The sequence below is a fragment of the Thunnus thynnus genome, chromosome 6 (genome assembly GCF_963924715.1).
Source record: "Thunnus thynnus chromosome 6, fThuThy2.1, whole genome shotgun sequence".
In the NCBI taxonomy this organism is placed as follows: Eukaryota; Metazoa; Chordata; class Actinopteri; order Scombriformes; family Scombridae; genus Thunnus; species Thunnus thynnus.
The window spans coordinates 29,180,057-29,241,004 of record NC_089522.1 but is presented as its reverse complement, the minus strand read 5'-3'; the positions used below and the strand labels follow the sequence as shown (position 1 = coordinate 29,241,004).

Here is a 60,948-nt window from a genome sequence, read left to right as displayed (position 1 = left end):
CTCCCCATAAAAGCTCCAACTTAGATCAATATCTTTCTTGAGTTTCTGCAAATAATGATTAGTTGGATAAAAATATTAAAGGATACCTCTTTGACTCTTTTAGTCCAATAACTTATGCGGTGGAGGTTGAGAACTGATAATTCCGAGCATTAAACGCACCACGTCTGAGCGATGTACCCGCCCACCCCGAGAGTCACGTGACGCATTAGTATCGTTTTATTTGGTTCCTGCTACCTGTCAATCATAACCTCACCACGTGGTGTATAATAACAGGGGGTGGGCTCGAGGGGGCGGTGATGTGCTGTCAGCGATCATTTTGGAAATACGAAGTCATGCATGGTTGAAGTTAGCTAATGGTTCATCCAGTTCGCTCGTGTCGCGCTTTAGAAAAAACAGCGTCAGTGAAACACCTGCGGAGCTCGGCAGGTGACCTTTGATTTGTCGTCGCCGTGTCGGTGTGTGAGAGAACCGGGGAGGAGCGGAGAGGAGGGACGGTAAGGCTAGTTTTAGCTCAGTAACTAACGGCGGCCATCAGGAGGAGGAGGAGGAAGAAGAAGAAGTGTCACCGCTCACACCAGCTCTCTGTACGGGGACGAGGAGAGCCTGTCTACGGTCATGGCTGCCCTCAGTAACTCGGCGGCCACCTCCAGTCCCATGGTGATCCTGGCGCCCAAGACTAAAACGAAAAAGAAACATTTCGTCCAGCAGAAGGTGAAAGTGTTTCGAGCCAGCGACCCCGTCCTCAGCGTCTTTATGTGGGGCGTCAATCACTCGGTGAGTCACAGCAAGCTAACGCTGCAGTGAATGCTAATGTGAACCACAGTGTACTGTATATGTGTGCCGTGGGAATGTAGCATAACCAGTTAGCGTTAGCAGGTGAGAGACAGTGCCTGCTGTCAGGTAGGTAACATCTCCAGAGAGGTGAGGGCGTTACAGGGTGTTACAGCCAAATATGTAACCTGTCAGGTGCTGTGACAACGCTTTGACGCTACTGTATCTGTACTGTGTAAATGTAGCATACCCGGTTAGCGTTAGCAGATGAGAGACAGTGCCTGTTGCCAGGTAGGTAACATCTCCAGAGAGGTTAGGGTATTACAGGGCGTTACAGGGTGTTACAGCCAAATATGTGACCTGTCAGATTCTATGACAACGCTTTGACGCTACTGTATCTGTGCTGTGGAAATGTAGCATAACGTTACCTAGTTAGCAACAGCGTTAGCAGGTGAGACACAGTGCCTGCTGGCAGGTGGGTAACATCTCCAGAGAGTTGAGGGTGTCACAGGGTATTATAGGGTGTTTCTAGGGTGTTATATGGTGTTACAGGGTGTTATAGGGCGTTAAAAGGGGTTTGTAGGGTGTTATATGGCGTTAAAGGGGGTTTGTAGGGTGTTATAGGGCGTTACAGGGTGTTACAGCCAAATCAGTGACCTGTCAGATTCTGTGACAACACTTTGACCCAACATCGACAGGGTTGATGGTTTGGAAGCTGCAGACCAGTGGTGGAAGAAGTACTCTGATTCTTTACTGAAGTAAAAGTACCAGTACAGCAATGTAAAAACACTCCATTTACAATTAAAGTCCTGCATGAAAAATCCTACTAGACCCTCCAGACATGTTTTACGATGTACATAAATAATGTGTCTCATATGTTTTTTCCACTAAAATAGTTCACTTATCTTGTTAAAATCCTTAGAATTCCATCTCCTCCTTCTCCCTTATTAAAAACTCCAGAATCTATAAATATGCAAATATATTTCATTTCAGAAGTTTAACTTTTGGACACAAGAAGTCTCCTACTTCACTGTAAAGTTAATTCTCAGTGTTTGTGCACTGGAGGCTTCAAGTCTCCACATCACACTTGTCTAAGTTGAATATTGGACCAGAATTGACTTCCAAACTAGTTGTGATGTCACGAATGATACAGCCACAAGATTCTGCACAATGAAGCTCAAACATCCAACTGTAGGAACAAGATGAAAACCCAGTTTTGAGAGGAGGGACACTTAAAGTGAAAGTACATAAGTATTATGAGTATTGCAGTTATATATGACGTCATTAGATTATTAATACTGAATCATCAGTGTTAGAGCAGCATGTTACTGTTGTAGCTGCTGGAGGTGGAGCTAGTTTACACTACTTTATATACAGTTAGCTAGTTTAGTCCAGTGGTTCCCAATCTAGGGGTCGGGCCCCTCCAAATGGTCAGCAGATAAATCTGAGGGGTCGTGAGATGATTAATGGGAGAGGAAAGAAGAAAAAACAAAGTTCTGATACACAAATCTGTTTTCAGTTTTTGGACTTTTTCTCAAATCTTTGATTTTTGCTGAAATATTGGATCATTTGAACATTTATTGAAATGAAAGCATGTGAGAAGTTTAGAGGGAAAAATCACTATTTGGTGGAGCTGTTAACAACTCATAGACATCTGAAATGTAACAATGTGCTGTATTTTAAAAGCTTGTTATATTATCCATTGTGTCAAATCTTCATCTGACAAGTAACTAAAGCTGTTAAATAAATGTAGTGGATTGGAAGTATAAAGTAGCATCAGATGCATCTAGTTACTTTCCACCACTGCTGCCAGTTTCTGTAACACAGTTTTTAAAATTAGTGACCAGACATGAGCATTAAAGGCTCAAAATTCTTGTTAACAGCTATTAAAATGCTTTTTAAAATACTACGGACTCCACCTTTTTACCAAATATGGTAACAGGTATCAAAACACAAGCGTGACCATGTAACAAATCCTTTTCAAGGTTAAAGCTGCTGAAACTTCTTATCTTGTCATTGAATGTGATGGGTGAAAGAATGCAGCATGACAAGTGTAACATAATCTGCGCTCTCAAGTGTTTGAGAGACGTTTGTTTCGACCGACAGTAGTTTCAGTCAGAGTGTCGGCGGTGAAGCTCATTCAAATTCTGTTGCTTCTAAAAATGTTTCAGACTGGAGCTGCAACGATCAGCTGATGAAAGATTCAGTTGATTGACAGAAAATTAAATGGCGATCAATTTTGTAATTGTTTGATGTAATTTTTGAATGTGGATTTGCTGCCTGTCCCCTTCTTACATTAAAGTCAACTAAATGTCTTTATGTTTTGTACTGTCGGTTGGACTAAACAGGACTTTTTCGATCAATCGTTGGTGTTTATAAAACATAAAACCAGTGAAAAACGTCCATCACAGTTTCCTAGACATCTAGAATGGCGTCATCAAATGTCATATTTTGTCCAAACAACAGTCCTAAACCCAGTTTTCTGTAAAATATGACACAGAAAAGCTGCAAATTCTCAAATTTGAGAACCTGAAACCATCATTTTCTTTGCTTAAAAAGGGATCAAAATGATTAAGATGATCAAAATAGTCCCTGATTAATATCTTGTCGATCGACTAATCTATTAATCGTTGCAGTTCTATGTTTGATGACCTCACTTTTGGTTTAGGAAATCGTGAACACTGATGCACATGTCTTCTAATCCACCAAATAATCAATCATGAAAGTAACCAGTACATGAATCCTTCTGTGTGCAGATCAACGATCTCAACCAGGTGCCTGTTCCCGTCATGTTGCTGCCTGACGACTTCAAAGCAAACACTAAGATCAAAGTGAACAACCACCTCTTCAACAAGTAAGAAACCCGGTAGAGAAGTCCGAACCGAGAAACTGAAACTGAGATGAATCTGAGATCTGGAACAAACGCCGTCTTGTCGGAAGCTTTGGAGAAACTTGTTCCTGATTGATAAAATCAGCAGGAGTTATCTGTTGTTATGATAAACTTACAGAAGAGATAGATGACAAATTCCTGAAGTCTGTCAGACTGAAGAGCCTGATGGATTTTATGTTTTTCTTATTGTCAACAAATCCCATCTAACACCGAAACCAACAATTAATCATATTTAGTGTTGTGTTAGTGTCCAAAGCCTGATTATATCTTCCTCCTCTGTGTCTTAAAGCTCCGTAGTTGTATCAATGAGCACATCTTTAAGCATCCGCAGCTGAAAATAGTCCCCAAAAAATGTCCTCTACCCTCCTGTTTGTGTAACGTGGGCTTGTTTTTAGAGCCCAGACAGGCTGAGGAAGCCGGAAAGTATTGAGATACGGACTAACACAATGTTGGTTTTGTTTTTTTTTCATGAGATTTTTAAACAGGAATGAAAATGATAAATAAATGTGCTTTCAGTCGGCTTCCTCTCAGTCTCCTCCCTCCTCCTCCTCGTCTCTTTGCAGAGAAAATCTCCCAGGACATTTCAAGTTTAAAGAATACTGTCCTCAGGTCTTCCGAAATCTAAGGGAACGCTTCGGTATCGAGGATCTGGACTATCAGGTATGTGATGAGAGGTTATTTTCAGGTGTCAGGTGCATCTTAAGAAGGTCAAAATCATTTCAGGGTGTGTCATTCCTAATTAAATGTAGTAGATAATCATGTGTTAAACCCTATTCAGACTAAGATTAATATTACAGGGAGAGATGGGTAATAAATGATAATAAATCCCCTCCTCCTTCATAATAATAAGTTATCGTTCTGAACAGCATTTAAAGACACTGATATTCTGCAGGAAAGCCATGTGACCTTCACCACCTGAGTATAGCTTAGTATTAAATATAAGAATTATTTATCTGTAATTTAATTATTAACTCCAACAGTTTGCAAACTAATTGAAATGTCTCACCCTGAATGTATATGAGGTTGTTTGTTACAGTATGACAGCGGCCGGTATGTTCAGTGATGTTAAATACTCGTCACTCGCTGCACATAAAATCAGTTCGGCTTTACAAACGTGTAGACCAGCAAAGACAGAATCAACTGTAACGTGAGACTGACGAGCCGGCAGGATCTTGGTCTCGTAAAAGTTTATTTTTGACTTTTTTTCCTTTTGTTGTGAGAGTTGACAGTTAATGAGTCAACTGGTGAAACTCAGTAACAGGAAACAGCTGCATGTGTCTCTCTGAACTAGACTTCAATTTGAGTGGAGGACAGAAGGTGATTGCGGCTGTAGTTGCTACTGGTGTAGCACCCTACCCACCCTACAGAGATAATCCAGTCCAGTTTGAGAAAATGTTGTAAAATGTATTAAATGCAGTAGATTAAGTCAGACGGTCTCAACGCTGACCCGTGCGCTCTCCGTCTTAAACCTCCCAGGTGTCGTTGACCCGTAGCCCCCCGATGAGGAGCGTAGAAGACCAGGGAGAGGGTCTGCTCCTCAACTCCTACGACCGTACGCTGGTCGTCAAGCAAATCTCCAGCGAGGACGTCGCAGACATGCACAGCATCCTGTCTGAGTATCATCAGGTAAGATCTGGATATACTCGAGATATGTTCTGGCAAAACTCCAACGAAACACTGAAATCAGCATCGTGTCAGTCCGTCTCTTTAGTTTCCATCTTCTTCCTGCCTGTCTGTGCACTCAGGCCCGAGGCCATTGTTCCTACTGAAGATATGCATCTTTATAAATGAGTTGTGGAATAATACATATTTGATGCTTCAGTGAGTGTTTGTTGTATGTGGGATTGACTAGTCGGGGTAATAAACTACAGCGACCGTGTTCATGTCCCTCAGTGCAACAGTAGCTACGTTTCCATCCAAATGTAACGCAAATTTGAACCGAACTTTCAGAATATTAACAAAAGAAAATTCCATCCACTGCCTTTTTTTTGTAATATTTGGAGACGGTTCATCTAGTTTTCCAGTCGAGGACATTAAATCATTTCAGAAGAAGAAGTGGGCGCCTGACGTCTGTTTGTGTCATGAGGACAACGGGAAGAGGACGCTGTAGTTACGAGCTTCATGTACATCATGATTTAATCTGTTACCAGTGCACTTTGTTGCATTTTGCTTTTCTCAATACAACCTCAGCCAAATGAAAAAACATTTCTGCAAGATTATTTTTTGAATTTTCGGCTTTTTCCACTCAGGTTTTTTTTTTATTATGAGCAAATTAAAACTATGAATAAAAACAGGTGCAGCTAATGTGGCACATTGATGTGTTTATAATGATTCTTGAACGAGACATATATGACTTGTTAGGATCAATTACTTGTTGTATTTTATCTTTTCATACGATTGTTTACAATAAGAATAATATTTTCATAGTTTCCAGCTTGTTGATGTGAGAAAAGGAACAGTGTTAATAAATAGGTGACATGAATTTTGGAGTAAGTCCCGGTTATTTCTGTTTGATCCTGCAGTGAAACTCAGGCTATAAATAAAACTTCCCATCAGCATCTCGATCTGCCTTCCTCTCATTCAGTCATTCATAGGAAGCTCGTCGCCCGTCGGGTCTCCAGACGCAGTAACGTCTACACACACAGAACCAGGATCAGTCACCTCCCGACCGCTGTACTGAACTGTGTATGAAGCTTCACATCTGTGCTGCTGTGTGTCCCACTTATATTCTCTCTGTAACCTTTCTTTGGACCTTTTAGTGGCTGGAAAAAAAAAACAACAACCCCGGAGAGGTTTTTGTCATAGAGTTCCTAAATGAGAACTTCCTGGGGGAAATTTTTTTTTTTTTTTTTTTCTGCCGTAAGTGAGGGAAGTTGACCTAAATATGATTATATTACTTCTGGCCGCCGGCAGCAGAACGGTGTCGTGAGTAAGAGGACGGACTCGTATTCAACCCCAGGATGGAAAACATCTGTCTGCCCTGCTGAAGTGTCCTTGAGCAAGACACTAAACTTAGTTTTGTTAATTATCTGTAACTGTCAGACGAATACAACGTATACAACAAAAGACATTACAGTAACGCTTTACTGAAAGTCCCACTATTTAGAATTTATGTATATACTGTAAACATTTAATAAAAGATTTATTTATTTATCGCCAACTACTTCAGTTGCTACTAATATATATATAGTCAATTACTTATCTTGATTAATTTTTTAATTAACTGGCTCCAACTTCTCAAATGTGACAATTTTCTGTTTTATTTAGACTGAATATTTTTTGGTTTTGGACTTTTGATTGAGACAATTGACGATGCGAAGACAGATTAATCAATAATAATAATAATATTTAGTTGCATCCCTAGTTTTTAAACACTATAATGAAGTTTTAAGCAGATATAAAGACATTTGAAAGTCTTAATTTATGTACAGTATTTGTCTACAGTTCATTACAAGACATAACTCACATTATTATAACTGTGTTTTACTTTATTATATTGTCATTCATTATGGATTTATACACCAGCATCTACCTCATGGTGCCCACCGGAGGATTGACAATACATTAATAAACATATATCTGCTTATAACTACAGTCTAGTGAGTTATAAAACATTTATTAACTGTTTATATACTGTTAATAACTGCTAAATAAGGCAGACTATAAGTAAAATGTTGTCAACATTACAATGGAGGACGGCATCGTGCTCCACAACATCAACAAGGGTACAAAAACCAACACAATCAAAATAATATATCAGTATCAATAGTCAGTATGATTCAAAAGCAAGTAACACAACTATCATATAACATTTGTTTGCTTTAACTGAAGGTATAAAGTATCTCTAAGTCCTTCATCACCACTCAGGACTCACTAAGAAGTGTCATACTGTGTTTATTTGACATATTAACTTTCTGTCTCTGCTCTTGTTCACTGAAGACAGTGGAAAAATACCAAGTGATGAAACAGAAAGTCTCCTAAATGCTTACTCATAAAGTAAAATCACTGTAATTCCCCTCCTGTAAATGAAACCTGCGTTTGAGTCCCTTTTTATTATTTTTTTACATCAGTTACTTAGTTAGTTTTGGTATTTAGCTGAAGAAAACCGACCCAACACCAATCAACAAAGTCACTCAGACGTCCACCACATTCAAACAAACAATCATCAGCAACTTTAACATTAAAAAACATCAGATGAGTCACGTCTACACCCAACAAACCCTCTCTCTCTCTCTCTCTGACACACCAACCCTGACCTCACACCTTCCTGTAGCTTAAAAACTGCTTGTCATCATCATCATCAAGGTTAGCCGAGGTTGTTCGACTCTCTTTCCGTGGTTACAGTCGCGGAGCCGCAGAGCGCAGAACAAACACTCTCTCATATCGTTGTTAGCTTTGTTGACGATATTCAAATGTTCCTATCAGCTCATCTGTGTTCATGTAAATAGTGGAGTACGTTTGTAGGATGAGATAAGAAGGAGGTCACACTTTCACCTGATTTAGTTTCTATCAGGTTTTTATTTCATCATGGCGGAGTTTGACAGTTTGAATTATTATTATTTGAGTTATTTTTATACAGTCTATGGTGGACACTCTGAAAAAACTGGGTCTCACTTCAGGCAAACATGCCAGTGAGTAAACTTTTGGCTGCTTTGAGCTCTTATTGGAATGTGTAGCCTGTGGTTTCGCAGCCTACATAAAACGGGGAGGGAGACGAGGAAAATGGCAGCTCTGTTTTTCAGAGGGGTTTTTTAACTCACTTGGCGCTGAATGAACTCATTGTTTTCCTTCGTAGATCGTGACATGAGTTTGCAGGTCGCAGTTTTCTTGTCGACATTTAGTTTCAAAATGTCTGTAGAAGGCTTTGTTGTTGTTGTTGTACTTGTTGCAGCTTTTTGGCTTTATTGGATACTTTATGGATGAATTCTCAGACTGTTTTGGGGGTTAAGGTCTATTTTTTTGGCAGGTGTAAAGCTTCTCTATCAGAGGGTGTACGCGTAGGCTCTGTGCGGACATCCGCGTACCTCCGATTTGCTGTGACATCACAACGCCGTCTTCCTGTAGACACCGATCTACTGAGCATGTGTGGAACGCGTCCTCCAAGCGGACTCCAGAAAGCTGTTTAAACAGAGCTACTACGTGTCCACTCAGGAGTATATCTGTGGCTTAAGGACGTCTTTAGAGCAACTTTTCAAACTTTTGATCCAAATATGACATTTTGTGTTTTGTTTTTCTACGTCATAATTGTCCAACAGCTTCTAAAGGCAACGCATGAATCAGTAACACTCACATACATGAAGTATAAATGGAAAATTGGCATCTTAAGTCTTTTTCAGCTACTCATTATGAATGATAAAGGGATGAGTCAGAATGAGTGGCAATTGTATAATGACAGTATGTATGAATATAATGATTTGTATAATGACAGAGTGCGTTCTTTAGGAAGTCAATCAGCAAATCATTCATAGATATAATAAACAGGTTGAAATCCAATAAATCAGATACCTCACATATCATGTCACTTCATCACATTCCTGTACATATAATATGACCATTAAGTTGTCTCTTATTATACTGTAACATGGGCTGTTGCAGGAGGTCTGAAAGGGACCTTTTACCTTTAAACAAATATCAGTATTTTGTGGTATCGCCTCGCGCAGGCTACAGTGTTTACATTTGATTACAGATTGTGCACCATTTATAATGTTGGTGTATGCTGCTGCCATTCAGTTTAGTTTAGTGCTGCAAGGGTTAGTCGATTAATGGATTTGTCTGATTAAAATATAATGAATATACTTGTGTTTTGGGTTGTTGGTCCAAAAACATTTTTTCAGGTATTTTTCACTACTTTTTTTACATTTCATAAACAGTTAATTGAATGATTGAAACATGAATCAGCAGATGAATCAACAATGATAATAATCATGACTCACAGCCCTAGTTTGGTGTGTGCTGAACACAGTTTAACAGTAAGAGGAAGAATTTGTTTTGCACAATTCCCCCAGTGTGCTACTGCATCGTTCACTGTTGCCTGGACAGGTTTTAAACTGCCCTGCGTCCTCTGACGTCCGTGTAGTCACCAACTACTTCTTCTCACCTGTCAGTGCTGAGATTCAGCAGAGGGATGTAACACAAACACACACACGCACAGACGCTCCGTCTGTGCATGTGGAGCACAGGAGCTGCTAAATCGATCGATATATAAAACAGCGTTCAGACATGCAGAGCGATGTCTTTTAACATCCTGCTCAGTGAGTTTCAGGGGATGGTGAATGAGGTCAGTCTGAAGTGAGCGTCTATTTTAAATGTGAGTGTTGAGCACAGCTAAAAGTCTAACCTGAATAAGCCTGTACGCCTACATCACATATTCATGTTTCATCCGTTAACATGTCTCCTCTCTCACCGCTCTGACATTTTTAACATCATGACTCCGCTTTCTGCTCCCCCGCCATGCAAATTCACTGTTTTGTGTTTCCTCCCTGCAGCACATAGTGAAATGTCACGGCAGCACCCTGCTGCCTCAGTTCCTGGGCATGTACCGGGTCAGCGTGGAGAGCGAGGAGACGTACCTGATCGTCATGAGGAACATGTTCAGCCACAGACTGGTGGTACACAGGAAGTACGACCTGAAGGTGAGGAGGAACTAACCGCATCACTGGTGAACAGAACAATGTGGAAGTCCTACAGGTGTCCGTTTTATTTCTGTTTGGTTTTTTTTCGCAGGGCTCTCTGGTGGCTCGTGAAGCAAGTGACAAAGAAAGGGTAAAAAGAACCTCTCACCTACTGTCCGTCAGCTGACTTCCTCCTCCTTTATCCCACTAAAGATGTTTTTTTTTAATTTATCTCTAAGGGGAAAGAGCTTCCCACCTTCAAAGACATGGACTTCAGGAACAACATGCAGAAGGTGTACGTGACCGAGGAGCAGAAGGAGAAGTTCATGGAGAAACTCAACAGAGACGTGGAGGTGGGTGAGAATTTCTTTTAAAATGTTGACACCCTGCTGCTGCTGCCGCCGCCGCTGTTGTTGTTGCTCACCTCGACCACACAGCGGCAGCATCAGCTCACCGGGGGAGGAAACAATCCTGTGTTGCCATTTTGGCAGCGAGAGGAAGGATGTAAAATCCATTTGTGTATTAAAACATAAACTAGAGCTGAATTAATGAAATCCATCCATAAAACATTCATCTGCAACTATTTTTTAAGAGCCATTTAGACACATAATGATATTTGGTTAATTGTTTTATGTTGTAATCACATGCTGTATATGTTCTAACATTATTTAGGTTCATGCAGTTTATGTTTAGTATATATTAAAGTATATTTTGAAGAGTATTACAGGTGCTAAGGTTATGTATATACTTGCTGTTATTCTGTGACAAGTGCTGGAATGCAGGAACTTATATTTTAGTTATTTGGCATAAAAATACCTTAAAAACATGGTGCTAAGATGTAGAGGAAACAACTGCAAAAAATGTATTGATTAAAACAATCTTTTGACTGTTTATAACATGAATGATGTGTATTGGGGCAACAACTAACCATTATTTTCATTACCGATGAATAATCATTTAGTCATTTGGTTTGTAAAATGGTGAAAAATGTTGATCATCATGTCTTTCTGTCCGGACCAACAGTCCACAACCCAAAGATACTGAGTTTACTGTCGTAGATGAATAAAAAGAGCAGAAAATATTCACATTTAAGAAGCTCAAACCAAAGAATTTTTGTATTTTTTTTTTTTTAAATGACTCAAAATGATTAATTATTATATACAAATTGATATAATTATTATCAAAACAGTTGCAGATAAATTTTAGCTCTGATGTGTATTCAGGTCTGTGTGAGATAGTGAGTAATGTGTGTGTTACAGTTTACAAATACAACATCAAGTCATAATGGACCAAGCTTAATGTAACTTCAAATAAATCCTCATTCAGCGTTTTCCGTGCGTCCTGTGGTGAGTTTTCACAAGAAAAATTGACAGTAACATGAGTCAGAAATAAGAGGATGTCAAAACTCTGACTGTTGTGGAAATAGACAAAAATCACAGCATGTTCCCATCGTCAAGTTAATATTAGAGCTTTACCTAATAGTCATTTTCATTATCAGTTAATCTAGTGATTATCTGCTCTTTGTTTGGTCAGAATTTCCTGTAGCACAAGTCGACATATTCAGATTGCTTTTGTTGTCTGACCAACAGCTGAAAACTGGAAGATATTCAGTTTTCTATCATAGAAAACACAAAAAAGCAGTAAATCATCACATTTGAGAAGATGGAGGAAGAAAAAACAGCTTGAATGATAATTGTTTCTGTTTATTTTTGTGTCAGTTGTTCAGCTGCATTAATTTAATAGCACTTCTTCTCACAGTTAAACATCATCTGTAAAATGTCCCATTTTTCCCTTCAGTTCCTGGTGAAGCTGAAGATCATGGACTACAGCCTGCTGCTTGGTATCCACGACGTGGGCCGAGCCGAACGGGAGGAGGAGGAGGGCGAGGAGGTTTCCAACGAGGAAGAACAGGAGGCGGAGAACGGCCTGGCAGCGGGCCCGACGGTGGGCTCTTATGGCACCTCTCCGGAGGGAATCGCCGGTTACATGTCCTGCTGCAAACCTCTGGGGCCCGGGGAGTTCGACCCCTACGTGGACGTGTACGCGGTCGGGAGCTGCCCAGGTGATTATAACTGAACTGTAGTGTCTGGAAGGAGGTCTGAGGTTTTTGTTTCATATCATAAAATTCAATGTTGCTTCTTTGGTCACGTAAGTAAACCACAGATGGCCTGGTCATAACCTCCAGTTTCACAATACACCACACTGTGTTCATTTTTATTTTGTGTGTAAACATCATTCTGGTAAGGATGGGACCACTTCTCTTACGTTATCAAAATGAATTTGATGGGAAACAGGAAGTGACAGCTGTCACCACCTGCACTTCCTGTAAAAGCAAAATAAATGAAGTTGGAGGAAGCTCAACACACATTTCAGGAAATTACACCTATTCTTCTGAATTAGTCGAGAATATCGATGATGCACACTAAAGAGATTTCCCTGAAATGTACAAACTGTTTCATTTTACATGTTTCAGTAGGTCTGCTGAAGCTTTGTACAGAGCCAGGCTAGCTGTTTCCAGTCTTTATGCTAAGCTAAGCTAACCATCTGCTGGTTGTAGCTTCATATATATAGACAGCAGAAAAAAATGAGAGTTGAATGAATCTTCTCATCTAACTTTTTCCAAAATGTTTAATGTTGTGTGAGAAGAGTGCACTGTATGTTGTAGAGCTGCAAGTAACCATTATTTTCATTATCGATTAATTGATTTTAATTGTCTCGTTTTGTCCGATCAACAGTCTACAATCCAAAGAAATTCAGTTAACTATCATGTGTGACTAAAAAAAGCTTCAATTTCTCACACTTGAGAAGCTGCAACCAGCAAATATTTGTCCTTTTTTTTCTTAACAAAATGACTAAAACGATCATTCGATTATTAAAATAATCGATTAATATCCTGACGATCGACTAATCGTTGCAGCAGAGAGAAACAGCAAATCTAGAAGCTCCATCCTACATTTATTGGGACTTTTTTGCTTGATAAATGATTTAAATGATTAATCAATTATTGTTTAAATTATTATAAACTACTATTTCATCCACATTTCATCACTAGAATATTGTCTACTGCCTCAAACTGATTGCAGAAAGACAGGATGTGTTTGTCTTGAATGTTTCTCTGCGTGTTATCATTTCAGCTCCATCATCATCATCATCAACATCATCTAGGTCATCCGGAAAAATAATAGATATTCATTTTTTAACAGGGAGCTTTCGGGTTGATGATTATTATATGAGGCCTGTCACTGCCGCCGTCAGGGAAAAAAAAAAAAAACCCCAATAAAATAACCCTGATTGTTCTCTTCCTTTGATCTCAGGAGCCCCTCAGAGGGAGGTCTACTTCATGGGCCTGATTGACGTACTTACTCAGTACGACACCAAGAAGAAAGCCGCTCACGCAGCAAAAACTGTCAAACACGGGGTGAGTAAAAACACCAGAGGAAGGAAAAGAGAGGTGGAGGGGCCTCTGTCAGTTGTTCAAAACATTCAGTCGTACCTGCGCGGAGGGTTAAAAGCGTTTGATGTCTGCTCTGATGTCATGTCATGGTAATGTACGATGCATACGGATGATGCTGATGACCTTTTTTTGCCCTCTTCTTCTCCTTCTCCTTCTTCTTCTTCTTCCCTCTCTGCTGCAGGCTGGCGCCGAAATCTCCACAGTCCACCCTGAGCAGTACGCCAAACGATTCCGCGACTTCATCTCAAACATTTTCGCATAACACTCGGCTTATGAACACTCCCACAAGTCGATCCAACTTACTGAGAGCTGAAAGCCTATTTTACCATTGACCAAAAATAGTATGCACACACAGATCATATAAAAAAAAAAATTTTTGGTGATCTGAGGCGAGACGACTGACGCTGTAGCAATATAATGTACTACTTCTGATGCATATATTTATTTTTAAGAATTAAGGTGTATTTCTTGTAGATATTAAGCACTCTTAACGGAATAACTCGGGAGCGATGGGGTACTTGGAAACAAACTGCTGTTGATCAGTGTTCAAAGTGTTAGACCAGATCAGTGCTAGATCAAATATCATTATTTTTCTTTCTTTTTTTTTTTCCTTAAATGAGGAGTTTAACATTTTGGGAAGTAGACTTTATCATGTTCTTGCTGAGAGTTAGATGAGAAGATTGATACCGCTCTCGTGTCTGTAAGTTAAATATGAAGCTACATCCAGGAGATGGTTAGCTTAGCTTAGCTTAGCTTAGCTTAGCATAAAGACTGAAAACAAGGGGACACAGCTAGCTTGGCTCTGTTGAAGATAAAGACAGAAAAATATACCTACCAGCACCTGTAAAGCTCACTTAATAACACATTATATCTCGTTTGTTTAATTCATACATGTGAAAATGACAAGTTGGGGTTTTACTGGGAGTTATGTGTTGGCGCAGGAAGTCACTGCACCCGGCTAGCACCTTTTAAACCACAACTTTTCATTTTTAATCTTCGTTTCTTGTACAGAATAAACAAAGAAGTTATATCGTCTTTATTGGTGAACTTTAGAGGTCCTGCAGATTTATTTTAACCTTCACACAGAACCAGGCTAGCAGTTTCCCCCCGTTTCCAGTCTTTATGCTAAGCTAAGCTAACTGTCTCCCGGATGTAGCTTCATATTTACCGTACAAACATGAGAGTAATATCAATCTTCTCAGCGAACTCTCTGCAAAGAAAGTGAATTAGCATATTTCCTAACATGTGGGACTAATCCTTACATACTAGAATAATCTTAAATAAAGATGGGTGTTTAAAAAAATAACGGTAGTCTCGACAGTACAGTTGAGAGATTAATGTTATTTATCAGTAGAAACAGGCCATTTGAATGTTTAGTGTGCCAAATGTGTGGGATCAAAGCTTTATCGGAGCAGGATTTGCACTTAAAAATACAATCAAATCAACTCCGTAGTGACAGAGAGACACAATTTGAATGGATCAAAAATACTGAATCTCTTCTACATTTCTTTAAATACTGAAATAGTAAATGTGTGGTATTTAAAATGGAAAGCATATCAGATGTTTTAGCCTGTAAACACTGTTGCCAGACCTGCATCTCTCAGTACAGAGAATGTGGGGTGAGGGAGGGAGGGGGGACAGGGGACGGGGGGTGGGTGGGGGGGGGGCGCTGACCTTGGAGCATTTCCTTCACCCACGTGACCACCAGAGCTGGATCCGCATTAAGGAAGTGGCTGGTCCAAATTTTAGGATCAGTCCTGCCTTTTTTTTTTTTTTTTTCTAATGATATACGTCACACGTCGATGTGGAATTCAACATCAAAACAATTCCCTGAAAAATGAGCCCATCCATCATTACTGTGGACATTTTGAACATGGGTGTAGAGATTTGTGCATTAAAATAGCTAATGTGCGCTATGTGAATCATTGTGATAGGATAAGACTTAGGAAAAACAATATAGCATTAGAACTATATGAACTATTGTCTGTGTGTTATTGTAATGATATTTCAGATTTAGTGATAACCAGGGTACTGTGTTAAACATCTTTTGTTTTGTTTTTTTTGACAGTAACACTACATTTCAGTAGCTTGTGCAGTTTAGCCTTAACGCAGTGACATGATAACAACATTCAACAAACACTGGCCAGGCAGTATAGATACGGTAAACTCTGTATGATGCCTCATCTTACTCAATGATTGCACATGTTGTATTTTTGCAAATCAGCTTTTGGACCAAAATATATTTTACAAAGAACTCCGGGAAAGTGTTTGACTCATTATTTGCGTAATGTTGTGTAAGAGTTTGAGTGTGTGTGTGTGCCTGATGACACTTGTGGAAACATTTGATCTGATAATTAACTGCAGAAAGACGACACAGACAGAAAAGGCCTGTAAACAAGAACATGTTACTGCTTTCTTGTAGCCGAATGCTGTACTTAAAGGGCAGGTTCACAATTTTTCAAGTCTGTCTTAAAACAACAGTCAGGAGCCTAAATGAACACTGAAATAGATTTTTCTTGCTGTAATCATTCCTCCTGTTCATACTGGCCATTAGAAGATCCCTTCATGATGCACTTATAAAAAAAAAAAAACACGTATTTAAAAGTTTATCTGAAGCTAATATGAAGCTTCAGTCATCCGAATGAGTCAAATCTAGTAGATATCTGTCAACGTTGCAGTCTGTTTTAGTGCCAAAGTTCCTCTTTTTGTTACTATACTTCCACCACAGCTCAAAAGGGGAACACAAAGAGGGAATTTTTTGCTAAAAAGACTGTAAATGTGCCAAATATCCACTTGATATCCACACTGTGGCCTCCAACACTCACACTGAAAGCACATTTGAAAGAGATCTTCTAATAGTATAAACAGGAAGAATGATTACAGCGATGTTCATATGGACACTTGACTGTTGATTTAAGACAGACTTGGAAAAATTGTGAACAAATTGTACAAAGCACAAAGTTGAGTATTTCCATTTTATGCAGCTGTTTACTTCTACTCCGCTCCATTTCTGAGGGAAATATTGTATTTTTTTACTCCACTACATTAGTTTCACAGCTGTAGTAACTAGTTAATTTTCAGATCTAGATTTTACAGGTAAAACAGATGATGTTTTTTTAGATTTATAATTAAATTAGATCACTTTGTAGAGATGTTTTAACTATGACATCTTGATCAGTGTAGTTTTATCCTGTGATATTTTGCTGGTCAGAGTCTGTTTAATAAATGAGTTTTAATCAAGTCTTAGATAACAACAAGGTGGGGGTCAGGGGCTGCTTTTTGTCTCACTCTTTACAGAAGGCACATTTGTGCTGACTGGTTCCTTCCTGTTTCATCTGGAAAGACCAAATTTGCTGATAGGTGAACTCCTCCGTGTTGCTGCAGAAAACTGAACTGACTTTAGACAATAGGAGTCCCGGCAGGATGAGCGAGTGAGACAGAAGGATGGAGTTGTTGAAGGGGTCAGTAAGCTACAAAGTGCTGACAGTTAGGAGAGGCTGAAGGAACACGGCGTCCAGGGAGGGGATCGCATTGATCAGTGTGAATCACAGCCAAGAGAAATGTTTCTGGGTTCTCTCTGTACGACGCTGACCTCAGTCGTGACCTTCACAGTTCCTCGAGCGAGGACTCGTTTAGGCTGACTCAGTGGAGCTGCTCCCGTTTAGACGGTTACATCATGTCAGCAGACGAGACGACAGGATCGCATTTGTTCTGTGCGGTTTTAGATGAACAATAAGGGGGAATTATGTCTAAAGAGCCGACTGATGGGGGAACTCTACTGGTTTTACACATCAAAGTCTGTTTACAGGTGTTTGTATAAAGGCTTTTGTGGCTCCAGAGGGAGTTTTTCAGGATCTGATAAAGTGCTTAAATACTAAAAGTTTGAAAATGAAAAATATCTGGAGGTGTGGAGTTAGAGAGACCTCTGTAGCTCCTCATCTCTGCTGGATTACTAGCAGTTATTCATCAATTTTATTTCTTTCATACAAAGTCATACAAAACCATGAAGGAAAAACAGGAAAAAATGGAAACTGGTAAATAAATATTTGAACTGTAAAAAGGTTCACAAGGCGTTGTAGATCATCATAGTCGTGTCTCATCTCAGTCTTGAACTGGTGTATTTTCTTTTCTTTCAGACTATTTATGGATTTATTACTAATACTTTCTAATAATACATCTCTTTCCTAATGAATTGCATCACAGTTTTTGTTATGTAATGATTTTTTATGAACTTTATTGAGACAAAACCAATCAGTGGTTCTCAAACTTTTTCACATCAAGGACCCTGAAACTGACACAAATTAAACCACGGACCCCCATCTGATAAGATTTTTGCTTTTAGATGTTTTATTACAGAAAGTGTATGAAACCTGTGACCAAAATAGTCACACATTCGGTCATTGTGTCACTTCTGATGGAATTATAGTGAAAAGGTTATTCCCCTTTTTGCTGGGAACACCCCGACTGCACTGTTTGTGACACTGGTGTATATAAATACACCAGGGGAACTAAAATAGTGAGAGAAAAAAGAGAAAATAGTTGCATGAAAATTTAAAAATTACAAGTGTATGTTATATACATTTCACAGCTTTTTTGTGGTGGAGTTGCATTATGGGTAATGTAGGCTCCAGGTTATTGCAAGGAAGGCATTGCACAAAAAAGATGATATCTCTGGATCTGCTGAATCCATTTAAATACGCTGTGATTCCTACAATGTTATAAGTCCGACGCTAACCCGGCGGAGTTTTATTTTATCAAACCAGCCAGTTCAGTGGAAACACATCTACTCTGTCATCACCTGCACAGGCTTCATGAGCCAAACTTCAGCCCTCTTTAGTGTTGAAATAACGTAATAATGAGGATGTGTGTTTACATCTAGGTTAAAGAGCCCCCTTCCTCAGTGAGGCTGTTGTGCCCCAGGCTTCCCATCTCCCCTAAACTCTGCCCGTCACACAGTGTGCCCCACTTCCTGGCATTGTCCTCTGCTATGCGGTGCCTGTTTTCACTGTTTCTGCTGAACCGTTCCTAGCAGCCATATAGGATCATGTTAAGGTCATTTTAAGTGAGAAAAACCTACCATCGCTGAGCTAATGCAAACTAAAACTGATGATAAATCACCTGTGGGAGCCAGCAGAGATAATAATCAAAGTGTTTAAGATGGAAACAAGGTTGTTTTTGTGTTACTGTGTTTGTACAAGTTCCTCTCATGAGTATAGACTCTAATTTTTGGGAAACACCTTCTTATCTGAATACATTTTTTCCTCCCCCGCTCCAACTGCAATTAACCCAGACTCATCAGCTTGTGTGGGCGTCCCTGGACTTCTAGACCACTCCCCACCACTCGCTGAGGATGTCCTGTTTCATGTGTGTGTGTGTGTGTGTGTGTGTGTTTGTGTGTGTGTGTGTTAATGAGAGATGGGTGTGCTGAAACTCCTGGCCACTTGATTGCTCAGATACCCCCGAACATCGGAGCTGGAAGGAGTCATCTACACACAGAAAGCTCTCCGCTTTGCTCCAGAAGACAACGAAGGCCTCAAGAGGGACCTGCCCTCTTCATCATCTTCAGTGCACTCATCATCACAACAAGGTATGATATAGTCTAGTTCTATATCTTTGGAGATGTTTGGATGTAGATAATAAAAATAATAAGACTGTAAACATACAGAAACATCCAAGCATGCACCTCAAAGTGGGACGTTTATACTTGCTGAATTGCATGGTGTAGATTGTATAAAGGCTTTCTAATAAGCTGTTGTGGTTTTAATATCCACCTCTCAGAAACATTAGAGTCTCAACCCAGCATGTCTGCCACCCTCCTCCTCCTCCTCCTGTTCTTGTTATGCAACGTCTGAAACATAATCAGATTAACCCCAAAGTAAATCTAAACTGTGTCCAGATATGAAACAGTTTCCCTGCTTTTTCTCCTTTTCACTCCAGACCATGAGCACTTCCGAGCACAACCGTTCATTAGACTTCATAAATGGCACGCCGTGGTTTGTCTTCGAGTGCTCCATCGACCTCGATACAGACTACCGGCGCATCGCCCTCTTCCTGCTCTACCTTTTCGTCTTCATGGTGGGCCTCCTGGAGAACCTGCTGGTCGTCTGGGTCAACTGGCGTCGACGCCACACGGCCAGCGGCGTCCTCTTCTGCATCATCAACGTGAGCCTGTCGGACCTGATGGTGATCGTGATCCTGCCTTTCTTCATGATGGAGGTCACCATGGACAAGGTTTGGCTGTGGGGCCGCTTCCTCTGCAGGGTCACCAACCTCATCTATATGATCAACGTCTACAGCAGCACCTTCTTCTTGGCCTTCATGACCCTGGAGCGCTATCTGTCCCTGACCAGGCCCTCGTCCATGGCATGCTTCCCCGTGGCGAGAGGGCGCCGCTGGGCGCTCTGCGGAGGCCTGTGGTTGCTCTCCTTCTTTCTGGCTCTGATAGAGAACATCCACGTGGATCTCCTGGAGTGGGACGAGCCAGGCTGTTACATGCTGCCCGAGGACAACCACACCGAATGGTTCGTCTCTGTGGCTTTACTCAGCCTGCTCTTCCAGTTCCTGGGCCCGGCCGCCGTCATCATCACCTGCAACGTGTTGATCGCCCAAGCCGTTCAAACCACACCGGACGTGCAGGGTCGACGGGAGGTGTGGCTGGTGCACGTGTACTCCGTGGTGTTTATCATGTGCTGGCTTCCCTACCACCTGGTCATGTTCCTGATGACCATAGATGACCTCAACCCTTACATCTTCAGCTGCAACGCGGTGGAATTCCTCTACTTCTCTTTCAGCGTGGTGCAGGGCCTGTCGCTTTTCCACTGCGTCGCCAACCCCATCCTTTACAACTTCCTCAGCAAGAGCTTCCGCAACAACCTGATCAGCTCTGTGGTGAACTGCATTCCCAAAGAGGTAACCGCAGACCAGGCGGGAGCGGGGACCCAGCCCGACGCTCCAAACGGAGGCGGGGGAGGCATTGGGAAGCAGAAGTTTAGTAACGCCAGCACCAGCCAGTCTGATGTGGGATCATAAGAGAGAAGGTGATGTAAGAAAAGAGTAAGCTGCAGGAGTGAGGGACGACGGAGGAGAAGATTTGACAGAACTGAATCCAAGTCTCGGTGCTTCAGAATACCGGAGGCAAAGATTGTATCGTCTCACTCCGGTCATAGACTCATTGTGCTGTTTGTAAGAGATCACCATCCTCTCATAATCCTTTTTTTTTGTTTTAATCATGTATCCGACCGCAGCGGAAGGCAGGAAATTCACAAGAACTCTAAACTCTCGTTTGCACAGGGGAGGAAGAGATCCGCACCAGGAATGCGTGTAAACAAATCTGTCTGTCTGTCCAGCGCCATATAAGAGCAATCATCCTCATATCCATATAAATATCTTACAAGTGTGAAAATGTAACTGAATAGACCACTGTCTTACTTCATAACAAATCCAACAGATCTAACAGTTGGATCAAGTCGCCTGATGCTTATTTATCTGTTTACTGGTTGCTGCTGTCGTCTAGTCTGTGCTGTAACTTAGTTACCTGTTAACATGCAATAAAACTCCCTCAAACACTGTTTGTATCCATTTAAGCTGAGAAAAGCTGACTTCTGTACTTTGTTATCACAGTGTCGGAGCAGAGCAATGAAAAAACTCGAAGTACGTGCGTGCGTGTGTGTGTTTGGAAGCTTAATGTGTTTATTTTACTGAGCCAGTTCTGCTGTTCTGGCACTCGGGCTAATCTCACTTCTTGCAGTTACTGTTGATCTGTATTACTTTTACCTCCATTACTGGAATGTGTCACATCCGACAGTTGAAATGATAAGAAAGGCAGAAAAAGGAAAAAAAAAAAGAGGGGGCGAGGGGGGGTTGTCAATCCACAGATGGCACAATAGCAGGAAGAGAGTTTCAAAAAGGGCAAAGGTCACGAGCCCCTGGAAGTGGGAGGTTCATGATACTACGAGGAATTCTGCTAATTCCACTGAAATTGTGATGATGGATGGGTTTTGTGGTGCGTGACAGTGTAGAAGGTCATCCAAAACAGATTAACACCCATTTAGAGGTGTCATAACAGTCTTCCAAGAGGCGTTTATTTTATTCTTTTTCAAAATCTAAAACAACATTTAAAAAAAAAAAAAAGGCCGACATAGCTTTATAAACAGAAAATCAGATGTATAAAGGCATATAAACAATAAATAGTTGCACTAGTATCATAAATATGAGGTAAGACACAGATATCACATAGAAATGTGTAGATGGGCACTTAAATATCATGTTTCTACAGCACGACATGCTTCACATGCTCCCAACGAGTGAAGACAGCATGTGACTAAACAGCATTCATTAAAGATGCTTCTTCATCGCTGACACAACATCAAGAAACATGTTTATGGTTCAAATGACGAAGACTTTCACGTGGCTAGTTATATCGTGTTTGTGAAAAGGTGCGACGACAAAATGAAGCTTTTACACGACACATAAAAAATCGTAGTGTGTGAAAAATAGTGATTGCAAAAATAGGAAAATAAATTTCTATGCTACAATGAGGTGCTACTTTAATAAACAGTGTAATGTATCAATCAATCACGGACATAAAAACCTATCCTGATATTGAAGTTGTAAAGATACAGACTTGTTTGGAGTAGATAATAACAGCTTCCCCTCTGTCACTGACACAAGACAGGATACACTGCCACCAAGTGGCTTCTTTTTATCTTAGTTCAAAGAGACTAAACCTCCCAAAAAAGGTTGACTCAGTGAACGGCATCTGACGGATTAAATGTCCACTACATTCTAAAAGTCTAAGTCTATTATATGCGGTATATGGTCCACGATAACCAGACACAGAGGAGGTGTCAGAGAGAGAGACGACACAGAGTCTATCAGGTGTCCACAGTGGGCAGCGGTTCTTTAGAGTGATCATTGTACATGAAGGTCTGCTCGATGTTGAAGTCCGGAGGCAGATGGTCTTTGTGGAGCTCCATGTGCGACGACACCAGCTTCAGTGTGGAGAAGTAAAGGCCGCAGACGGTGCAGCGGTACATGAGGGCGCCGGCGTGCGTCTTCAGGTGGCAGATCATGGTGGAGCGGCCTCTGAAGAAGCGCAGACAGACTTTGCACTGGTAGGGTTTCTCTCCGGTGTGGATGCGGAGGTGATAGGTGAACTCCCCCGAGTGGGCGAAACGTTTACCGCAGTAGCGACACCGGTACCATTTCCCACGGACGCCCGCCGCCCCGACTCCCCCGTCCTGCCCTGAGCTCCCGTTGGTCAGGACCCCGGAGGGCAAGCTGTGTATCGGCCCTTGAAAAAACTTATCTGGTAAGCTGAAGCCCATTCCCAGACCCAAACCCAGGTTGCTCATTTTCACAAGGCCGCCGGCGTCCCGCGGAGAGGAGGAGGAACAGGAAGACGGAGGGCAATCCAGAGACTGATCGGCTTTACGTTTGCCCAACCAGCTCTGACCCGCGACACCTCCTCCTCCTCCTCCTCCTCCGCTCCCCAGGGACTCGGTGGTGTGCAGGCTGAGGTGATACTGAAAGGCGGAGGAGGAGCGGAACGTCTGTGGGCACAGGAAGCAATGCAGCTCCTCCGCTCCCGCCATACCTCCTCCTCCTCCTCCTCCCACGACTCCATCTGCCCCGACTCTGTAAGCCCTCAGCACCGACCGCTCCCTCTCCTTAGCTGCCGCCTCCTCGGCGTGCGCAGTCATATGTCTGTCCAGCAGGGAGCGCTCTACGAAGCAGCGGGCACAGTGCGGGCAAGTGAAGACGGGCAAAGAGAGGTGGGCGAGGGCGTGCCACAGCAGGGAGCACAGGGAGAGCTGGGGGAGGTGACATACGCCGCAGCTCAGGCTCTGAGGACACACATGGCTCAGCAGGTGGTCTCTGACAGTCTGTGGAGGAGGCGGGACAGACACATGAAGCAAGATGTGAGGATTTCATGAAAGCAGTTGGTTAAAGAGTAATTCCATATTCTTATTTTCTGTCCATGTGGCTCTTTGTGAAATCAGTTCTCTCTCCGGCACAAATGATACAAACAGCAGACGTCTCGACATACTGTGTGAGTCATTGTGAGATACGTTCCAACTCTCCTACTGTTCATGTGAGAAAAAGCCTTATATATTGATTTCACTCTGTTCTTATTTATTTATTCTGCGGGTGAAGAACTACAGTGAACCAAAGTTTTCTAGATTAAATGAATAAAAATGTCAGGAAACTGAAAAATGTCCCAAAGACTTTCAAATTACTCTGATATAAGACAAAAACCCCCATAAAATTCTGACATTTATGAAGCTGAGACTAGGGGATGTTGGCATTTGTTTGCTTGAAAACAGACTTAAACAAATAATCCATTATCAAAATAGGTTATTTTGGTAAAAAGAAAATTGGCAACGAATCAATAAACTAACTGTTGCATTTCTGATGTCATTATGACATAAAATGACATGAGCAAATTATGTAAGATATATAAATGACACAATAATTTGTAAAATAATTGAAGAAACTATTAAAACTCAACTCATTATTAAAAATGTTATTTTATTATTCTTATTTTCATAATAACAGTTTTATTTGTAGGAGTTCATTTTTATTTCATTTCTTTTTTTTTAAGTCTTAATTTTGTAAAGGCATTTTTCCCATCTTTTCCTAAAAGTCGGTTTTATTTCACGCCACTTTTTATTCAATAATGTTACTTTTCATTATGAAACATTTTATGTTATTAATCAGCCAATCACGCGCCCCCCTGCCCATCTTAAGTAGCTGCCACTGAATTTAGCCAGTTAGCTCCTGTTAGCCGCAGTAACTACAAAAAAAATAAACAGTACACAGACACAAAATCTCTTTTCTCTTATTTATACCAGGCGGACAGAAACTCTAAATGAACGATGATGTTGCTTCATAACTGCTGGTTGTGGAAAATAGCAACTGTTTGCTAACAAGTTCAACAAATCAACTTAAACGCTGATAATATGTCAGTGTTGTGTTCACTACTTGTTTCTGCTGCCCCCTAGTGGCCAAAAAAATCAGTTTTTTAAGCTAAATAAACTGAGACATTTAATTACTGTGTCTGTGTGTTTATTTACAGCAGCAGCCTCTGATTGGTTGATGTAGAATAACTTGTTGTAAAAAAAAATTCATAAAATTGACCTGAAACCATGTTTTTTATGCCTGATTTACATACTGACATACTCTGTTCACTGACCTGGAAGTCCTTGCTGAGGGTTTTGGTGCACACGGCGCACTGCAGCTCGGAGCTCTGGCCTTGTCCGTTGTTGGTCAGCGCCCCCTGTGGTAGCGTGTAACTGGAAGCTGTCTGGCGGTGGTGACGCAGCAGTTTGTTTTGGCTGCAGAACTGCAGGTGGCACATCTCGCAGGTGAAGAGCTGCACGCCGACGTGGGTGAGGGAATGGGTGACACCTGCAGCTCGGTCCGGGAACGAAGCCCCGCACACTCTACACAGCCCCAGCTCTGTCAGATGGCTCTCGCCGTGTCTTCTGATGGCAGCCGGGTCTGCGGGGAGCGGCGCCGCGCAGGCTTTACAGGACAGCATGTTGCCCGTCACCTGGAGGAGGAGAGATGAGCGTTATTTCTGTTGTTTGGACTGATATTTATCTGACTCATTTCACTGCTGACAAACACAAACATTACCTGGCCGCTTGAGTTCCCTCCCTCTCCGTTCTCCACACACACGAGGTCGTCTTCGTCGTCTTCTTCATCTCCCTCCTCCATGAAGTTCTCGTCGTCGCTCAGCTCGATGATCTCGCCCGCCAGCTGTCTCCACTGCTCCTCCTCCGTTCCCTCCATCGCTCCGTTCCCTTGCAGCGCCTCCCTCTCCTCCTCGTTCTCTCCTTCGTCCACCTCTCCAAACATCAGCCTGCCGTCCCTCTGCACGTCCACCACGCCGCCCTCCACCGCTCCCACCTGCAGGCTGCCTACGGGCTCTCCCGAGGACGACGTCGGGGCACAGGCCTCCGCCACCAGCTGAGCCGAAGAATCGGGGTAGGAGCAGGGGTCGGACGGCGCAGGATCGCTGCTCCGGGGTAGAGAGCTGCCCGCGCTCTCAGAAACCACCATCCGTCCACCTCTGCCAGCTTCCTCACAGCTGCCTCCTGCCCCCTCCTCCTCCAGCCCCTGCTCAGTCTTCAGATGGAGCACCGGCCCCGGAGGCAGCACGCTGTCGTTCTGACTGGAATGGCTGCTGGTTAAAAGATGATCCGGTGCCATCTGCCCATAACCTATATGAGACTGGAGGTCTTCTGCCTTCAGGTCCAGAGACAGAGCCCCAGTGTGAGCTTCACGGCCCGTCCTGGCTGCCCTGGCTTGGAAGAGAGGTGAGGGAGCGGCGGCAGGAGTCGGGGCAGCAGACGGACCGGCTGACGAAGACAGAGAGGAGCAGGAGGCGGCAGAGGAACACACAGACGATGCAGATACGGAAGCGGCGCTGACAGCAGCCACTGTGGAAGCAGCAGCAACCATGCTTGAGTCCAGGAGATCTCCAGGACTGCTGGCTTTACAGTTCGCAGACACAGAAGCCTGCAGATCAGGGAAGGTAGCGTGACAGGCCCTCACCAGTTCACTAACACCCAGCCTCTCAGCAAGCTCGTACAGAACCCCGACATCTATGAGATCGGTCAAGATCTCCCCCGTGTAGACGAACGTCAGCACTTTCTCAAAGTTCGCCGGGGAAATAAACTCCAAAGAGAAGGCAGTGGTGGACGCGGCTGGAGCCCGGGCAAACAGATTGCGGAAGTACGTCCCGGCGCAGGCCAGCACAGCACGGTGCGCTGCAAATGTGCGGTTGCCAACTTGTAGGAACACATCACAGTACTGGCGTGATTGGCGGCAGCGGTTGAGCTCAGTGAGAAGGCTGGCAGCATGGCCGGGACCCTGCAACCGGATCCTCATCCCTGCTGCCGCTGCAGCTCCTGGTGTGCTACAGTCAGACTGTGGGAACAAACAAGACAGTCACTGAAGCAGAACAGAGGAGGAGTGTGTGTAGTACATGCTGTAATAGTCAGGTAAACTTTTCTTTCTTTCTTTGCATTGAAAGTACAGTCTATTTGATTTGTGTTATTATGCATTCATATGTTTTTTCTGGTCTACAGAATGTCAGACAGTAAAAAATGTCCATTACAGTTTCTCAGAGCCCACTGTGAAATCTTTAAATTACTTCTTTTGTCCAAACAACAGTCCAAAACCAAGACATTCAGTGACATAAAACAACATTACATTTATCATACAATCACTGCATTATAATAAATGCATTATACAAACCACTGATTTCATTTGTGTATTAAGATTTTCTCCAGTTAGACAAAGATAAAAACGTTAAAGCCCACAAATCATGCTGGAAATATTCTACATGTTAACATCCACATTAATAGAATTATAAAATTAGCCAACCAGAATCTAAAAATAAATATTCAAAAAGTCTTTTAAATTTAAGGCTGAACACTTTTCTGTTTGCTGCTGCCTTTTATTAAATAAACTTAAATCATATCTCACACTGCACTGTAACAAAACATATACTGTTATCATATGTATATACATTATGTAAATTAGTCAAGTATCAATGTACATTTAATTCTAACATCCATGGACAATCATGCACTTTAATACATTAGTAATATCCACATGATTTGCACTAATGCACAGTGTATTATAGCATATTAACATCATTGAACAGTGTATACTCAGTATAAACATTTACAAACACCATTTTACCACAAAAACCCCGCTGAGTTTCATCAGTGTTTTGCTGCCTGAGTTTCAAACTCTGACTTTACATTTTAAATATCGTTAATTGCAACAGAAGCTAACAGAGATTAGCCAGTTTATTCAAGCACAGTAGAGACACATTATTAATAAACCTATTCACTAACTGATAAATCTCTCATATTAAACACATTTACTTCGTTAGAAAAACCCTCCTCTAGTTAATAAAACCGTCTCGTTCGTATCATGACTGTTTCTCACCCATTAAAGACGTCTGTGGCTGGTGAATACTCTTCTGTTTTCTTGTTTTCAAAGACACTCCGGTGTTCGTCCACAGATTAAATTAGAACCTTTTTGATCGTTTGTCGCATTTTGATGACGCACATCAACAACAGTTCCGCGCAGGCGCCCCCTACGGTCAGAATAGATGCGTTCAGGAGCATCAGAAGATGTAGTCAATCAATGTATGTCTAATCAAATGTATGTCAATCTTCATTCCTTTGGAAAAAAATGCATCCTTTGAAATCACTGAATATGACAGAGACTCTTGCTTTCAGATTTATCCAATTCAAAATGTTATATTCAGACTTTTCTGAGCTGGTTATCTATGTCAAACAATGAATGTTATGTATACCTGAATGTACCAACACAAAAATGTCAAAAAATGTAATATCTGTAAGCTTTTTTTGTAAGGTTTTAATTTGTTATTCTAATGATTTCCTTCTCTTTTTTCATCCTATTTCCCTCTGCTTATTTGCTGTGTCCTTGTTATATTTGTTTTAATCAAATTTAATGCAAAACAGAGTCTACAGTCATGCAGGCAACTCTGTGAGCAATAAACACAAAGGACAGCTGATAGAGATGTTGTTAGTTTTGCAAGTTTTTAGTCATAAGCTTTGGACAATTTGAAATTTTCGACGTGATGAAGCTCATCAAAGTCAGCAGGATTCATCCTCTGGGGATCGTGAACATCTAAACCAAATTTTTAAAGCAATCAATCCTGCAGGTGTTGAGATATATTTCAGCCTGGATCATGCTGCTAGCAAGGCTAAAAACATGCTATAAAACAAAACATTACGCAGCAGGTTGGGCCTACACACACAAAGACAAAATAAAACACGACAAATGATCATGATAATGCTAATTAAAAAAGTTTATTTTATTCCGGTAACCATTTCTTTTATCTCACAAGGGATTCACACAACCCACAAAGTGTCAAAGGTCAAACAATGACACCTGTAACCGCTTCATATACTTCACTGTAAATTCGTGGGATCGACCTACACAACAGTAACATGAATGTGTATAATGTCATAGTCTTCATGTAGTTATCTGGCTATCCCAAATGAAACCTTTAACAAATAGTCACATGTTTACAGAATGTAAAAGCATCTGCTTACTGGTTTATGCTTTTTATGACATATAAGAGAATAAGAAATTATAAAAGACGATGAAAAACAAACCTGACAAATTTTCAAAACTACCAGTAAGAAATCATTTACAAAATTGAGTCTGATTTTTCAGTTGTGTCTTCGTTACAGAGTTTAACATTAAGTATGTAGTATAGGTACATTTACAGTATATTAAAATGCAATATCTTTGACCTGTGAGAGTAACACTGACATATTTCATCTTCAAAACCATTCATTTTTCTAGTCTAAGCAGAATGTCATAATTATCTCGGCTGATTCGTCACTGGGAAACAGTTTATATTGGGCCGACTGGACCTATATACTGCTGCGACAGGCACACATAACTAACAACATGACATATTGCAGGTTTATGTCTTATTTGTAAAGCCAAAAAGAAAAAAAAAAAAAAAAAAATAGCTGTTTTGGTCCAGTCACAACAAATTTGAACAATACAGTCGTCCAAAACACGGTTTGCTCTATCCGTGTTCAAAACTTGTTGCTTTTTTTTCGTCATCATAGCTGGATTATTGCACTTCTCCTGGAGGAAGTGAAACAGAAGCAGCTCGACTGTCTGCTCTGCTCTAAAATTACAGAAGACAGCTACAAATCTACTTGAGTCATCTTGAGGTCAACAACAACACAGTATTTATCTGTCAGCAATATATCTGTCATCAACAAATTGAATGAATATTGCTTTTAAGTTGTTTGATATGTTGTTCAGTCTTCAGAAACAATTTTTTTTTATTATTTAAATCCTTAATACTATGCTATATAGTCCCGTTATTTTTCTTACACCCTTCTCCAAAGCTTCAGCTCTGCCTGTATCCATGTTTTTTTTTTTTTTAAAAGGTTTCTAAACTACGAGCGTCATCCGGTTGTCGTGTGTGTGTGTGTGGTAGCTTTTCTTCAGTCCAGGCTATGTAATCCGTTTCCTGGAGCTGTTTCGCCCCAGGCTGGCAGTGCTGGAGCGGCGGGAGAGGACCGGCGTGGCAGTGGTGGGGGACGTCTCGTTGGGACAGCCGTGTTGGAGCAGAATATCGATGCAGCCTTTGCTCCCTGTCTTTCTGGCCATCATCATGGCGGTCTGGCCTTGGCTGTCTTTCGCTTTCACATCGATGCCATACTGTAGGGAGGGTTGGGAGGGTGGGGGGGGGGGGGGGGGGACGCAGAGAGAGAACATGATATTTGCTCAGTAAGATTATTTATAGATTAAATATTGATTCAAGGTGGAACAGTGTGTGCTGAGAAATGCAGGTCTAGTAGACGAGCATCTCTGCCTGTAAGACCCGAAGGCTTTAAAACCAACCAGGCGAAGCAAGAAACTGCCCAAAAACTCCCAAAAAAAGAGATTAACTGCATTTTTCAATTGATTTTGGTAATTTGATTTGTAGCAAATTTAGTAGGAAATGTGCAACACTAAAGTACAATAAGAACTAGGTCGAGATCTACAACATCAGATAATTCTACCACTTGTCTCGTGTCAAAAATCTTTATCTTTAATCTTATTATTTTAATTTATTTTGTGCTCAGATGGGGCATATTGCAAAAGTTTTTATTGTATTCATGTTTTAAAATGTTAAAATGTTTAAATGTCTTATCTGTTTTATTTGTCATTGTCCTTTATCTGTTTGATCTAGTTCATATTTTTATTTGATTTTGTATCTATTTTATTGGTTTTATAACATTTTACATTTGCTCTCTGATCAGCTTGTCAGTCATCTATGAAACATTTTGAATTGCACTAGTTGTATACAGTAAATACTCATCTTCATAGTATACTGTCTTTTGCAGTTAGAAATACAAGAAATCAACACACTGCAGGGCTATTAACATAAGGTTTGATTGATTGATTGATTGATTGATTGATTGATTGATCAATTGATCGATCGATTGATTGGAGTACAGGTTGGTTGGTGTCTGAAGCTGTGTCTCAAATCTAAACTATACATAAACTCTGAGCAGGTTTTGAACACGTCATGTGCTCACGGTGGAAAAGTGACAAAATCAAGTCTACTCAGAACATCAGGTAGAACACTAAACACTTTTCTCCCATAATGCAAAGCACAAAGGAATTAAAAGTAACAGTGGATGATGGTGAAACAGCTCCATGAACACCTCAGGAAAAAAAAAGATTGAATTTTTGAAAAAAAAAGCATTTTGTTGTCTTTTAGTGAGGTTGAACTTGCCATTCTGAGGTTTGATGCCTTTGAACAGCACATGTATTGCATAATTTCCTGCTGGTATGAAACCTTGCATTATAGTGTTGGGGCACGGTGTGAGTCTAGAGACAGAGCATGACATGATTCATCACTCTCTACTGACTTTGTATTGACTGAAGGTGTCTCCTTGTCATTTACGTCTGCTAGCAAACAACAGAAACATGCCTAAAAGATTCTGCGTGGCAGGATGCACTACCAACAGCGTAAAGAACCCAGAAGTAAGTTTTTATAAGCTGCTGAACTGAAAAACTGAGCCTTGAAGAAGACAAAAGTGGATACAAGCAATAAGATGTGAGGCATCAGCATCAGTACACTGTGTGATCCTGACAGTATGTCTACATGTGCAGCAAGCGCTTTGTCACCGGTAAGTCAAATATCCAAATGTCAGTTTTAGGCTAAATATATTTCTGCAAGTTAAACTGAAGCATTTTGACAGTTTGCAACTTGTGTTATAATGGAATGTGCAGTATTATGTTTGCAAGCAAGATAAGATAAATATACCTTTTCCTCTCTGGTAGACATAGCATGCTAAAATAATCCTTTGACATACTGAAATCTAAGCTAGTTACAGGCATTTTGTTAGCGTTTCAGCTCTGGGTTGCCTATCATGGCTCTGACTGTTACCCTAAAAACCACGACCCTGCGTGGTTTCAGAGTATGACGCTCTGTACGCTCTGTCTCTATAGACCTTTTCAACCCTTCGACAACACCACAGGAACTAAACTCATAACTAAACTAGGAACTTAAATGTCTCTTTTGCATATTCTATGTTCCCTCTGCATTTGAAGAACCAAGACGTTTAAGCAGATTAAAAAAAGATAGTGGCCTTTAAAATGTAATTTGTCGTTTCCTCATGTGTGACATGAGGAAACGACAACAGTCCCCTTTTTTGTCTTTTTGTATTTACTGTTACACGTCTCTGATGTTTGAATTGGATGTAAATGAATAAATAAAAAGGTATAGAGCTGGAAAACGAGACTGAAACTGTCTCCAAAGTGGATTGTTTGATGGTTATTTATCTCTGCTTTAGAACTGCAATGAAACCATCAGCAAATAAAGTTTTATTTCTCTCCTTCACTCACTTTCTGCTCATTCATTCTCCTTTTAATCACTTCACCTTCCCCTCTGCGTTCAGCTCTTTTGTTTTTGAGGTTAATAAACATACACAAAATTGCAGGAAATGTCCACTTCTCATCTTAATACTTCCTTATTTTGAGAAGGAAGCGGTGCATGCACTGAAGCAGCTGCGGAGTCTTTGTTTGACCGTACGGCGACAGAAAACTCCAACCAGATAGTTCCTGAACTCATCAGCAGGGACTTTTCTAACAGCTGGAATTAACCTGCTGTATTTGAGGAACTTGAAGGTGACAGGATACACGAAGCACAGGTGGCTAACAGACAGCAAATTTCTGCCTCGGAGCCCCCTAACCTGTTAATTTTGTTGTGTTAAGACTATCTTGATGTTATCTACTATATTATAATTTCTTTTTGCCCTTTTACAGTCTATATTCTGTCACATCTGCTGAGGATATACAAAGGGTGGACTCTTAGGAATCAAAGAGGTAAAAGCAGACAGGAGAAACCCACCCAGACGAGCAGCTGGGTCATGACAACATCTCCCAGCTGACAAGCAGCGTGCAGGGCCGTGCGAGGCGGCGAAGACGACCCGGCCGGTGGAGCGTTGATTTGTTCCTTGGTGCTGTGCGCCAGAAGGAGCAGCACCCTGGGAAGATCTCTCTCCGTCACTGCGGACAGCAGCCAGTCCGGCATACTGTCTTCTGGCCGCGTGGTCCCCGACGCCGGCTGAAGAGGCGGCACAAACGCCCGTTGTTCATACTTAGCACGAATCCAGGACTCTCTCTCCTCACTTGTAAAAACAGACACACACACACACACACACACACACACACACAGGAGACTCGGTCAAGCATACAAATATACACACAGACATTATAATATCAAGATGAAAGTCAGCAAAGCATGTACCATGGCACCTTTCTAAGGATCAGTCAACTGTTTGATTACTTTCACCGCCAGATGTTTTAAAATCAAAACAAGTGCAAATTCAGTGCAACTGAAAAACATATTTGTAATTTATTTAGTCATTGAAAACCACACATATGAGCAGAAAGAAGTAGAAAGCACAAGAGGAAATTCCTCAAAGAACCATACCAGTGTTTGTTCATGTTTCTGCTTGTGGGAAATTTCACATTCAGATATCTGAGTCAGCTCCCAAAAACCACTGAAACTATGTTGTAAGAGGGCAAAATTGATACAGTGTAAAGAAAAATGTGTGGTTTGTTTATTGCAGTAAAAAATGTGTTATTCTGCCTCTGAAGCTTTAATGTTTCCTACAAGCACTTGAATGAACCAAATTCAGTCCATAGTTTCAACGGCTTTGTTGATCTAAATATAACTGACAGTGAAAGGATACAGCTGGTGATTTTCTATAATGGTCTTATTGTCAACAAATCTCATGTGCAGAGCCAAACCAACAATTGATTGACTTAGTATTGTGTGTGTGTATACAAAGTCTGATACATGTTATTCTCCTGTGCTGTAGACATTTGTAGAGAGACTGTAGTCCACAAGCTATTAAAAACACGTCAGTGAGCCACACTGCTGCACTGGGCGATATGTTCTTTCACCACAAAGATTGCATCAGGGTAGTTTTTTAGAGGCGGTTCCACTTACAGAGCTTCACAGGTTTGTTGTGCTACATATCACAACCTCTTGACTTTGTGCTAAAGTCAAGAGGTTGTGATATGTAGCACAACAAGCTAGCAAAGCTCTGTAAATGGAACAGCTTTCCTGCACGTGCTCAGGGGCGTCTGCCTTACACAGAACTGCTGTCCAGAGAATGAACATGTAGTCGCTGTTATTAGTCTTTGGAGGTGTTTGGATACACACACAATACTTGCAAGTTGATCAATTCATTGTTAGATTGGCTCTGCATGAGATTTGTTAACAATAAGAAAAATATAGAAAATCGCCAGCCATATCCTTTAATTATTACATAACCTCTCTCAAGTTTGATTTGAGCTGAAACCAGCGGCTGTTTGAAGGTAGGAACATGTTTTCAGCAACCTAAAAAAACCTTTAAACCTGCAGTGTGGAACTTTTACATACAAATGAATATCTGTTACATTCAAGCCCTTGCCAAACGAGTTCACACATTGCTGATTAATAGATAAATCTTTCAGTATTTCACAGTATACGGAGTTTTTAAATCTCATGTCGGGCTCGACATTCCCGCGGTGGCCATTTGGCCTTTAATCGTGTGGCTCTTCTAGACTTTCCAAATGTTACAGGATAGAATTGATCAGAAAGTGAAACGAGTTGTTTTCAGCACTGAAACACTCAAAACAATTTATCCACCGTTTTACAGCTGCAACAAAAGGTTACAGCCAGTATGTACTGGCCATCGGGCATAGTACTGGGACAAATCCCATTGGGCCGGCAGACCGTCAAAACATATCCGTTTTTACCAGCCAGCCCTCTGTCATTCAGGGTGCACATGAGGGTGTGCTGCATGCCTGTTTCAGACCAAATCAGGTGTTGCGACACACAGCCGCAGGGTTGAACGGAGGTGTGTGGGTGTGTTTGTACTCTAGAGCATAACCGATGTGAAACAATCAGAAAATAACGTCGTATTGATCTGATTCACCGGCTTCCTCGCTACCGGTGCTCCCTCTCTTCATTCACCCTCTAGCTCACTCGACCACAGCTGCCCTCTCGCTCTCTCGTCTTTTTTTAAAATGAGTCAGGAATTCGACAGAAAAGTTTAACTTTACTTTTAACGTTATCAAACTAATGGAAATGTCCTCCCCCTCGTCCTTGTAACGTCTTTGTACTCAGGCAATCACAGCCGAGCGCCTCCCTTTACTCTCACTGCCAGAAGAGGGGGCGTCAAAAGTCCCTCATTCCAGCTTTAACAAATATGTTGATTAGGTCGCACTCACCGTGTTGCACTGGGTATGGGTTTGGTTCTGCCCTGTGTGCAGCATTCCCAAATACTGTTGGCCATGTGGTTCCCGATGGCAGCCAGGACTTGCGTGAGCTCCCCGGGCCAGTCGTCCAGGTCCAGCGAACGTACACGAGACAGGTGAGTCCCCAGGTTCCTATGGATCCCCGAGCACTCGATGCAGATCAGCGCACCCAGATTGAGACTGGCCCAGGTGGGATCTTCAGGGCGAGAAGACAGACTGATTAAAGGAAGTAAGCCCGTAATGAACTTGGAAGGATTACTGAGTAGAAATAAACAATGTGTGCAGTAAACTGAGACACTACTGCAGGCTATGGATGGTGTATGAAAGCGGGATTATCCTCCGGAGTAAATCTGCAGCTGGAGGGAAAGATGCGACATGTAAGAACTCACTTGGTGCTTCACAGTCCACACACAGACTGTTGCCTTTGGCGTTACGGATGGCCTGAAGCGCTACAGCCTCACTCTGGCTGCTCCTCCGCGCCTGAACAACAAACACAACACAAACACACACAGACACACACGTTTGAATCATTTATTTATGTCTACACAATCAATTATATTACAAGAACAAATGGTGTTTAAAGTCCACCTTCGCCTCTATGGGAATGCTTAGATTATAGCAAATAAAATCATCATCATATCACATGTATTGATTATTCCATCTGATACTGAATCATGTGTATAGATAATGGAAACACATGACATTTAGGTCTACAAAGGGATGCAAAAAAGCTTCTTCCACAGATATCGTTTAGAGCTCAATTATCCACGGAATATTTTTAAAGCCCCTTGCTTTTCAATCTTATGTATTTCTCTATAATATTAAATATCCATAAGTTAATAAGCAACAATACAAGTTAAAATTCAGAACAAAACATTGTTAGTTATTATTTAAGAAGAGTTTAAAGGTCCAGTCACACCTTCCAGAAAGTGGCACAACGAAATGTATCCATGCACCTTCGCAAAATATTTGGTTTATTATCAAAGTTTATTATCAAACACCTCATGATTTCATAAGTTATCAGCTTTATGTAGCCTACAGCTTAATATTTTGAAGGATAATAAAGAAAAAATTGCTTTACTTCGACTTGATACCTAGTTCTCCACTGTTAGCATATCCTGCACTTTTGTGGCCTGAAAGGTCTGCAATGCCTTAAAACTCAAAAACAACCAAAAAACCTGGAAAGTTCAATATATGTACAGATTCCCAGACACCAGGGCAACATGACATTTCAACTTCCCGGCACCATTGGTGAACTACTGCAGCTGGTGAACCAATAATGTGTTATGTTGGCGAACCAACATGCTAGCCAGCTGGGAATATGCTAGCGCTAGTCAGCCACAATAGCTCTACAAGCTTCTCTCTGTTTTATCTGCCATTTACTCCTCCTGACCTTTTGCTCTCAGGATTATACATAATGATATTCCATTAAGAGTTATTAAAGCACACTGAGCTAATGAGCTTGCTAACTGCTTGTTAAATGTCAGTTAGAGAGCTTGCTAGCTTGGTCGCTAACAGGACAATAAGTGTATTCAAAAGACGAATAAACAATCCTCTTGGTGTAGCAGTTTATACCCAAACAGAGGAAGATTAAATAAAGATGGATGAGGCAAAACAGACAATGAGCTACAATAACTTTCTCCATTTTTGGACTCTCTGGCTTTCCGTTCCCTCAAAGGTCATCATGGTCAAGATGGCTTGTTAAGTTCACCAAATTGAGGGGGAAATTTTCCAGCAACATCTCCCCTACTGGACGATCCACTGAGTGGTGAGTCCATTGGAATTTATTTATTTTGCCACATAATTAAACAGTTTTAAATGCTGGTGAGACCAGGTCTTAACTCTCAAAAACTCAACTATTCTGGTTCATTGGGGTCATCATGTGGGTGTGGTTTGATCATATCTGGTTGACAGTGGCCTAGAAACTCCCACAAAACTGTCATTAGATTTTAAATCAAATGTTTCTAAACTAAAATTGGTGCAAAGACATTTGTGTCACTTTCTTCTAATTTCGACCAGTGAGAAAAGCAGAACCAGAAATACAGAAATATCTCATGTAAATTAACCAAAACCCTGTCTTACTTACTTACTACGCTCAGAGTAAGAAGCTGAGTTTTGAGGGCTTTTAATGTGTGTACCTTGTTCCTGCCGCTCTCACAGGACTGCAGGCTGGCCAGGATCTGGCTCTCTATAGCCGACACCCACGAGTCCCTGTCCTCCAGGCTCTGAGCCTCAAAATGCCACGTCTGCCCGGTAAACGACACAATGATAAAGTCTGCGTTCTCTTCGTCTGCAAGTGAAAGGGAAGAAATTCAAATGAGATTTGCACGTGTACATGGAAGGAACGCATGCATGTGAAGGAATTACAAAAAAAAAAACATGCAAAACAGCACAAAACAGCAATTTGAGTGAAGGTGAGAACAGAAAAATCTTGGGGTTACGACATTGAAAACAAGTCAAATGAGTAACTCAAGCTTGGGATGAAGGTAACGTATCAGTCAGGCACACTGAAGAGGAAAACAGACAGAGGGGAAAACATTGTATGTAAATCAGAGCACAAGCTGATTCAGCTCCATCACCATCACTTGTTACCTGTCTTATTAATGTTTCTCAAGCTACCAAAGCTCTTTAATTTCCACATTTTGCGTTTGGCTGCAGAACAAGAGATAAGCACAGAAAAAAAAGGAAAAGAGAGAAAGACAAGTGCAGGAGTTAAGAATAGACTCTTAAGAAATATTCAGAGAAAGACAAAAAAAACCTTCATTAAACCATGTTCTTTACAGAGGAGACAGAGCGGATAGAGGCATGAGAAAACGAGTAACTGTGCAGGAATATGTAAATATTCCTACGCAGTTAACATATTTTTTTTTTGATAGGTTTGAGTTATTTATAACATTTCCCTGGAGAAATTCACACAGGGGGTGATAGCAAGAATCAAACACTCCCATTCAGAAGCCCCGAAAAACACACTTTAATGTTTTATTCATGCGTTCATTTTCTAGTTATTCATCAAATGTCTTTCTTTGATGCTTTTTCATTCACTCTGGCATCAGTGCACGTACATATTTATAAAGTCAACACACATACACACACACAAAAAGCAGTAGCAGTTGTATTTCCTTGTAAAAAAAAAACTGAAACTAACATCTCTAATTTAAGTTACCTTCAGCTTGCCCGACGGCTGCATCTCCTTTCTGATTCATGCTCTTCTTCCTCCTGTTCTTCTTCCTGTCGCTCATGGGAGATGACTGGCCCGGGTCTTTTCCAGCGAAATGACTGGCTGTCCCTTCAAGGGCATCTGACATTTGGTGCGAGAATAATGAATCATCCATGACAGCGTAATACGAGGTCTCGGTAAAGCTATAGCCGGTGTGTGTGTGTGTGTGTGTGTGTGTTTTTGAATCCTACATACCAACACTTTGTGCTTTGGTTGACAGTGAAGAGGGGCAGCGCTGAAGTCCTCTCTCACCTCCTTGAGGTGACAAACCACCAGACCTGTCATCGACCACAGACAGAGTGGCTGGACACAACTGAGGAACTGAATGTAAGACAGGAAGTTAAATGTTTACATATAGTATATATATAGATATATTTATATATGAGACGCAAGACCCACATCTGAAAAAAAAATCCACACTGTCTGTTATTTATAAAAACACATGACACAGTGCAACTCATTAGCATAGCATAGTCGGTGGCGGAACAAGTATTCAGATCATTTATTTGAGTAAAATGAGCAATATTACACTATAATACTTGAGCTAAAGTACAGAAACATTAGCAACAAAGAGTACTTAATGAACTATTATTACATGTCCGTGTCATATTGTTATAATATTAACTGATCATATGTTTTGTATGTACATTTTTAATCTGAAAAGTAACTGCAGCTGTTAGATAAATGTAGTGAATTAAAAATAGAGGAATTATAATTTAATACGGTTGCACTCGGTGACATATCTAATTTCCATGAACAGTTACAATGAAGTTTATTTTGCATATACAGCTTCCTGATACCCTAAAAAGTCCCTAAAGCACTGAGTGTATATTAATCCACCATTGTAAATAGTCCCCAACAAATTCACTATTTCCTCCTTTTTGAGTAACGTTTGCTAGAAACTAGCGTGCCTAGAAGTTTTAGGGAAATTACTGAGACTTTTTAAAAGAAAACCTAAATATATTTGTGACTAGTTCTCAAAAATTTACGTCTTCAGTAGGAACCAACAGGGCTGAGTGTCTCTAACAGGGAAAAGAGGAACATATTGTTGGTTTTGGACTTTTAATTTGATTTGTTGACAATAAGAAACATGTGGAATAATGCCAGCTTTATCCTTTAAATGAAACTCAGCAAGTCACAAAGTTTTCACACTAGTAGAAGTACCTGTACTTGTGTTATCAGCGGCTGTCGGGTCCTTACTCAGCCCGTTAACTCCAGGCACAACGCCGGAGGGGACAGGTGAGGGCCCCGCGGGGGCGACGGCTCTCGGAGGACGTTTCCCAGGAACCTTCACTGTCACACGCAACAAGTCTATTTCCTTTCCATGGATATTCTGCGTGTAGTCCTGAAACCAACAGAACATGACACATATTAGACATCAAGAACATCTTGGTGGTTGAAGCCATGTGACACTAGATAACACATTCTTCCTGTTACTAATTGAAGATAATTAATAACAAATTAATGTTAGCTAACTAGAAATGTTTAGATAGATATTGCTGTTACTGACAGTCAGTTGACTGACCTTATGACTCTTCTCTACTTCTGCTATAATAGGCTAATGTATGTTTTAGCATTTAGCATTCAATCGCTAAGCTCCACCATCCTTAGTTACTGTTGCTACACGTCTGTCAAACTTTTCATTCTCACATGGCACACAGGTGGATAAAAGTGATAAAAGTGTCCGATTTAGCATCAAAATTCTCGGTTATTTTCAAAACAATGTCCTTTATTCAGACAGTGTTGGACAGGCTTTTCATTTCTAGAGATTTTGTAGCCTAAAATAAGATCTTTGTGAGCCTGCTGTTTCTAACGTTACCTTCATGAGTTGGTCTCAGGCTTTTATGTATAATAATATAACACATTTGTTGTGGTTGCTAGATGTAAACTTCCCCAAATCTAATTAAGAAGGGCAGGAGCGGTAACATCAGCCTACAAACTGATAATAGCATCCATCGCCAGGAAATACTGCACAGCGGATGTATTAGTCATGAACATGGCTATTTAATGTAAACTAAACCCACAAAAGAATGAGAGTATTATGGTAAAACTGCAAGTAGAGCTGCAACAATTAGTCGATTAATCAATTACTTGATCAACAGAAGATTAATCAGCAACAATTTTGATAACGGAATAATTGTTTTTTTCATTTTTTAAGCAAAAATGCCAAACATTTCCTGGTGGCAGCTTCTTAAATGTGATGATTTGAGGGTTTTTTGTCTTGTAGACGATAGTAAACTGAGTATTGGATTGGATCTTCATCACCATGAGCTCTAAGACAAAAGGCATTTTTCATAATTTTCTGACATTTCTGACAATAAAATTTATTGATTGAATTGATAATTAAAATAATCATTAGTTGCAGCCATAACTGGATGTAATACTTGGAAGTGACACTGCTTATATTAGAGCAGACAAACACGATGTTTAATCAGTTCTTTACACTTTTGTTCTTGTAATTTTGGGTTTAGAGAAGATTTAAAAAAGAATATATGTCAAACTCTTTGTAAAGCCACACGTACACCATTTCGGCTTATGGAGAAACCCAAAGCTTGACAATCCTGTTGTGCGTAGTTACAGTTGCTAAGCTGTGATTGGACAGTCGCTATTCACTATGAACATTTGCACATTCCTGGTCAATCTTTTGTATATTTAATTTTATTCCCTTCAATTCAAAATTTAAAGCAGCTCTTCTCACTTAGAATATATATTTGACATATTTTCTTATTGTAAATTTCTTTCTTTCTATTTTATACTGTTAAGGTTACTTCATTCTGTGCATATCTTGAATGTTACGCACCACAACTACCGAGGCAGAATCCTCGTGTGTGCAAACCTACTTGGCAATAAACCTGTTTCTGACTATGATTCATACTGAAAACGCTCTCGGCCATTTGCTGGATGCTTCACTGTGTTTTACTGCCGTATTGATCAGTCTTGCGGTGTTCTCTTACACTGGAGCTGGAGTGGTAAGACAGCGTGCCGTTGTTGGAAAGGGTGACGTATTTCTTCTTCCATTCCTTGTTCAGAGATCTGTCACTTCTCTTCCAAAGGATGCTCTGTCAAAAACAACAACCCCAAGGTCACTGCACTCGCAACAACAAACGACACTCAGGATCGGCCTAAATTTAGAGGCGATGTCTTCAAAGTGTTGCAGCATAAAAGAAAGCTTGGTCCGACAACAATAGCTGAAAGCACTCACACGGTATTAATAGAACACCCTTGAGGAAGGTTGAGAAAGGTTAAAAAGGATGAAACAATAGATTTTTTGTGCTGATTACGTAACATGAAATAAATAGACAAGTGCATTTTTGTTCAGTTTGTTCCCACCTTGTTGCTGAAGAGGGAATTTGCGCATTTTGTCGTGCTGCAGGCAAACCGAAGCATGTAAATACCTGCTTTATTGAATATTCAGTGTTTATTTTGTTGTATTGTTTGTCATTTTAACCATACCTGTTTGATGGGAACGCCCCGTACGCTGCTCAAGTCTCCTTTTGTATCAGCAGCTTTTTTATCTGGATCCCGATTCTGAAAGAAATCCAACAGCAGGTGTTTTAAAAGAGTAGATTTCAGCCGAAAAAAGGCCAGATACAGAGCACGGCGGAGTGAAATGATGGTGTGAAATGACAGGAGGCTAAAAAGGTGTGAGACACCGGCAGTTGGCGACAACTAACCTTGAAGAGGGAGGGCCGTCTGGGGATGCTCTTCAGGGCGCGTGCGTTGATACTGCCTCCCCCCTCTCCCTGTGCAACCCTCAGGTCTTTGCGACCGGTCACAGGGGTGGAGGGGAGGGAGCAGGCGTAGCTGCTACTCAGACCATTACTGGCCTGAGAGTCGATGGAGGATGGGGAGGAGGGAGGGAGAGGTGGAGGAGGACGGCGGGGTCAGGAGGTCAGGATGCAGGAGGAGGGGGGGATACGGGAGTGGAGGCGTGAGGGAAGAGATGGAGACAGTGAGAATGTGTTGAAAGATGAAACAGGTGAAACAGATTAACAAAAAAAAGTGAGCGATGATCGACAGCATGAATTTTTCAGTCGTCAATCGTCGTGAACGAGGGGAATGTGATACTCATGGAGGTGGGATGGATGTAGAATAGGTGATGAACCGTCTCGGAGGTGGGGGTTTAAAATTAGATTCCGGTTTGATAGATGGTTTTAACTTTATAATGCATGTAACACTTCCTCAGATGAATGCTTAACTACCTAAACTGCCCAGAGAAAGCTCCACAGAGTTTCCTACGTTAGACACGATCTCTGAAATATGTGTTCTCTTCTGGTTTTAAAAAAGAATTTTATCTCTTCATCAATACTGAAATCTATTTTAAAAAAAACCTTGACTTGTAAGAGAAGAGCATCAGAGCCTCTAACATGCTCCTAAAACTCTACAGAGGTGGAAAAATAAAGATCCTCAGTGAAAGTGAAAGAAAACACAAGTACGGCAACAGCAGATGACTTTCATCTGTGTACTATTTTTATCATATCTTATGTAATATCTGTCTAGACTAGAAAAAAGATAAGTGTTTGCTGAAGCTGAAGAGCAACTAATGAATAAGTTTCACTTCTGAATTTATTAATATTTACAAGATTTTCAAAACCATCTTTAAAAAAAAGACTCTTTCTGTCCTGTAAGGTGAGTTTACAGGACAAACAGACAGTCCAGCTGTTAGGATGCGGTACCTGGCCAGGAAGTGATGATGATCCAGGTGTGGAGCCTCCAGAGTGACTTGGGGAGTTGGGAAGAGACTTGCAGGCCTGCAGCGCCGCCTGCTTTTTCTGATTTACAATCTTCTGGGCGGCTGAAAAAAAAAACCACACAGCAGCTGTTAAATTTGTTTAACCAAACTAACTGTCGGTGAGCTGCAGCAGTTTTTCTTCATGATAAAAATCAGGCCACTCGTCCTGTCGATAGCACTTCATAAAACCTGAGTCAACTCACCCTCTGCAAACACTCGGTCGACGTTGAAGCCGTAGGTGGCGCAGGTCTCGTAGAACAGCGAGTGACGCACGTCGATACACAGCTGTCGGGCTCTCTGGTCCTCGATTACACGGGGGTTGGTGCTACTGATTTTATCTGAATAAAAAGAGAAATGAATGTATGGAAAACTTTATTATGACAGATTAGCACAGCAAAGAGTGTTTATAATACAGGCTTATTATTTGATATAAAGGCTATATAGAGACAGATAACTTCATTAATCCTCAGGAGGGGAAACTAGTTTGATCCAAGAGGACATTGGTGGAGCTCAGGAGGAGCCATGAATGTGTTAGACACACATTTATACAATCAATATATTAAAGGAGACTTGACATTTTTATATAATTTACTATCTTGGCATCTATTGCCTGTCTGTCATGGAAGATGGATCCCTCCTCTGTTGCTCTTCTTGAGGTTTTGTCCATTATGTTTTTCTGCATCTGAATCGAGGGTCTAAGGATGGAGGATGTTGTACTGCTGCACAGATTGTAAAGCCCTTCAAGTCAGATTTATGATTTGTGATATTGGGCTATAGTTAGTTAGTAAGTGATTGAGTGAATGAGTTGGTCTCTAAATGCTTCACTCAACTAGAGACTGAGGACAATCTCCCAGCTTTCATTGTTCAAACTGGGTGGAAACACTTAAAGAGTTTTAAAAAAATCCTGCATTGCAGAACCGATCCAAAGTCTTTAGTGCAGCCCTTCATATCGGGGCGGTGACTCCCCCCGTTCTCCTCACTAAAGGGGAGATTAGGAGCAGAGCATCATCTCCAGTAAGACACGTCCTTGACAAAATGTAAGCGGCGTTGGAGCATCTATCTTGCATTTAAAAATCCCCAGACAATTGGTAGGCGGGGAGATTTCTGATTGATCGGTACGTTAAAGTGCCCACACGGACATACAAGAAACCAAAATACAGCTGCAGAGATGAAACATTTGTCAAACATTGACACGAACTAAACATCTCACAGAACATCATTGCAAACAAAGAACTTTGTCTTCTGTGCCAAAAATAAAATCAGTCACATCAAAGGTTCCCTTCCTGAAACACAGCTCGAGTTTTTTTATTATCATCTAGAAAAAATCATCAGAAATTAAGGACATTTTACTTAATAGTGTAGCCATTAAATCATCATATAATGAGCCATTTTTTCTTCAGACATTATGTTCTAATTTAGGTTTGTACCAAACATCAACAGACCATCTTTCATCAGTTTCCTCCGGGCATCATGAAAACAGATTACACTGTAATCTGTTTTGTAAAATAAAAAAAGAATCAATCCTACAAACTAAATAGAATAAATAAAATAAAGCAGTTATTTTTTGGCAGCGCGTCTCTTCTTTCCTTGGCAAAGTTCCCATCACCTGTCAGCCGGTGGATAATGTGAAACCATCACGTTAACAAAACTGGACTAAAAGAGAGGTAAAAACTCTGCAGGGTGCCTTTAACGTACCGTATTCATCCCTCTGACTCCAGGTGAGGATGTTTTAGGGCTCAGAATATGTAAATCTGCGGCTGTGATTCATACGATTTGTGCACTGACCTTGAGTGCCGACCACTATGACTGGGATGTCTGTGCGGTGAGCGCTGAGCTGGCTGTAGAGCTGATAGAGCTCCTGGAAGCTGGCCTCGTTTTCCAGACTGAAGACCAGAATCACTGCGTCAACCCAGCTGCTGAACTGAAACGGAGAAAGAGGAGGAAGACATTAACTCAGCGGGCACCAGCCTGATGGATGATGAGTACTGCAGCTATTATGCATACTCACTGCTGTCTCTCTCTCTCTCTCTCTCACACACACACACACACACACACACACACAGAAGCACCTGTGCATCAGGTGGTCCAGGTTCCTCCCGGATCATTAATAAATGACTCTGTCCGTCCACCAGCACTTCCTTTTTATACCTGCCACCTGACAAGGACAATGACAATGACAGACAGGTTATTCAGCAGCTGGTGGCAGAGAGACAGGTGGAGGATGAAGCCATAACACACACCAGGCTGCACTAAAAAAAACACACACACTAAAAAGGAAAATACTGCTACTTTTAAACTGAAACCCTTTTGTGAGCAACGTTTAAACTCAGCTACCTAAAGGAAACACGTAGAGATGTTTATCTCTCTTACCATCAGCCTTCTCAATTGCAGCATAACTGCCTGTGATGTATTTGTTCACCAGCGCTGACTTGCCGCTTTTGATACTACCCAGAATGCCCTGAGAGAAAGGAAGGAAGGAAACACAATACCATGAGGTTAATTCAGAGTCAGCGTGCATGAGCGATCACAGCGCAGAGTATCGAATATCAGATTGAATTGAGATGCATTCGACTCAAACTTCCTCCACGTAATGTTGTTTGTTCCTTATAGTTGGTTTAGTCTCTCTGGCAGCAGATATTGAATTTCTAACTTTAGATTGCTGTATTGTTGTTTTATCCATATATGGACATATATTCAGCAGAGGAGGATGTGCTCAGATCCTTTATTTAAGTACAAAGTCACACATTAAAAATACTCCATTGCAACCAACATTTACATACAGACGCAGTATTATCTGCAATGTACTTCAATATTGACAAGTAAAAGTAGCTGTAATGCAAAATGGGCCCTTAGCAGAATCTTATATTATTATATATAATACATTTTTGGATTTTTAACCTCTAAGCTGAATTTAAAGGTGTATTTAGTCAATATGGAGCTAATTTTAAAAGACAGCTTCACAATTTTCAAATCTGTCTGTCAGTGCCCAAATAAACATTGAAAGAGGTTTTTTTTCTCGCTGTAATCCAATTCATACTGACCATTAAAAGATTCCCTGCTAGTGCACTTTCAGTGTAAACGACAGGGCCAAAATGCTAATACGCCAATATGAAGCTTCAGCAGTCTGTGTTTTAGTCAAATAATATCTTCCACAGTTACAGTCTTCATAGTACATAATTCTCTCTTCGTGTCTCTCAGGGGGATAGTGATAAAAAGAGGGAATTTTGTACTGAAAGGACTTTAAACGTTGGAAAATATCCACTTGATTTGATTAATTTGGACGCCTCATATTAGCCTCAGATAAATATTTTGCTGGATTTTGGCGCCGATCACTGAAAGCGCATTAGGGACGGATCTTCTACTGGCCGATATGAACAGGAGGAATGATTACAGCAAAATCTCAGTGCTTATTTGGGTACCTGACTAATGTTTTAGGACGGACTTATCCTTTAACTATGTTATATAACAACTGTGTATTTAATTTATGGCAACAAATCATATTTAACTTAATGCTTTCATTAAAAAACCTACTAGTGACTCTGGCTGTCAAATAAATGTGTTGTAGTGTGATAAACAGCATAATATTTCTCTCTGAAATGTAATGGAGTAGAAATATAAATTGGAATCTAATAGCAAGACTTTTCCTCACCACTCTCAGCTCTGGGATGGATCTACTCAGGCTCCACTCCTGGCTGTTGGCAATACTTACTAGAGAGACAGACAGAGACAAACAGTCAGTGAGGCAGGGACACACCGAAAGAAATTCATCATCCTGTACCATCTACAGTAAAAAAAAAAAGGGCAGCCACATCATGATGGCCTGTGGGAGAGCAATAAATCACACAGCCGGCAGCTGCGTGACCGTCCGCCATAAGCAGACGTGTGGCCTAGCAGGTCGTGTTAATGAATATAACCTTTCAGTCACAACGGGGGATCCTACAAGGTGCAGCCACACCGCTCGTTATCCACTTTCCTCCCCTCGTGCTGTAAATGACGGGCAGCTGTGCGATGAGGCCTTTACAGGATGGTTCGGGTTCAGCTGCCATTCAAAGATGTCTCCTCCTCTCCTCTCTCTCTCTGAGCTAAAATTGAACTGAGATGAGTTTTGATGTGCTGAAGTCGTGAGAAATCCCAAGAACGTTCACACGGGCGCACACACATGCATGTACAGTAGTAAAGAGGGGGGAAGCTTTGCACACAGCTGTGCCAATGTCCCTACTGGGAAGAAGAGGTGGCATGCCCCCAATGTGATGTGACGCTCACACCCAGACACCCAGCTGCAGCTTCAGAGGGACGAGAATAGACGGACAGACAGAGAGAGAGAGAGAGAGAGAGAGCCTGAGGAGACACTGAGATAGAACAAAACTAATGCTGCATTCATGTCATATCAGAGTTATTATAATCACAAGTTGACTTGTAAATAGTCAACATCCGAGTCTCTCAAGTTGGGAATCCGACTGTGGAAGTGCCTGAAAACCAAACAGGACATGGACAAAAGCCTGGCGTTCAATCTAATTAACCTCGAATATAATTGATACGGTGTTATATCAATGCACAGTGTTTTAATCTTTACACAGCCGACTCTGTAATCCGACAACCGTCTTGATTACGTTAATGCTCGCAGGCCATTTACACGGGAATCTCTCTTATCTGTACCATCATCCCCTGTAACAAGAACGCAGAATAAGAGTCGATATCCACACCAGCAGCTTTATGAGGATTACTTATACTTGTATGAGGCTCAGCTAGATGCTAATTCCAGCACACAGACATGCTCAGATGATGCTGTTGTTTGCTAGGTATTTATACCATGTTCACCATCTTAGTTTAGTGTGTTAGCGTGCAAACATTTGCTAATTTGCAGTAAAGAAAGTACAGGCTGATGAGAATGTCATTAGTTTGCAGGTATTTGATCATAAATAAAAGTATTGGACACATTTTGACCTCATGGCGCCAGATGAAAAGTTAAGGAATCATCAACGTTATTAAAAATTCATCCAGAGTGAGACATGAATGTCTAAACCACATTTTAATGGCAGACCATCAAAAAATATTTGTCAAGACGTTTCATTTAAAACTGCAAATGTCGACCTCATGGTGGAGCTAGAAAAAAAAATCAGGGAATCATCAAAATGTTCAAGATACATCGTCTGGTAAAGATAAATGTCTGTAGCAAATTTTGTGCCAATCCATCCAGGAGATGTTGAGATATTTCAGTGGATGAGCAGCACTAGAGGAAATGTCAGAGGATCACTAAAGTTGGTATGATTCATCCTCTGGCACCATGAATGTTTGAGCCAAACTTTATACCAATCCATGATATAGTTGAGATATTTTAGTTTGAATCAAAGCGTTGGACCAACAAACAGACCAGCATTACCATATCTAGAGCCAAGCAGCTAAAAAAAACCCAGCTCAGAAACAGAATAAACATCAGAAAATACAAATAAAAACAGAGAAAGACAACAGAGGAGACCAGGAGTTAATGTCAGTCCGACAGATATGATGCCCGCTGCCCTCGGTACAAATGTGTGATGTGTCCTTCAAAGACAAATGATGATTCTTAATCATCAGAGTTGTCCAGGCCAACACTGCACAGATAAAGCCCAGTGATGATGCTTCAGGCCAGAGAAAAGAGGCTCACACACGAGCTGCCGCTGCGGGCAAGCTCCCTGGTAAAAAAAAAAAAAAAAGGGGGCAACTCCTAACCACACAAACAGAGACAAACACACACATGTACTTTTGTCTTTCTGAGTCAAAGCTGCTGTTGCCAAAAGTGATCAGACAGTGTGATCCTTCTGCTGCTTCGGCACAGATTTCCCACAGAAAGCCAATTATCCACAGACTGCGCTCCAAACCAATCATGTGCGATCAACCACATCCCCCCCCCCCACCCCCACCCCCCCACATGTAGCCTGTAGCTGACAGTCAAAACTGCCAATTGTTCAACTTAATTCTTTCTTCTTTTTTTGAGGGGGGGGATTTTTTTTCTCAGAAACCTCTCAGCTTGTCTCAAAGCACGACCACACACACACACACACACACACACACACACACACACACACACACACACACACACACACACACGCCTCCTCCTCCACCACCTCACTGTTTCATCATACTCTGCCTCTGTAGCAGCAGCAGCAGAAGAAGCAGCAGTCCTGCCGGTTGCCATGGCAACACTTCCTCCTGCCCTCAGTGTGTATGTATGTGTGTGTGTGTGTGTGTGTGTGTGTGTGTGTGTGTGTGGTGTGTGTGTGTGGCTAGTCTCACTACTTGAGTGAATCCACAGTGTGCATGTGTAATAGTGTGAATACACAATGAGTGAATGAATACATAAAACACACACACACACACACACACATACACACACAGTCTCTCACTCCCACCGGCTGACACTCGCTCTTTGAGCAAACATGTTTGTGAAAGAGATGCACTGTTGTAGCTGCAGCCGTCGACACGCAACGTCGAGGAAAAGAAAAAGAAAAAAAAAATCTCACAACCAGCGAGTGTACATCCTAAATCTTAAAATGCGGCATGAACGCTTTGACATGATAGAATTTAAATTGCATACCCGACAGAGACAAAGACGGAGTGAGAGGGAAGAGGAGGAATAATAATAATAAAAAGAAAAAATCCCATATAGTGACAGAACATGCAGTGGGTGGAATATCAAAGACAGGATTAGAAATGTTCTTGATTGGCTGTGTAGCCACACTTCCTTTTTTTTTTTTTTTTTTTTTTTTGGACGTGGGTGAACAAATATCTCATGTCTGGTTTTTTTTCTCTCTCTCCTTCTTTCCAACCGTTTCAGCTTTATAGAAACAGAGCCAAAGCAAAGATCCACCAGCTCCACCAGCTCCTCTCCCCTTTGGCTTCATTATGAGATTTAAACCCATGCTGGGAACGCTGCTTTAAATGTGTATGTGTGCAGAGATTAAACCCCTCCAGCGGTGTGAAATCAGGCCCTCTTGCGCTCTGAGGGGAATTAGATTAAGACTATCCGAGATGATTCTATTGGCAGCTTCCAGATCAAAGAAACTTCATCTGTCATCAATTTGCAGCCGCTTCAGGAAGAAATGTCTCTTGACACGTGACACGTATTATAGCCTGTTAAATGTCTATTCCCTGCGTGGGGTTCCTCCTTGAAAAGATCAACCCCACCCGACCCCACCCACTCATTTTAAATGGATGCCTCCGCACAGATGAAGGGGATGTGTCAGTATGTCTGATAGGCCTAATCGTTTGGTGAGGAGATGAAGGCAGGAGTGTTTGAGTGTCTGATCGTGTTTTGATGTCATGGATGTTGTCGAAGAGGTGACAGTGATGTGTGTGTGTGCGCGCGCGCGCGTGTGTGTGTGTGTTTGTGACCTCCTACCTTCCTCCTCACTGGAGTCTCTCTGTATATAGACAGGAGGCGCTGTGGAGGATGACCCCGCTGCCCCCGAGCTGCTCTTTGTGAAAATGCCACTGATGAACTTGAGCATCTTCCTGTCTTTAGCGGAGCCTCGTTGGCCCTGCTGCGCCTGCTGGGCCTCCCTGGCCAGACCCAGGTCTTCAGAGAGGCTGTTCAGGTCGCTGTTATCCAACGTGCGGCTTTTCCCCTTGCGTGGCGGTTTGGGGGCCTGGGTGACAGGTGCGGGTAGGGAGGTGGAACCTGACTTTAGTCGCTCCTTCCTGGGGATGTCTCTCATCACCGCAGCCATGCCGCCTCCGATCTCCAGCGGTAGTCCGGCGTGAGCTTCATCCTGCAGGTCCCTCCATCCTTCGGGCCTGCTCGCCTCGGCCCATGAGGCCCTGCAGGGGCCTGGAGAGCGTGTGGGCATGCGGCAGTCCTTCCGGTCGAGGCTCTGGGCTGAGGTAGGGCTGCGCTCTCTGCCGTCTCTGGAGTCCCGGCCCCGGGTGGCCACGCTGCTGTGAGACTTCAGCAGACTCACAGGACGCTGTCCCGCCGGGCGGATAGGGAGGCTGGTTCTGGTCGGGGTGCGAACGGGCTCGACCACCTCCGTTGACGGTGTCGTCGTCAGCGATGGAGACCTGCATTGCTTCGCCTCCGGGGTGGAAAGCGGCTTCTCTACCCGTGTCAAGTCTGTCTCTGCGGACTTTTGAACTCTCTCGGCCTGCAAGGGGATCGAGAGGTTGCACGGAGGCTTTTCACTTCCTTTACTAAGAGCATCAACAGCGGAGGGAAGTTTATCTTTCAAAGGGCTGAGGGGTTTTCTCTCTCCATCTTTGAGTTCACTTAATTTGACCCCTTTCACATCAACAGCAGCAGCATCCTCAGCACTTTGCGGTCCCTCCACTCCAGCTCCATTTTCCGCCCGCGCAGGAGCTTCACCTTCAGCCTCCGCTCTCACCCCGGCGGAGGCCTTCTCCTCTTCCTCCTCTCCTCCTCCTCCTCCTGCCCTCCCTCCCGGCCGGGTCTCCGGCCCAGCGTCCACCTCCTTTGCTCCCTGGCTGCTGTTCTTGGCCTCCCCTCCGCCATTCTCCTCCACGGCCTCTACCTTGACCAGGGTGAGGGAGATGAGGTAGGTGGTGCGTTGCTGCAGGGTGCCGCCTCCGCTCATGTGGTCAGGCTTCAGTAGACACACAGTAGATGAATGAAACCAGACAGAGTGACATGAACAGCTGACAGTCCGCCAGCGTGTTGGGATGTGAGAGAATCTGACAGCACGACAGAGACTAAAAACTTACATGGAGGGAGATTAAGTTTCTCCTCGGAAGATAAAACAGCAGAGCGACTGTTGGTTTCATCCATCCCCCAAAATCCCTATTTCTTTGTTTCGGATTTTTAATTTCAGTCACGGATTTCTTCGCTGACTGCAATTTTTTTTCTCTGGAATACAGTAAGAAAAAGAAATCCACTCTTCCTGACAACCTTCAGCAGACTGTCAGTGCAGTCCAAGCATCTCTTTTGTTCCTGTGAAATACCCAATTAAAACCTCTCCTCTCTGCATATGCACGCAGCTACTGATGCAAATAAATCTTCATTATGGCGCCTGATGCCTCGTTCCTGATGGTAATTATTTACTTGACCTTATTTTTTTTACGTGCAGCAGCCACATCTTACATGTTGCTCAGTCCATCCTCTTCTTGTGCTAGATCCTCTAAAAAAAAAAAAAACCGGGATTCAATTCAGAAAAACAACTGCCCCGCATCATACGTCATCAAAAAATGTGATCAGCAGCAGCTGTAAAGTGAAAAAAAAGGTGAAGTCTTTAAAAATTCATTAGTGTCACCCTAAAGCAGCATGGCACTGTACACCCAGAGCTGTATGCAATCCGGTCCAAGATCATGGGCTCTCGTTCCCAGCCTCACATGTGTGTTGACAGCAGCATCCATTCAGAGAGCGCGGCGGCAGGAAGGCAGGCGGCCTCGCGGAGACGCACAGGAAGGACACTGATGAGGGCTGAAGGGGATCAGGAGGAGAAACCAACCAGGAGAAACCGGGCGGATATCTGGAGATGCATGACCGAGCCGGGGCGCGTCCGGCCATCACGCCCCTCTCGCTGTCTCCGGGGCCGCTTGCGTCCTCTGAGCGCATCAGGCGTTGAGCATGACAACACACGAAAGAAGGAGCCGCCGAGGCGTAGTCACCGCCGCTCGGAACAGCTTTCCGATAGAGACACACCGTCGCACAGGTTCAACGGGTCCAAAAACGCATCACACAAACGCACACACACATGCACACACACATGCACAGCTCTTCTCGCTCCTTCTCCCACAAAACACACTGATAGGAATCACCAGCGTCCCTCCCTCTAACATGCCCCTCCTTGTTGTAATGGGCAATCCATACAATGCAGGAGCTTCTCCTCTTTCCTTTTCCCTCCTTTATTTTCTCTCTCTCTCTCTCTGTTTCTCCTGCTGCTTCTCTCAGACTGTGCAGGGTCCCTGCTCTTTATTGCTCATCCCCTCCCCATCCACATCCCCTCCCCTCCATCTTTCTCCCTGCGTGCAGGAGAAGAGGAGGAGGATGAGGAGGGGAGGGAGGGGAGGGGAGGCAACTGGTATAACGGCTGGTGGTAAAGCAGCAGTGCACACAAGCTGGACCTCCTAAATGAAGGGGAGACCGCAGGAGAAACGATCAGTGACAGGGAGAGGCAGCAGGGTTAGAGAAAAGAAGAAGAAAAAAAAAGAAAAGGAAAGATGGATGCATGTTTGTGGAGGGAGAAAAAAAGACACTCAGGGCAGGATGTGTTTTCCAAGTGTCATTTATACAGCTGCCAGAATAGTTTCATCAAGATCATCCATCTGTCTTCAGCTGTCTATTAGCTGTGTGTGTGTGTGTGTGTGTGTGTGTGCAGCTCTGTGTGGCTCCTCCTCAGTAGGAGGCTTGGCTTGTTTGTTGCTAAGGTGTTACAATCTTCCTGGCTCTGGTGGCACAATCATCTCCTCCATGTCCCTCCTTCCTTCCTCCACCTCCTCCTCCTCCTCCTCCTCCTCCTTTTGGTACATTCTGCATAGCTATCGCTCCCTGGATCTCTGTATCAAAATGGTGTTTCTCTCTCTCTCTCTCTCTCTCTCTCTCTCTCTCTCTGTGTGTGTGGTATATGTGAGTGAAAGAGATTTCCTGTGAGTGTATTGATCTGTAGTCTATTGCCTACTATGGCATGTGTTCATTAGCAGAAGTGGGTAAGCTCTGGGCTCACAGCATGAATCGAGCAACGGCATGAGTGGATGAGAACATATTGGACATCAATAGTTGGACCACAGAATGCAAAAAAAAAAAAATACAAATTAAACACATATATATTTATATTAAAGATGCAATTGATAAAAACCTGCATGTGCATGTGTGAGAAATGATGTGAAACCAAATACAGTGTGAAAAATAATATAAAATAACACACAAGAGCGATAACATGAGCAAAAGTAGACGAGGAGCTGCAATTATGCTGCGTCCAACAACAACAACAGCAACAACAACAACAACACTGCAGCAAACATGATTACACAAACCATCATTTGAAATATTACCGGGTGTAATTTCATGTTAATTACTCTCTGATTAGAAAAAAAAACCTTGATGTGAAATCAGAGGATGGCTTTCCCCCATAGTGCACCACTCTCTCTCTCCTGCCTCCCGCCATCATCCCATAATACAGGATCTGACTGTCCACCTGCTCAGCCCGCCTCCCCACCACCACCCTCCTCTCCCCCCCTCCCTCCCTCCCTACCACAGTCAGAGAGAGGGCAATAACTACTCACACTGAATACAAAAGACCTCTGACAGCCGCCTTTGGCTCAAGGGGAAACGCATGACCTGAGAGAGAGAGGGGGAACGACGACCACAGCTTCCAACACAGGGGAGAGGAGTCATGAATAAAAAAAAACTCAAATAGGAAACGAGAGCTGAGCCTCTCTTTAAAAATCAAAACGTAATCTCAGGAGAGTGATGTTTGACGTGTGTAAAAAAGTGTGAACACCAAGTGTGTTAAAGTGCAAGTAAAAGGTTTTGCCGTGCTGCACCGCGCCTCTAATCACCACGAAATGGAAACCCACATATAAGACAGAAAAGAGACTTTCTAGAGAAACACACGCGCCACCTTCTTTCTCGATTTGACGCGCGTATCCAGACAAAAAGCTCCCTCCGACACCCACGGACGGGTGCTGCTGTCAGATGGACAGTGGCCAAGGGCAGTGGTCATGCTGGGTGATTTTTTCATTTCTCCTTTACTGTGAGCTCGTCCTCTTTCTCTCTCTCTCTCTCTCTCTCTCTCACATCTATTTTTCCACAACCTCAATCTCTCACTCTGCTTGCCGCGCTGCAGTGAACACACCAAACCAGTCAGATTCACATTTAAATGTCTTCATTCACCCTCGTCTCCCTCTCCATGTCTGTTTTTTTTTTTTTTTTGCCTTTCCTTGGCACACAGTCAGTCGAGCACATCCCACTCGCTTATTAAGTCCAAAAGGAGAGGTGAACTCTACACTAGCAGATAGAGGCCTCCACGGAGGATATACACAGCTTTGATCCTCACTACAGCGTCGACAACTCCAGTCTAATTACGCACACAAATAAAAATTCAAATTGAATGTTTTTACATGTAGGGGATACTTCTCAGAGCGAGTCAAGATCTGCCAAGATCCCTAAAAAGACCTCAAAGCTCACCAGAATCCACCAGGGAGCCGACTGACCTTCAGTTCACAAACAGAGTGAGTAACAACAGATATATAATGAATAAACCCATGAAACCAGAGAATAAATCGGTTCTTTCTTTATGTTTCTGTTCTGTTTTGATGGATTTGATACTGTGAGAGCAGCAGCAGGTTATCAGAGGACACAGGCTGGAACATGTGGTTTTATTTAATTGCTATAGTTACTAATTATTTTTTACATACAAAACATATGATCAAGTTATTAAATGTAATGCTTATTATACTGCAGATTAAAGGCCCTGTTGGCTCAGATTAGAGCTGTGCAAAACTGTGCTGGGATTTACATGAAGTTCATCATGTGCTAATGAGAATGAAAGTGTAAGAACAGAGACTCTGAAGTCTGTTTAAAGAGCTGTTTTGTTAATTGATTAATTGTTTAAGCCTTTTTTTTTTACTTAATTCATTTTTTATAGTACAGATACATGATGTTTTGAGCAATTCACAGAGTTGACTTTGTTCAGGGTTTCATAATGTAAGGTACAAAATCACAAGAGCTCATCTTCGTTAAAAGCCTCCACATTCATTTGCATTTTGGCTGTCATACATATATATACATTCATATATATACACATATATTCCACTGTGTAAACTGTTTCAGCCTTTGAGTCCATTGAGTTGTGTTTGGTGAGAGTACTTTCATCCAGTTTATCACTTTCCTAGCAACTATGAATAAGATATATCTTTGGCCTTCATTATTTACATCTTTTGACTTCCTCTTTTATGTTTTGCCAGTATCCCCGTAGTACCGAACGATACCAAAAAACATGAGAACGATCCTCTATCGTTCTACACTTCCTCCAGCCTACAGCTATCGAGGAACCTTCATCAAATGTTGATACGATTGCCGAAACCATAAATACCAAACGTTTGAAGGTTCCAGCTTCTCAATTTTTGCTGCTTTTCTTGGTCTTACATGATGGTAAAATGAGTATTTTCGGGCAGGAAGTCATGATGAGCATTTTCACTGTTTTCTGATGTTTTATAGACCAAGAAGATAATGATTAGTTGCTGCCAGTATGAACACTGACAGAGGTTTTCCTTGCTGTGATCATTCCTCCTGTTCATACTGGCTGTTGAAAGATCTCCTTTCAATGTAAGTGATGGAGGCCAAAATCCACAGTGTGTCCACTCAGTCATTTAAAAGTTGATGTGAAGCTTATTTGAGGCTTCATCAGTCTGAGTTAGTGACGTCAAGTGGATATCTGACACATTTACAGTCTTTTTAGCATCAAATTGTGTTTCCTCGGACAGTGTTTCCCTGTTGAGCTGTGGTGGAAGTATAATAACAAAAAGATGAACTTTGGCACTAAAAAGACTGTAACGTTGAAAGATATCTACTCGATATGACTCATTTGGATGACTCAAGCTTCATATTAGCTTTCAGATAAACTTTTAAATACATGTTTGCACAGAAGGAGGACTGTGGATTTTGTCCCCTATCACTTATATTGTGTGTAAGTGCATTATGAAGGGATCTTCTAATGGTCAGTATGAACAGGAGGGACGATTACAGCAAGAAAAACATGTTTCAATGTGAATCTGAGCTCCTGACTGTTGTTTTAAGACAGACTTGAAAGATTGTGAACTTGTCCTTTAATGTAACACTTTAAAAGAGGCCATTTTTCATAGTGAGTACTTTAATGTTTGATACTTAAAGTACATTTTGCTGGTAATACATTTACACTTTTTTACTTAAGTAGAATTTAGAATAAAGGGTTTTTACTCTACTGTAACAGACTATTCTTACAATGTGGTATTGCTACTTTTACCTTAGTAAAGGATCTGAATACTGAGTACTTCCACCGAACATATGCTGCTTCTAGGTAAAAAAATTGTTGCAGATATGACAGAAACATACAGGGAGTGTCACAGTAACATATTGTGTCACATTAACAAGAAACGGTGGGAAGTAGCGATATGAGGAAATGATGTAAAACTGATCAACTTCACATGTAAAGGCCCTGTTTGTCTGAAAGGAAGTGGCTTTTGAGGGCAGTTGCAGATTGGCAGACAGGAAGTGGGCCACACAGCAGGTTTCATCCTGCTGCCATGGCGATGGCTGCTGAGGGATGTTGCCATTGGTTGTCTTGTCCAGAGGCTGACTGATAAATAAATACCACAACATACTGGCCTCCGGGAGGTGAATTTTAACACTCAGAGTGAAATGAGAAGGAAAATGAACATTGACGGAGTAACACGTCCCCGAAAAAGACAGTAAGACTGACACAGGAAGCACAGAGGAAGACATCAGTCACCTATGTTACCATGTTCCCTTACACCCACTGGTAAAAAGAATGACACTCAATCTGATACAAAATCAGCCTTGTCAGTTTCCTGTTTGTCATATCAAGAAACGTATTGTTACTTCAGGTGAGCACAATGAAAATCAAGACCACACACACCAAATTCAGAAAACATGTCTCACAAATTCAGGCAATATTGTGCGTCCTTCCCTAAACCCAACAACCAAAAGTCAATCACAAAGAGCGGCAGAGCTTATGAAAGAAGAGCTTACCTTGAATACTGTGGAGGTAAACTTTAAGGCCTGAGCGCAGCTGTTGATCCTGGACCCTCTCAAACTGTTTGGAAAGGCGGTTGATTGCACTCTGGAGGGAATCATGCCTCTTTATCTCTGCTTTTATTGCAGTGGAGTTTACCGATTTATTTTGGCTGTTCATCCTGACACATGGATCTGTTGTAAACTGGAGCAAAACCGCTTGTTTCAGCCCATTTGAACTCCCCGGCTGTTTAATTCCACCAAATGATCACGAACTTCAACACACAGGAGCAGCGGAAAAGAAGCAACGGCGGCTCAGACCGGCTGTCTCTCTTTCTCTCTTTTTCTCTCTCTCTCTCGCTCTCTAAACCACAAAAGTCAGCTCACGACAATGTGTGTCTCAGTTTCCTCTGCAGGTTTGAAATGAACTGAATTCACTTCCGTATTTTAAACCGCGATCTTCACTATACAGCAGCTATGACAGTTGTGGTGATCACAGCCTACAGAGGACATAAGACATGCTCTACTGCCATTATGAAGGAAATAATTATGTAAAATAACAATCTATGATGCTCACAGTTTGTGTTTAGGTCTCATGATGAATTAAGATTACAAGACACACTTTAATCTAGATGTGAACTGCTGTCAACAGTAGTGGAAGAAGTGTTCAGATTCTTTATAAAAGTAAAAGTAGAAATACTGCAGTCTAAAAATATCAAAAGTAAAAGTAGTAAAAAGTTATATTATTATAGTATATTATATTGTTTGTTGTTGTCACCAACGTATACATGTATGCAGCTGATTTTAGATACTTTGGGTAGATTAATAGTAATAGTACTGCATCATATTATATAAGTGTATCGTGTTTTTTTTTATTATAATAGTAATACACTTTATTATATAGTTCCTTTCACACACTAATGCAGCTCAAAGTGCTACAAATTTAAAAAGAAAACTAAAGAGCAGACAATTTAAACAACAGTTAGAATATTAAAATATATGATTTTATGTAAAATCTTTCATCTGAAAAGTAACTACAGTCGGGGAAGAAGTATTGAGATGTTTTACTTGAGTAAAAGTAGCTATATCACCATATAAAAATACTAATATTAAAGTTAGTAAAGTAGTTAAGTTCTCATTATGCAAAACAGACCTACTCAGTGTTATATTTTAATATATATATAATGCTTGTAATAAGTATTTTACTCTACTGGAATTTTTCATGTTTTACTGTTTTGTAACATGTCATTAAAGGGGATTTATGAGGCTTTTTTTTACACTAATTAACAGAAAAAGACTCTTTGATGTCAAGCTGAAAACAGATCTCTACAAAAAGGATCTAAATTGTTTACGAATATAAATACATTTTAAGTTTTACACGTAAAATCTAGAACTGAAAAGTAACCAGTAACTTTAGCTGTGAAAATAAATGTACTATAGTGGAGTAGAAAGTACAATAAACAATATTTCCCTGTAAAATATAGTGGAGTGGAAATACTCAAGTAAAGTACAAGTGCCTCAAATTTGTACTTAAGTACAGTACTTGAGTACTTAATTACTTTCCGTCACTTTTGTTTTTAAACAGCTGTTTGCATCATCACGGCTGCTATAATCAGCTGAATGCCGACATGATCCCCTGATCTGTATTTAACTCCGATTTATATTTATAAGTGACCCATATTTACAGTTATGAATACACACTGAGCTATTGATCTATCATTAGGCCCCGCAGTGGGTTTCAGGCTGTGATGTCATAAATCTACTGAGCACCTCTGACAGATGACATCATCCTGACCTCACGTACCTTTAAACTGCCTCTAGCGACGAGCAATCAGGCCTTATATCTTCATTATATCCGCTTAGGTTAAAGCAGTTATAATCAATATCAAGATAACAAGATCAAATGACAGTGTGTAATGTGAGAGTCGTAGTGATTCTAAAGTATTTTTGTCAGACACATTTTTCATGATTTTTCCCAAATGCTTGCTTTTATTTCTTGTGAAATACTTTTACCTCCTCAGGCCTCTAAAAATCCTTAAAGTGGAACAGCCTGAGGAGGGAAACGTGTATTTTTGGTTGAACAGCCCCCCTAACTGCCGCTCTAATCGTTTAAACCTCATGACTGTTGAGATTTCAGCTGAAACGGTGAAAAGTGGCTTTCAGAAAGTCATATTTTCTGATCTACAACACCAGTCAAATAGTCTTTTATTCATTAGTAGTAGAGCAGCTTCATGCTCAACAGAGACCGGACGTTACAGGTTTAGACTTCCTGAACTTTAGTAGAGTGTTAAACAAATAAATGTTATTTAAATAGCGTGTTGTTGTAATTGAATGTATGAGTGAATAAATGACTGCTGATGTCAAACAGAATTAAAGAGAATTCCTGTCCGTCTCCGTCACGTTGTATGACATACCGAGTCTATGGTGCAATCCTTGTGTAATAAGAGTCCTGTCGTCACTGTGCTTACGCTCACACTTACTGGGAATTCTGCTTTCTAGTTCTGTAATATCATGATCAATGTTTTAATCTTAGTCAGATATAAAGGGGGCGGCACAGTGGTGCCTCACAGCAAGAGGGTTGTGGGTTCGAACCCACCGGCCAGCTGGGTACTCCGGCTTCCTCCCACAGACCAGAAACATACAGGTTAGGTTAACTGGTGGCTATAAATTGCCCGTAGGTGTGAATGTGAATGTGTCTATACTACATGTTAGCCCTGTGATTGGCTGGTGAGCTGTCCAGGCCTCTTACCCAATGTCAGCTGAGATTGACTCAAGCTCCCCCGTCACCCTCTAGAGGATAAACAGCAAGGTGCAAAATTAACTTTTTTTATCCACCAGCTAGTGAATGTTCACATTTTACAGCCACTCAATAGATTAACGTTGTTTTTTTCTGGCTGGTGAGTGAAGCAAATCTACTGGCTGGTGCTAGTTTTGTGCCCTAATAAGCGGTAAAGAAAATAAAAGGATGGATAGATTTATTCATTTATTTTAACATTTACAAAATGGAACTCACAGCATGTTTTGAAGGAGAGTAATTATACACACATCATGTAGGTGCCAGACTATTAGGAAGCAGCATCTATGAAAAACGGTAACGTCTTCACACTTACTCCAAGTCATAAAAGTTTGTGAATGTGACAGTTTGACCTGATGAAGATCTGAAAACTTTGTCCAGATTAGACTTTAGTGGCTTGGGGTCAGTGTGCAGGTGTTACTTTTTTTCATTGATACTCACGACATGTTTATCATCTCAAACATAGAGTAACAAGGGTTTGTATACTCACAAA

General features: G+C 41.6%; 4 protein-coding genes across 5 annotated transcripts; 2 read left to right on the top strand and 2 right to left on the bottom strand.

Moving 5' to 3' along the window:
- The first annotated feature begins 283 nt into the window (after positions 1-283).
- Positions 284-15,196, top strand: pip4k2ca (phosphatidylinositol-5-phosphate 4-kinase, type II, gamma a). The gene is made up of 10 exons (XM_067593284.1): positions 284-774; positions 3,528-3,625; positions 4,225-4,321; positions 5,138-5,287; positions 10,147-10,293; positions 10,385-10,423; positions 10,512-10,625; positions 12,070-12,334; positions 13,587-13,690; positions 13,908-15,196. The coding sequence occupies exons 1-10, from the start codon at positions 616-618 to the stop codon at positions 13,986-13,988; spliced, it is 1,254 nt and encodes a 417-aa protein (XP_067449385.1). The 5' UTR covers positions 284-615; the 3' UTR covers positions 13,989-15,196.
- A 3,955-nt stretch (positions 15,197-19,151) lies between these two features.
- On the top strand, positions 19,152-21,293 carry gpr182 (G protein-coupled receptor 182). The gene is made up of 2 exons (XM_067593283.1): positions 19,152-19,313; positions 19,664-21,293. The coding sequence occupies exon 2, from the start codon at positions 19,667-19,669 to the stop codon at positions 20,753-20,755; it is 1,089 nt and encodes a 362-aa protein (XP_067449384.1). The 5' UTR covers positions 19,152-19,313; positions 19,664-19,666; the 3' UTR covers positions 20,756-21,293.
- An 821-nt stretch (positions 21,294-22,114) lies between these two features.
- LOC137185058 (zinc finger and BTB domain-containing protein 39) lies at positions 22,115-27,791 on the bottom strand. The gene is made up of 4 exons (XM_067593282.1): positions 27,695-27,791; positions 25,367-26,662; positions 24,921-25,280; positions 22,115-23,610 (listed from the first exon to the last, which is right to left on the bottom strand). Exons 2-4 carry the CDS (start codon positions 26,621-26,623, stop codon positions 22,600-22,602), a joined length of 2,628 nt encoding a protein of 875 aa, XP_067449383.1. The 5' UTR covers positions 26,624-26,662; positions 27,695-27,791; the 3' UTR covers positions 22,115-22,599.
- Positions 27,792-28,562: 771 nt separating this feature from the next.
- agap2 (ArfGAP with GTPase domain, ankyrin repeat and PH domain 2) lies at positions 28,563-58,065 on the bottom strand. Of its 2 annotated transcripts, none has more exons than XM_067593281.1 (18): positions 57,680-58,065; positions 46,652-46,710; positions 45,373-45,460; positions 45,072-45,157; positions 44,788-44,923; positions 43,206-43,340; positions 42,947-43,065; positions 41,945-42,097; positions 41,724-41,798; positions 41,225-41,329; positions 39,435-39,615; positions 38,466-38,591; positions 38,217-38,351; positions 37,192-37,343; positions 35,443-35,533; positions 35,027-35,249; positions 32,652-32,931; positions 28,563-29,968 (listed from the first exon to the last, which is right to left on the bottom strand). In XM_067593281.1, the coding sequence occupies exons 1-18, from the start codon at positions 57,840-57,842 to the stop codon at positions 29,762-29,764; spliced, it is 2,514 nt and encodes an 837-aa protein (XP_067449382.1). In that variant the 5' UTR covers positions 57,843-58,065; the 3' UTR covers positions 28,563-29,761. The 2 variants fall into 2 exon arrangements, with proteins under 2 accessions (XP_067449382.1, XP_067449381.1); XM_067593280.1 differs by lacking the exon at positions 57,680-58,065 and adding an exon at positions 50,381-52,828.
- Between the last annotated feature and the right edge of the window lie 2,883 nt (positions 58,066-60,948).

Coding starts and splice junctions, on each gene's coding strand:
- pip4k2ca (XM_067593284.1), top strand. CDS start 616: ATGGCTGCCCTCAGTAACTCGGCGGCCACCTCCAGTCCCATGGTGATC. Junction 10,626..12,069: donor AACTCAACAGAGACGTGGAG/GTGGGTGAGAAT, acceptor TTTTCCCTTCAG/TTCCTGGTGAAGCTGAAGAT. Junction 13,691..13,907: donor CAAAAACTGTCAAACACGGG/GTGAGTAAAAAC, acceptor TCTCTGCTGCAG/GCTGGCGCCGAAATCTCCAC.
- gpr182 (XM_067593283.1), top strand. CDS start 19,667: ATGAGCACTTCCGAGCACAACCGTTCATTAGACTTCATAAATGGCACG.
- LOC137185058 (XM_067593282.1), bottom strand. CDS start 26,623: ATGAGGATCCGGTTGCAGGGTCCCGGCCATGCTGCCAGCCTTCTCACT. Junction 25,281..25,366: donor GAGGGAACTCAAGCGGCCAG/GTAATGTTTGTG, acceptor CTCCTCCTCCAG/GTGACGGGCAACATGCTGTC. Junction 23,611..24,920: donor CCCTCAGCAAGGACTTCCAG/GTCAGTGAACAG, acceptor CCTCCTCCACAG/ACTGTCAGAGACCACCTGCT.
- agap2 (XM_067593280.1), bottom strand. CDS start 51,569: ATGAGCGGAGGCGGCACCCTGCAGCAACGCACCACCTACCTCATCTCC. Junction 43,066..43,205: donor CGACCGAGTGTTTGCAGAGG/GTGAGTTGACTC, acceptor TTTTTTTTTCAG/CCGCCCAGAAGATTGTAAAT. Junction 38,592..39,434: donor CGCTGATAACACAAGTACAG/GTACTTCTACTA, acceptor TCTTACATTCAG/TTCCTCAGTTGTGTCCAGCC.